The sequence below is a fragment of the Malaya genurostris genome, chromosome 1, assembly GCF_030247185.1.
Source record: "Malaya genurostris strain Urasoe2022 chromosome 1, Malgen_1.1, whole genome shotgun sequence".
NCBI lineage: Eukaryota > Metazoa > Arthropoda > Insecta > Diptera > Culicidae > Malaya > Malaya genurostris.
In genome coordinates, this window is record NC_080570.1 from 97174824 (window position 1) to 97246912 (window position 72089).

Consider the following 72089-nt stretch of genomic DNA (forward strand, 5'->3'; position numbering starts at 1 on the left):
GGAAGATATTTTTTCGATGCCAAAAGAATTGTCTGAAACGTCGAATCAAGTGTCATATCGAAAAATTTATTTTTGAAAAAAGTTTCTCTGCGAATTTTTAAATTTCCGGGATCGAATTTATTTTTGGAGTCAATTTTTTTTATAGCAAATATCTTAAAATTGCTTTAAACATTGAGATAACACCATATCTCGACATTTAATTCAATTCTAAGACATTTGGAACCGAAAAAAGAATTTTCGATTTCGAAGTTCCATTGTCGATTTTCTTCCAATTTTTTTTTAGATGACAATAGAATAGGTGTTAGCCATGAAAAAATATTTCGATTTCGGAAATCACAGGTTTAATTGTCGATTCTTTAAAATTATATTTGAGGTGACACTAGATCTCGATGTTTCAAGCAATTTTATTGCATTTGGCATTCTAGAGTCGAATTAAAATAAAAATTATTTTGAAAATTTGAGATCTGGATTCAGGAATTTTTTTTTATTTTAGATCCCGAAATTTCAAATGCTAAGACATTTGGCATCAAAAAAATGTTCATTTCGGAAATCTCAATTTTTTTCTAAGTTGCAGAGTCGATTTAAACCCCTCACATGGTTTCATGACAGCTATAATCAATTTCTTCTTTATTACAAATAATATTTTAGTTTTTAGGTCGTTTTGAAGCTTACATAAAACCTTTTGCGTGGTCTAACAACTTAGCAAGAACAACACACCGAAAATAAAATAACTAAAGCGAGAATTAAACGATTAATGCAATTCTCTTACACAAAACTACTTTCATTTCAATGTGTGGTTTAAAGTATATCTATGATACATTTGCTGTGGGCTAAAGGATTTATTATCTTTCTAGGTTTGGTGTAATTTTACGGTTAAGGAAAATTTCATGAAATACAAAAAAAGACGAAATACGTAACATATACGATTGATTATTATGTTTCACTTTCAGAACGCTTGCACTATTTTTGACGCAACGTAGCTGATATATATCAACATGACGATAAATCACAGAAAATAATGTTTATTAGTTATAATTCTTATTTATATCTATGTATTCACGGAACTGTTGAAAAACTGTTCACTTGGCTGCAATATGATCTTATTATGGTTTCCAGAAAGCTTTTGTGGAGTGTTCAGTTTCAATGTGAGAATTAAGATACTCAAGAGAGCAACAAGTATTTACGAAAATTGAAAATGTTACTTGAGATAACCTTACAGCAAAATGAAATAATGTTTTTACAAAAATTGACGAGCGATAAATTTAGATAATATGACTGGCTACTCCACTGATTTCGTATCAGTCTAATTCTGTAGGAGATTGTGGTTCTGGTTCCAAGTGTCGAACACTTTCTCTAAGTCTAAAAAGTATAATCCAATAATCTGCTCAAAATCAATCTTCTGGATGATTAGCGCAACTACGGTAGTTATTGAAAACCATATTGAAAGTTATATATGATGATATTGGAGTTGAAGAAGTCAATCAGCCTGAAACTCCTCGACGAACTGATTCGTTCGACGGGTTCGACGAACTGAGTTGAGTGTTTCGACGAACTGAGTTGAGTGTTTCGACGAACTGATTCGATTGGAACTTGGCTCTCCGAGAATCGATTCAAAAGTCGATTTTCTCTATGATTGCATAGCCTTGCATTATGAAGAAGGTAAAAAATAAAACCCGGTTTATCTGTTTAATGTATAGAACAGTTGTCGTATGTTGTAATTTGAGAGAATATTAATGACATATGTGGCAGTAAAAAAATGTTGTCCAGTACATACAAAAATGTATGTCCAGTACATACAGAGCAGCAAATTTTAAAAATAATATTATATTGTTAACTTACCATTCTGAAGTCGACGGATATTTTATTTCTATTATGTTCATTTGTTTTGGGACATTTTAATCTCTTAAAAGTTAAATTGAAATATATATATTGTAGCTGAATAGTAATAACTAACATTTAAAACATTTCAATAGCATCATCTAGAAAAGCTTTTATTCTAATCAGTTTTCAAATTTTGCATAAACGAAGGAAATAGATGCAAATTATTATGAGCACACGAACTTTATCATCGCATTCAAGTACTGTCTGTATCGAGTATACTACGATCTATAGGACCAGCCAGAATTTGTTTCCGGTAGGGCTAGACAGAAATCTAAGCTTTTCCTCTGAGGCCAGCTAAACAGTTTATAGTTCAAATGCAAAGGTATGTAGAGTCAAGACTGTAAAATGATAATATCGTACTGATTCAATTCCCCCTTTCCTTTAACTTGGATTGTTGATTGCACCGTACTGTGTTCATGCATATGCAAAAGGCAGAAATACACAATGAACTAAACTTTTCACTCGGTCTTTCGCAAAGTGATATGTATAATCACGTATTCGGCGGTCGATCGATAGATACGATTCAAGCGATTTAAACTTCAATTACTTATGACTGGACCGATCCATAGTTTAGATATGCATACCAGTTTACATTGTGTAATAAACAAATAAGTATCGATAGTAAAAAAGTCCAAAGAATTAACGGTCTACAGAAAGGATATGCCATCACTGTGAAAATCGAGTTTCGACGAGAGGTCCGGAGGGTCGTGTGTCATATATCATTCGAATCAGTTCGTTAAAAGTCCATTCGCACTATGACAGAACGGCTGATCCAGGACGTTTTTTTTTCGGCACGGCGTCGTCATGGTGAGAAAAAAATATGATTTTCGCAAGTAATTTTATATACGAGGTAATTTTATATACGAAGTCAAAAGACTTTGAACTAGTGATATAATTCTAGTATTGTGCCTTATTTGTTATTCGATGACAAAAAATTGTTATCCGATGCACCGGTTCCGGAAGTATCGGAAATGGAAAATCTTACAGTCAAATAAGGCGCTATTAAATTTCATTTGGTTCCGACTTCCCGTTCCGGAAAAAGTTTCTAAAATTTAAATTTTACAATAACTTTTAGAAAATAAATTCGCATTACTAACAATTTTTAATGTTTCTTTTGGAAAATCTTTTTGAGGATCAAAGAAAACCAAATTATCATCACTTGAACAACAAATGAAAATTATTTCTTCCTGGGCGATTCTACAAATTCTGACCATGTGGTCACATCAACTATCCTCAAAAAAAAAAAAAATAAAACTTTTCGGAGAACTTTTGTAGATAGCCGGAAATACTGGATCGGAGCGAAATCGAAACACGGAGACAAATTCATCGAAAGGGATAGCTCGCTGTTTTAAGAGGAATTCGAAACTCATCATCCGATATGTCGCAAGCAAGCGTAAGTGGTAAGCGTAAGGGCATATTCAGGAGTGTTCTAGTTCTAGATGCATAGTTTATGTCAGTTTTAAAATTTAAATCTAGAAATTATAACAAAATAAACTGGCAGCCCCAGCAGCGTTTTATCTGTGTTTCAAATATAGAAAAAATAGAATGGCAGTGTATACTAGTTTTAAATTTGACAGTAGAACTGGGCGAATAGATAAAACCAAAACGGATTGCTGGGGATACGTTTGTTTCAGTTTCATTTACATTATAGACCACCCATATGAATCTTGCAGCTGCTGAATTTGCTCTAAGTGTACACACTAAGATTTGATTCCTTTGTTTGGAAATTATTTTGACGAAAACATTCGTTAATCAATAGAAATACCCGATATTTCGGTACACAATCATTTTACAAAAACTAAGCATTTTTTTACTGGACGATCAGTTTTACGCAAGTGTTCATTACTGAATTCTGTAAATAGATATACAATTCATACGGTAAATCTGTATACGGTAATTTACCGAGTACGATAAAAATCATACTGTCTATACGGTAAAATTATTTGTAAATGCTGAATGTCGTGAACTGTAAAACAGTTACTTAAATTTTCAGTAAGTGTCTTTTCATTGACCAAATGAAAAAAATATTGGGTTCGTCGAATGAATTGAGGTACATGTGCATAAATTTTTGAAACATCTCAGCAACGCCATCGTACGGCATCACATTCAACATATCATGTCAATTGTATGGGTGCGCAGTGCTGCTATTTTGGCGCGCACTAATTTGACATTTCTCTCCCCTATTTCTATGTACGAGATTCGATGCGGACTCGCCTGAGGGCGCCATACTCGCAAGAAAGGATGTTGCCAATAATTTGCTCGGGAAATGTGAGAGCTAGATATCTTGTTAATATGAAGTCTTTGATTCCAGGTAACTGGGACATATTCTCAACCATAGTCACGTCCGATTCGTGTTGTTTTTTGAAAAGAATTTAAATCAAAAGAAAACAAACACAAAAACTTACCGAACCATTCATTAGATCAATTTGATTTACGGTAGTTGTTCGACAATTCAGTAATTATCATATGATCCGCATATAATTCAATTACCGAACGTTCATATGTTGAAAATTCGGTAAAACATTACCGAATTCTGCAAAATTTTCCAAGTGTGAGCTAAGAATCGAACCGGATTGTCCATTTACAAAAAGTTGATTACTATGAATATTAACGATCTTTATTACGCTTATATAATCGTTTATTTCCGAAAATTCGCTGTTGGAGTGTTTCCGGGACCTTCATATCTATTCATTTCTTTTGAAATTATTCCCTGTAATTCTGAATTTACATCGTCACTCTACCGTCATAATAGACGTTTCTGGAGCACTACATCTACTTTAGGTTTTAAATACATCCACATAAGATTCATTTCGCTTTTTGTTTTTATATAAGGCAACAAGTTTATATAAACTTTTAATTGCTAATCAATTTTGTAATGTAAAATGTTTGAAAAAAAATCACTTGTAATTTTTTTTATTTTCAGATTTTTGAGATAATGTTGTAGAAGATTGATTGTACGAGCATTCTCACTATTTATCGTCGATGGTTTAATTTTTTTTCTGTGATGTTTAAGTCTTTATAAATTTGACGTAGCCGTTAATACAATAATATTCAAAATTATCGACACGCAATAAGCAAGGAACTCTGTGTCTGTTTAAATTTATTAAGAACTAGACTGCGGCTTATTACGTGAAGTGAAGAAGATCAAGAGTAGTAGTAGAAACACGTATCTTTAGCATTGTTAGTACCGTTATCTTTTGGTGACAAGTATAATGGATATGTACAGGTCTAAGAGTGAAATGATTGAGAAAATGTTTCCGTTTTGTTGAGCAGTTATTCCAATGAATTGTTTCGTAGAATGTCCAACTTGTCATGTTCCCATATAGGAAGTTATTACATTCTACTCTCAAACATATCAATATTTTCTTATCCCACTTCACTTACAGAAGACAAACGGGACTGCCATGATTAAGGTAATAAATGGTGTTTCTTGTAGTCACAACCCTCTTTTTTGTATTTCGATCAACTTGAAAGAAATAGTGAAACAATTCGGACGTGTGATTGTTGCCTAAAAATTCAAGTTTCGGTTGAAGTAAAGATTAATTCTAGTTACTATCAAAGATGGTCACGAAAGACCGCAAAAGGCACCAACAAATTTTTTCGTGCAGCAAATACTAAAAAATTTAACTGATTTAGTAAACACCACCCACAACAACGAACAACGATTGAATGAAATTTCTCTTTATGTTCCAGAAATACAAGGCTGGGATTTTTCTCGCGTGTCTATTGGAAAAGTTTTGGTCGAGAAGATACACGATCCAAAACGGATTTCAACCCATTAGCCTTTCGGAAGCTTTTAATTTCGCTCACACTATTCTTCCGTGCTCTGACCACTGCTGGATGAATGCGCCAGCTGCGGTCACGAAAGAGGAAACCTATTTTTATATGCTTCGCTAGTTACCGGTGTAGCTGTAGTACTTCCGAAGACAAGACTGAGGCATCCGTGCATTTCAAATAATTCGAAAAACTGGCTTCTGTAATAGAATTCGAAAAATGCACAAAGAGGTTGGTAATGGCGTTTTGGTGAACTAACTTCACAGATTCCAGACTCGTTGATTTGAATTCTTTCTGAAGAACTTCTAATTTCTTTCTGTCCCTTAAGTAACTGTAAAAGTTGTCTTATTACCTAAAGCAGTTGATTTTTTTATTTAAGCAGTTGTTTTTTTTATTTAATAAATCCACCAAGAAAGGAATATTATTTAGAAATGGTTTTACCAAAAAAAAAAAACATTTTTGCCTTGTCTGTGTGCGTATGTGTATCTGTGTGTATGTGCGTATGTATCGTTTTTTGCACTAACTTTTCTCGGAGATGGCAGAACCGATTTTCACAAACTTATATTCAAATGAAAGGTCTTGTGGTCCCATACAATATTCCTGAATATTATTTGGATTCGACTTCCGGTTCCGGAATTATGGGGTAAAATATGCAAAAATTGTGAAAATAAGCCCACCAACTTTCCCGGAGATGACTGAACCAATTTTCACAAAACTTAGATTCAAATAAAAACTCTTTAAGTCCCATACTAAATTTCTGAATTTCATATGGATTCCGGTTTCGGAGCTATGGGGTAAAACGTGCAAAAAATTAAAATATGTGTTCTTATTCTTAAGTGTGTTAAAAATTTTATACCATCACTGGGCAAAAAAACATGAAAACCTTTTTTAATCCACCTAGTGGATGCCTTCTCATATTACTTATATTTTCGAAAGTATCACTAGAAGATTCTGTGAAGAACCTTTTTTTTCAATCTTGAACAATACAAGAAACTTTCTTTGGGTATAAACTAACACAATCTTTTTAATTTGTAAACAGTTATATCAAGTCAATAAGAATTTTTCTTTATTTTGAATCGTCGCACTAAATGATTAAACACACTTTACCCTATAGTACAGGAACCGACTATAGTCGGACCCGGATTAAACAGCAACCTAAGAACTTTTATTTGAGCCTGTTTGTGAAAATCGTTAAAATCATCTCTGAGAAAATTGAGTGAGTCTCGTTTTAAACTTGACCACTATTTCCGGTACTTCTGGAACCGGGAGCTTGGAACCAGTATAGCCAAAGTCGGTTCGTTTAGTACATGATATGACATATACTCACACTAGAGATGGTCGGGTATAGAAATTCTTATACCCGAACCCGACCCGTACCCGAGTGATCAGCAAAAAAAATTACCCGTACCCGACCCGTACCCGATTAAAAATTTAAAACATTACCCGTACCCGACCCGTATCCGATCAATAATAAAAAAAAATTACCCGTACCCGACCCGTACCCGATAAAAAATAAAAAATTTTACCCGTACCCGACCCGTACCCGATTAAAAATTACCTGTACCCGTACCCGACCCGAATGAGTAGTAAAAAGTTTACCAAAATTCAGGATGGAAAAAATAAAGTGTTTTAGATAGTGAGCTAGATAGAGCGTATCAGGCTCTAGTTTGTAAGTAAAATACATTAAAATGCTTGTTTACATTTGTACATATAAATACACTGTGAAGCATGAATAGATTTCCAATGTCTTTGGTACTTTATACTCATTTACAAATGTCAACAAAAGGGAGTAATATCTACTCAAATTTTTCGAGAAGCTTATTGATCCAAAATGTCGTAATACCCGTTGTATTCAATTTTGGGTAAGTACGAATACTTTGTAGGTACACGTGAAAATATGGGAGATATTCACAAAAGAGAAAGTAAACAAAGAGAAACTCTCATTGGTTTATGTGCCCTTATGAAATGTTGACATCGAACTGACAATATAGCTCAACTTCCCACATTATCGAAATGACGGAATGAACAATGAAATCTTCAGAACAAATTTGCTCAAATGGCACGTTCCCCTTGATATTTGGAGATTTGTGCCTTTCAATGCTCGATCAACCTGATTGACAGTGACATTTTAAATGTCATTGAATATTCGCTCATTTTATGAATGTGTTAGTGTGAAATTTATGCGACTTAAGCCATTTCACTACACTCCAGCTAGAGGAATGGATGATGCTGACTAAGGTAGTAGAGATGGTCGGGTATAGAAATTCTTATACCCGAACCCGACCCGTACCCGAGTGATCAGCAAAAAAATGTACCCGTACCCGACCCGTACCCGATCAAAAATTAAAAAAATTATCCGTACCCGACCCGTACCCGATCAATAATTTAAAAAAATTACCCGTACCCGACCCGTACCCAAAAAAAAAATAAAAAATTTTACCCGTACCCGACCCGTACCCGATTAAAAATTACCTGTACCCGTACCCGACCCGAATGAGTAGTAAAAATTTTACCAAAATTCAGTATGGAAAAATTAAAGTGTTTTAGATATCGAGCCGTATCAGGCTCTAGTTGGTAAGTAAAATACATTAAAATGCTTGTTTACATTTAAAAATATAAATACACTGTGAAGCATGAATACAGGGTCCGCCATGTAACTTTTTTTAAACATGCAATAAAACACAAACGGTTCATTCGATTTCAAAATTTATTTTTTTCATATTAAAGTACAATCCTTCCGGTTAATTGTGGAATATAATTTCATTCAAATGGCTGCCTCAGCTGGCCGTCACTCTCTGAGGATGCATCGGTTTCTCCACGATAACGTGCAGGTTTTCCGTCCCCCAGATGCAACAATTTTGCTTATTAACAGACCCGCCGACATGAAAATGCGCCTCATCTGAGAAGATGATTTTTTTGCACACATTCCGCAACATTACCATGATTTTCAAAGTAAAACTGCACTATTTTCACGCGTTTCTCAAGCGTATACACAACCATTTTCGTTCAGCGGAAGGATACAACTAAGTTTCTGTCAAATCAGAAGTGACATTGAGGTTACTAATGTCGAAATAACCGCTAGTTCAAAAATAAATGTTAGATGGCGGACCCTGTAGATTTCCAATGTCTTTGGTACTTTATACTCATTTACAAATGTCAACAAAAGGGAGTAATATCTACTCAAATTTTTCGAGAAGCATATTTACCCAATATGTCGTAATACCCGTTGTATTCAATTTTGGGTAGGTATGGTTTTTACGAAACAGTGTGACTTTTGATTCGATTCTTTAGTCACAAGTAAGCGTGCTCATTATTTTGACACACAAATAAAAATTCACATTCAAATCACTTGAAAAATCACGTAAAATGGTTCCAAATGTCTAATTGAATATTATACCAAAGACAAATAATAAAGACATGTATGTGCTTACAAATATTAAAAAAAATCTGGTCCGTTCCCGGTACCTTCTGAAATGACCGCACTCACCGCTTGGTGGAGCGCGAGATTAATTGCATTGTTATCATTTCGACCAAAGTGTGCCATGAAATCTCAATATATACAAATGAGCTAACGTATCGAAAGGGTTCTCACGGTTTGACATTTGCATTATGAATGCGATGATGGGAACTAAGCAGTGCAACCAATTTATCACCATTGGTGCCAGTTTCACGAAGGACCGTAGATGTGCGCCAAAAAAAGATCGTGACTGTCATGTCTGGAAATTCGTGAAAATATTTTTAAAAATGTGGTTCGTTCCCAGTACCTTCTGAAATGACCGCACTCACCGCTTGGTGGAGCGCGAGATTAATTGCATTGTTATCATTTCAACCAAAGTGTGCCATAAAATCTCAATGTATACAAATGAGCTACCGAATCGAAAGGGTTCTCACGGTTTGACATTTGCATTAGGAATGTATGACGGGAACTCAGCAGTGCAACCAATTTATCAGCATTGGTGCCAGTTTCACGGAGGACCGTTGATGTGCGCCAGAAAAAGATCGTGACTGTCATATGTCTGGAAATTCGTTTGTGGTGACACCACCCAGAAGTGAAGAATAAGAAGAACTTCTATGCAGATTTTCTGAAATAAATGTTCATGTTTTTATGGTAAAAATCCTAATGATTTATATGGAAATTTTGAAAATTTCCAACCAATATTTAAAATAACAGTTTTCTTGTATCTGAACGTGATATGAGTACTACACTACATTTTATATAGGAATCAAATAATTTTTACTGGATTGTGCATTAAACAGCTTTAAAATGGCAGTCCATTAAAACCTACGTGAAAAGTAGATTCCGACCGCAACATCTTAGAGCTAAGGCAGTGTGTCTTATTAAATATGTTATAAACAAAGTAGGGCGGGAAATATTCACATAACTTTTCACGTAACTATGATTGATCGTTTTTTTTAAATGAAGAAAAGAAATGTTTTTTCTGGAAAAAGATGGCAGTTGTCAGGTCTGGTCCTAGGCGCGAATGTCAAAACCCCTTTAATCAAATTGTTTATTTTTCGGAAGAACTGTTTTGCAATAAAAAATTCTCGTCAACGTGTAAACATATTTATGTGAAGTACAAATGGTCGGGTAAACGATCAGAAAAAAAAATTTACCCGTACCCGACCCGTACCCGAGTGAGCAGTAAATTTTTTTACCCGCACCCGACCCGTACCCGAGTGAGCAGTAAAATTTTTTACCCGTACCCGACCCGTACCCGATTGAAAATAAAAAATTTTACCCGTACCCGACCAAAAACCCGTCGGGTACGGGTACGGGTCGGGTTTCGGGTAAAATACCCGATACCCGACCATCTCTATAAGGTAGGCCGTTTTGTTAATTTCCAGCGAATTTCAATAGTTTATGTTGGGATTCTAAGAAGAACTGGTTATTTACTAGTTCTGTATATCCGAAAAACATGAAGATTTAAACTTGTATATTCAGTTATATGTTTTCGTTTAAAAATAAACTGAAAATCAGCACGAAAACGTGCAAAATCAGGAAAGAAGAAGAAGAAGACGAATTGACAATTCAGTCCACATCTTCTCACTCAATTCCGAATGATTTCCGAATCAACCGGTTGTAGGCGAACCGGTTCATTCGGAATCGGTTGTTGCACTGGAGTTGGAATTGATTCGGAATCCATTATGATTTCCACATGAAATTCCGAATGAAAATTTCTCGCCGATTCGGAATTGATTCGGAATCCATTCGGATCTGATAATGTGGGTTGCTGTGCCATCAATCGGTGTCATTTCAAGTGAGGTGACACCACCCAAAAGTGAAGAATAAGAAGAACTTCTATGCAGATTTTCTGAAATAAATGTTCATGTTTTTATGGGTAGAATCCTAATGATTTATATGTAAATTTTGAAAATCTCCAACCAATATTTAAAATAACAGTTTTCTGGTATCTGAATGTGATATGAGTACTACACTACATTTTATATATTAATCAAATAATTTTTACTGGATTGTGCATTAAACAGCTTTAAAATGGCAGTCCATTAAAACCTACGTGAAAAGTAGGGTCTGACCGCAACATCTTAGAGCTAAGGCAGTGTGTCTTATTAAATATGTTATAAAAAAGTAGGGTGGAAAATATTCACATAACTTTTCACGTAACTATGATTGATCGTTTTTTAAATGAAAAACAAAATGCTTTTTTCTGGAAGGCGCGAATGTCAAAACCCCTTGAATCAAATTGTTTATTTTTCGGAACAACTGTTTTGCAATAAAAAATTCTCGTCAACGTGTAAACATATTTATGTGAAGTACAAATGGTCGGGTAATCGATCAGAAAAATAAATTTACCCGTACCCGACCCGTACCCGACCCGTACCCGAGTGAGCAGTAAATTTTTTTCACCCGTACCCGACCCGTACCCGATTGAAAATAAAAATTTTTACCCGTACCCGACCAAAAACCCGTCGGGTACGGGTACGGGTCGGGTTTCGGGTAAAATACCCGATACCCGACCGTCTCTAACTCACACACATACACGCTCATACACATACATTGCTCAGCTCGACGAACTGTGTCGAATGATATAGAACACTTAACCCTCTGGGCCAATTTTCACTAGTCAAGTGATTGCATAAACTTTCTATATGAGAAAGGAAATAAGTGTACTTTTATAGAAAAGCATCGTTATCATGATCTTGTAATAACACTAACAAGTAGGTACAAATAATAAAAAAGTTTGAAATTAACATTTTTTTCACCTGAAAAATATAAATTTGAATGTGGCAGGGTTGCTATACAAAACTGAACAAAGCACGCTGTGAACGGAGCAAAGCCGCACGTACCGTCGCGTACTAGTTTTGCATCGTTGTTTTGAATGTTTTGACACTCATCGCTCTATTATTTCGGAACCGGAAGTCGGATTTGAATGAAATTGCACAGTATCTTTTAAGACAATAAATGAAAACTCCAATTTAAATTATAATTTGTGAAAATCGGTTTAGCCGTTGCTGAGAAATCGAAGTGAGTTCGGTTTTTTAGATTTTCTTCACATCGGTGCTTTCGGAAGCTTGTTTTATATATTCACAAACTACTAAACCACTAATCACTAAATATGTGCATTTCTATTCGCCATCGCTGGTAAAAAAATACTCATGAAATTGAAAATTTTCACTAATCGCACTGTAATACCGGAACCGGAAGTCGGAATTGGATCAATTTTTCGGGGACTTTTTTAAGAATTTGAAGACTTTTCATTTTCTTCTTAATTTGTGAATCGGGTAAGAAATTTCCATGAAAATTGAGTGCGCATTTTTCATAAATTTCCTTGTAATTTTCACATATTTCCTTGTAATTCTGGAACCGGAAGTCGGATCCATATGAAATTCAAGAAATTGTATGAGGCCATAAAACCTTTCATTTTAATCTAAGTTTGTGGAAATCGGTCCCTTTTTTTGGTGCCTACTCTGTATCACCCTGTAATTCCGGAACCGGAAGTCGGATCCAAATGAAACCGGTTCAGCCATCTCTGAGAAAATTGAGTGACATTATTTGTCACATACACACACAGACATTTTGAGATCTCGACGAACTGACTATATGACACTCGGCTCTCCGGACCTCGGTTGTAAAGTCGGTTCTCTCAGCGATCGCATAACTTTTCTATATGAGAAAGGCAAAAATTTCTAAGTCGACCTCAAATCTGATTTCCAGTTGATAGTTTTTTCAGTAGACGACCAAACAAACCGATATTGGTTATTCTCTCAAGAATCGATGAAAATTATTTTGAAAAATTCCACAATATTATAAATAATAGTATGATTGATATGAGATATGCATCATTACACTACTAGGTGCATTAAAACAGGTTTTTTGAAATGGTTTTGCAGAAGCATAATACGTTAAAATCACCTCTAAACATTTCCAATTTTACAGACCTGAATTCAAATGATAGATTGAATAGATTTCACTTCTCTTGAATTTTATCCGGATCCGACTGGTTTGTGGTATGCAGAGTGAAGAATGATTTTTAAACCGTCATTCGAAGTGACGATGCGAAAAACAGAAACCAATCTCCTAAACGAAGGTCTAAACTACTCTAATTAGTAGGCCTTATTAGTTGATGCTCTAGCAAATTCACTTCGGCAAAACCCGTACCGAAGGCCGTGAAGGACCAATTGAACTTACAAAATGATTTTCTGAAACAATGTGATTGGTAATAAAACGTTGTTTCACGTTGTGCAAACTATATTAATCCCTGCATGCTGATCAATACCGATTGTTAGTTCGATGCTTGTTGCTACCAAAAACAATATTAATAAATAGATTACCGGCTACCGAGAATGCGTTGAATGGCATCGTGATTTGCTTTAAGACGAATTACCTACTGTTCTTCCTAACGATTAATTTCCGAAGCTTGTAAAACTCTTAACAAACTTCTATCGATAGTAACGATAGTGGGTCATTCATTTAATCTTTCAGTGGTCCTAGTTAAACATTGTCCCAGGAATTTTATCAAACAAACATATGCACGAAATTATGCTAAACTCAGATGTTTTACCACCCTAATGTTTAAAAACGTAGTTGCAATATTTTTTAATATTAAAAACGGTAAAAAAATGAATACATGGGTTAGTTTCCCGGATAATCGATTTTTTTGTATAACAAAATAAAGGGTTATTCAGAAAAATATAAAACATGGATCCATCTCGCCAGTTTCCTGTATTTTTCACTTGCAATTCATCTAATAACGTAATTAAAAGTGTATAAAAACTGCGAGTGAATCTCAGATTTAACAATCAGCTGTAAACAAAATTTTCGCTACTTGCCACGAGATGTCACACTACTACCGAATTTATTGGAACACTCACATTGGTTGGGTTTCCTGCATACACCACACGTCTTAATAAAATGAAACACAAAACGATGTTTAGAACTGGATACAACGTGTAAATTTATGAAAAATAATAAGTTTTTATAAAAAAATAGTCATTTAAAGCCTATTCACACTATTCCGGGACGACCGGGACGGGACCATGCGGGACGTTTTTTTTTCTCATCGGCGATAACTGAGCTGCTGGCGTGTGCATGTATTGAAATCCCTAACCTTCCGAACGGAATTCATTTCTGGTCGATTAAGGTGATACAATCTACACAGACTTGAAGGCAAGTTTTGATTGAATTAACCATAACATTGGATTAAAAAAACTTGAAAAGCTCCTCAAGATTTTGTTGTTGGTGTGAACCATATCTTAAAGAAAATTGGTGACTCTTTCAGACGAATTCTGTAATTGTTCCTGCGTACCCCAAGGTAGTAATCTTCGACCCATTTGTTCGCTTTATTCATTAATGATATCACATCGAACTTTACTGGAAGTTGTAGGTTGTTATATGCTGATGATTTGAAAATATTCATTGTAGTTGAGAGTGTAGTGAATTGCTATCTGCTTCCATTGCGATTATCTCGATTTATCGAATGGTGTACCGATAACCACATGACAGTGAGCAACGAAATATGTGTTGTGATTTAATTCCATCATGAAATCATCAACTACGCCATTGGAAATCATATGATTTGAATAGAGTTGAATATGTGGAAGATCTCGGCATTTTACTGGCATGCAAAACTCTCTTTTCGAAACCACCATTAGAAAAAGTCAACAGATAACTCGGTTATCAACGTGAGCAACGAAATATGTGTTGTGATTTAATTCCATCATGAAATCATCAACTACGCCATTGGAAATCATATGATTTGAATAGAGTTGAATATGTGGAAGATCTCGGCATTTTACTGGCATGCAAAACTCTCTTTTCGAAACCACCATTAGAAAAAGTCAACAGTGTTTAAAATTCTAAGAGAATTTGATGATCTACTCTATCTTCGATCATTATACTGTGCACTTGTTTGCTATATATATATATATATATATATATATATATATATATATATATATATATATATATATATATATATATATATATATATATATATATATATATATATATATATATATATATATATATATATATATATATATATATATATATATATATATATATATATATATATAAATATCATATATATATATATATATATATATATATATATATATATATATATATATATATATATATATATATATATATATATATATATATATATATATATATATATATATATATATATATATATATATATATATATATATATATATATATAAATATCATAACGAAACTTGAATGTTTCAGCTCTTCTGAGTCTCTGTAATAAATTTCAAACAGATGAATAGTTACTTAATCATTGCTCCAAAAGATGCTTTGAGCAGCATATTGGAGAACAAGAAAAAGTTTCTACCTAGTTCTACTGTGGTTCATATAGTTTTAATCTGAAATAGGTAAAATTATGTGAAATAATTGTTTCATTTATATAACTTTTCTCGCATGTTTTGATTTTAAAATATACTTTTTTCAGCGGTTAGTGATTTTGATAGAGATAAATTTCTTTTATATCCACTAAATAAAAAAAAATCTTTTTCCCGAAACAGTACCAGATACAGATACTAGTATTCTGGTGTGAATTGCCAACCTTCACCTTTCTAAGCCTATAATTGAGACATTAGTGGCGAAATAGTCAACATTTTTAATATGATGGTATTAAATGGAATTTATTTTCTTTTAAAGCGGCGTTTCACATCACGAATCGTGTTCAGCTCTCATTGTCTTTAAATATACTGTGCAGTTCCATCATGATCCGACTTCCGGTTCCGAAGTTATAGAAATGAGCCCTATGTACAAAACAGGCTAACTAAACACTAAATTATTTAAAATAATCGTGAATGAAACGAATATGTTCAGCTGTCGTAGCTATATTTCTCCTGAACAACTGAATTTCATTTATGGTCGATTAAGGTAATACAATCTACACAGACTTGAAGGCAAGTTTTGATTGAATTAACCATAACATTGCATTAAAAAAACTTGAAAAGCTCCTCAAGGTTTTGTTGTTGGTGTGAACCATATCTGAAAGAAAATTGGTGACTATCTTTCAGACGAATTCTGTAGTTGTTCCTGCGTACCCCAAGGTAGTAATATTGGACCCATTTTGTTCGCTTTATTCATTAATGATAGAGAGTGTAGTGAATTGCTATCAGCTTCCATTGCGATTATCTCGATTAATCGAATGGTGTACCGATAACCATATGACAGTGAGCAACGAAATATTCCATCATGAAATCATCAACTACGCCATTGGAAATCATATGATTTGAATAGAGTTGAATATGTGGAAGATCTCGGCATTTTACTGGCATGCAAAACTCTCTTTTCGAAACGACCATTAGAAAAAGTCAACAGATAACTCGGTTTTATGTTTAAAATTCAAAGAGAATTTGATGATCTACTCTATCTTCGATCAATATACTGTGCACTTGTTTGCTCGCACTTAGAGTCTTTGACATGGAAGTAAAAAAACTAGGGTTTTTGTTGATGGCGCAGTTATTCTAAATGAAAAGTACAATATATATCATAACGAAACATTAATGTTTCAGCTCTTCTGAGTCTCTGTAATAAATTTCAAACAGATGAATTGTTACTTAATCATTGCTCCAAAAGATGCTTTGAACAGTATCTTGGAAAACAAGAAAAAATTTCTACCTAGTCCTACTGTGGTTCATATAGTTTCAATCTGAAATAGGTAAAATTATGTGTAATAATTGTTTCATTTATATAAATTTTCTCGCATGTTTTGAATCATATTTGATTTTAAAATATACTTTTTTCAGCGGTTAGTTATTTTAGGGATAAATTTCATTTAAATTCACTAAATTAAAAAAAATCTTTTTCCCGAAACAGTACCAGATACAGATACTAGTATTCTGGTGTGAATTGTCAACCTTCACCTTTCTAAGCCTACAACTGAGACATTAGTGGCGAAATAGTCAACATTTTTAATATGATGGTATTGAATGGAGTTTATTTTCTTTTAAAGCGGCGTTTGACTTCACGAATCATGATTCAGCTCTTTAAATATACTGTGCAATTTCATCGTGATCCGACCTCCGGTTCCGGAGTTATAGAGTGATGAGTGTCAAAAAATTCAAATCGTCATTCAAAATGACGATGCAAAACTAGTACGCGACGGTACGTGCGGCTTTGCTCCGTTCTCAGCGTGCTTTGTTCAGTTTTGTATAGCGTGCAGGGTTGCCACATTCAAATTTATATTTTTTAGGTGAAAAAATGTAAATTTCTAATTTTTTAATTCAATTTGTATCTACTTGTTAGTGTTATTACAAGATCATGATAACGATGCATTTCTATAAAAGTACACTTATTGCCTTTCTCATATAGAAAGTTTACGCAATCACTTGAAAAATTTACAAGTGAAAATTGGCCCACAGGGTTGTGTTCTATATTATTTGAAACAGCTCATCGAGCTTATCAATGTATGTGTCTGTGTGTGAGTATGTGTCGAATATTGTCACTAATAAAATAAAAAATCTCGTAGTTCTACAGGTTGCTATTGAATTTCACACCGTCATTTAGAGCGACGATGCAAATTTAAATTTTGACGGTGATTTGGCTTAAAACTGATTCAATTTGTAGGGTATATTAGTGACTTACTAAACGAACCGACTTCGGCTGTACTGGTTCCAAGTTCCCGGTTCCAGAAGCACCGGAAATAGTCAAACAGTTTTAAACGAGACTCACTCAATTTTCATAGAGATGATTTGACTGATTTCCACAAACCGGCTCAAACAAAAGTTCCCACAGTCTCATAGGCTGCTGTTTAAATTAATCCGGGTCCGACTTCCGGTTCCAGTACTATAGGGCAAAGTGTGTTTAATCATTTAGTGCGACGATTCAAAATAAAGAAAAATTCTTATTGACTTGATATAACTGATATGAAAAGGTTATGTTAGTTTATACTCAAAGAAAAGTTTCTTATTTTATTCAAGATTGAAAAAAAATTGCTTCACAGAATCTTCTAGTGATATTTTTGGAAATTTGGAAATATAAGTAATATGAGGAAGGCATCATTACACCACTAGGTGGATTAAAACAGGTTTTTATTTTTAAATTCACAATCGATTTCCTATAATATTTCGTCTTGAAATTCATTTTCAAGAGTTTCAGAGTTACCACAATTTGAAGAAAGGGCATGCAAAATACCTCCGCTCCATTTTAAAATCAGTCTTGAGTCGAATTTTTGATTTCATATATGTTTCGAAGGTTACAGTTTATTCTCCCTCACGATGAAAATTTACTTTTCATTATCTTTCTGTTATATTATATATTCCAGTATGTGTCTTATTAATCACTTCCAATAAAGTTTTGAACCACCATGAGCACTTGAATTAAAAGTAATAGGTTTGATTGACTAATAATCAATTAGATCTGCAAAATGAAAAGGTTTTGAACAGGCGCGGCAACTATGGGGGGCAGAGCACCAAAAGATTTATAGAAGTGGCCATGCCCTCCCAATATTTTGGCAACTGGAATATATATTTGAAAATTTGCTAGAAATATCTTAAGGAATAACACTTTTTTCTGTTATTCCCGTAGTTCGTCTCCGTTATCGTTCATATTTCTTAACTAAGTCACTTACTGGAATAGTAAGAGAAATATTTGTGATCGTGTCAAAACATTCGGAAGAGAAACTAAACTTGCTTACTTAGTTGCCTTTTATTTGCTCTAACCTCTTCGTTTCCTTTATAAAAAAGTTTTATTTATTGTGAAATTGAATGATCTGTAGTAATAATTTTTTGTGTCCCCCCAATATTTCATGGAACTTACCGCCCCTGGTTTTGAAGAATGTTTACGTTTTTGGCTTCCTCACTTTTCTGACGAAAAGAAAGCTTCTACACTCATCACATTATCATTAATTAACCTAAAGTCTAATCCTGACAAAATTTAATAGCTATATATGGGACAATTCTCTGGAAAATATTATCGACAATTTTTTTTCAAAACACTTTGATTTACACTTTTTAAGATAACTTAGAATAGACAACTTTACTATCCATTACTCTTAGAACATTTTATTCTTCATAAATTAACATTTCTGATTATGATAAAATGTTTGAAATCAGTACAAAATAGCTAAGATTAATAAATCCAAATTAGCGTTCCAACTTTTTTCACCGCCTCGGTATTTGAAGTGTTTGACAATAATCTCCATGAGCAAATTTATCTTCTGATCTGTCCAATTACATTATAATGTTTGAAAGCCGATCATTGATCAAGAACTTGACGTTATGAGAATTGAATAAATTATTGAACAAAATGAGAGACGAAATTGTAGTTTTTGAGAAAATATTTAACTATTTTAGGGTATGTTATATACAACAGTATGTATTAAACTGCCACCATTCAATTGTCCTTTATATTCTTGTTAAACATATTGTCAGTATCATTTTGAACAAGCTTTAAATCATTACACCAACTTAATTACTTATGCGGGGTGTTTTTGTTGATCGTTTTATCGATTGTGATGAGCAACTTATCTTCAACTCTTGGAAACCACGGTGAAATCGTTGTACTAATCAGACAGCCAAATGGCACGTGCTCATAATACCGAGTTGCTTAAATGAGTTCGCACAAATTAGCCACAAAACAGGAAAGAGCAAACCGTAGTCTGGTGACATCGTCAACATATCATCATCATTGTCATCGTCATCATTATCATCGTCGTCATCATCATCATCATCATCATCATCACAGTCCAAAGCGCGTACATAGCAAAGTGACAAAACACCTATGTTTGGTAGGAATACACTTGCGGCATACGTGTGGGTAGTGTGTATATGTGAATGTGGATTAAGAGGCTGCTTAACACTCCAATTAGGAGATAAATTTAAAAGCCGCACTTTAACTCGGTTTTAACGATGGCTTCCGGCTCGGTATGGAATACCGTCGAGTATTTCGCCGTCACGAACAAAACCACCCCGTCAACTTCAGGCGAAGGATGTATGATAATAACAACAATGACTATAATAATGATGTTTGGGTTGAGTAGCAGTGAAGAGAGCACATATGATGAATATTATAAGAATTGTATTATTTTAATTTAATTTAGTTAATTACAGTAACATTTACTACATTTTAGACCTGATGTATTACTTTTAAGAAGACTTATATTTTCTTGAAATATCTGATATTGAACAAGATCATATATAAATTATCGCATCGATTTTTAATGGCTATCGAAAGATATTCTACTTCAATGATTCCTTATACATGTTCAAAATATAATTGTATTACAGTTAACGAAACGTGGTGAAAATCGTACTTCATCTACCGTTAATCTTATTCTTCCACACCTCCCTCTGTCATAAAATCGCCTTCCTTATTCAGGCAATGGAAGTTGAAAGCACTTGTTGGATATAATGGGAACAATAAATGGAAAAGTGAGAGACAATGCCGCTGAAAAGGTGCTTCTGAAGATGTCTTCTGGATGGTCTCTTCACACTGCTCGTGTATATCCGCTTTGGTACTTGTAGAGAAGGGCACTTTCTCGTACTTTAGTTGCTCTTTAGATTGCGGTTAACTTCCTACTGCTAGGAACCTGCCACGTGGTTGTGTAAATAGCAAAGTGGATTCTAAATGAATATGATGAAATTGTGTTCTGGTGGACGCAAACTCCATTTCTGTTGGTTTGTGTTGGGGATAAGTTAACCCAGTTGTGTGACTAACAACCACCATTTAGAAACGGTGAACGAGTTATTGATGAATCCAAGTATTGTTAAAATGTTTGAGTGTGGAATATGTGTTAGCACAGTCATAAACTTTATTCGACATGTGAATCAATGGTAATATGAAATAAGCATGACTTGGTTCGACAAATTAATTAAAAACCCTCATCGATGGAAAACTAAATTGTACTTTATTTGTAGTTTCATTCTGTTCTATGTATTATCTATTATTATTTGGTAATTATAGAAATGAATCAAAGTTTACACAATATATAGCGTGTATCTAGTAGAAGAATTTTTTTTTTGATTTTTTCGAATGAATCAATAATAATAATAACCATCTCCCACGACAATTCCTGATAAGTGTAATAATGAAAAGTCTTAAAGTGAAATTTTCTTTCTACATTCCGTTATTTATCAGCACTCAACTTTAGAAAGTTTGACGCATTTTCAAAATGCGTGGGTTGAACATCTGAAACGTGATCTCGGACTAACTAGCGTTTGGACATGATCAACTTCATGCGGTATCGAGATCATCCTAGTTTTTCAAATTACGAATAATTGCTTTCTGAGATACAGACTCTATCTTTTTATTTTGGTACCTCAGGCTCGTGGTCATATAGCTTCTATATGCTGATCAGGTATATTTTTTTTCGAAACCGAACCCGACCCGTACCCGATCGAAAATAAAAAACTTTTACCCGTACCCGATAAAAAACTAGAAATCTTTAGCCGTACCCAATCCGAACCCGAAAAAAGTCTCGAAAACCGAAACGCAACCAAATTTTTCAAACCCGAACCCGACCCGTACACATAGAAAATACAAAAATTCGGCACTTATATCCGACTCTAACCCGACAAACAAATATTTTTCGGTACCCGAACCCGACCAATACCAGTCGGGTTACGGGTACAAATACCCGGTATATGACAATGTGAAAAAGGCTGAAAAACTACACGGAGAGAAATCCGTTACTGCTGTCATGATTAGAAAATCGTGAAACCAATTAATTCAACTTCACATGAAACCAGTCTTCTCCCATGAAAATTAATCATGGTCCGGAAATGTGTTACTTTAAGAATGTATTTCTTTCAAAACTCGTAACTCCAATTTTCTACCCGAATATCACTTTGAACCCTCTGTCTCAAGTGATGTGATGGATTGCTCAATAGATTAAAGGCAAAAAGAAGTCATTGAAAATTGACATGTTAAGAGACTAAGCACGTTTAAATTCTAAAACACAAAACTGGAGTAATTAACGCAAGTAAACACGTTATTTTAGGCGTCTTCGTTTGTCATAAACATAATATTTTAATTGTTAATGATTAGTTAAAATCGCATACAAAATACGTTCATCGCACTATTCCATTTAATTCACATTTAAAATCTTATTTTAAAACAAAACGCCTGAATTTATGTTGCAAAAATTACCTTCGTAACAGAAACACGCCTAAAGTTATACCTAACAACGTCAAGTGCGTTACGTTTAATTTTCAGCGAAATCAGTCCAAATGGATCATGATCCGTGATCTTTTAATCATGGTGTATTATTATAATATGAAAATATACTCTTTTCCATTTCAAACACTCATCATTCTATAGTTCCGAAACTTGGAATTGAATCCGAATATTATCCTACAGAAATCTACTGGACTATAAGACCTTTACACTTTGATCTTAGCCTTTAGGCCGAGAAGCGATATATAAGACCTTTAGTTAAAATCTTATATTTTTTGAATCGGTTTAGCCACCACTGAGAAATCGAAGTTTTAGAGTTTTTGACCACTATTTTTTTAAAACGTAAATCCCATAACAGTCATCAAAATCAGTGTTGGATTGAACGCGGATATCAAATGCTTCAGTAACAATGCTTTTATGTAAATTTGATTATCAGTAGTAGTGTACCAATGTGAAAGTAATGTAGAGAAACAATAAACTTTTTTCAGTAAAATATAAAAATGTTTTAATATGTATACTTGTATGAATAAAGCACATGGAGTATATTAAAAAAGGTAAATCGATTTATTCAAAACACATTACAATTGTTGTAGGGCACAACATAACCATACTAAAGTACCGCTACAATCATTCCAAAAATTCGGATGTTGATCCTCCATTGCGCTCCAGCACTTGATGGACAGTTTTAGTGGAATTTTTTACTTACGCTTGAACAAAAAAAAGAGCTGTTTCGCACTGCACAGCGAAATGCTTTCTGCAGTCAACCCGACAGTCACACAAGATGAGTAATAGGCGCATAAATTTTCAGTGAACGCATTCCCCACCAGCAAGCGAATCGTGAGCCTGCCTCGGTATGTTGGACGGGTCGTCGTTGGGTTTATTGCTGTTTGGCCATAACACCATGCTAGTGCGGTGGCATACTGGACCATTGCTAGTTTGGCATTTACTACCCTACCTACTACCGGTTGCGTTTACTGGCGAAGAAGTAGCTGGAATTTCTGTCTTCCAGTGAAGACAGTGACGATGAACAAATTTAAATACTGAATCTTTCACTTCCGGAAGCTCAAAGCTCCGACCATTTTTCGCACAGTCGAACTGCATGGGCAAAATTATGTTTGTAGAGACCGTTTTAGGGTGTGCTTTCGGAGCATACTGAAAATTGTGTGTATGGATCAGTGTATGTATGGTATAGTATTTTTGTGTATTTGCAGAAGGACAAACAAATCGCTGCTAGTACTATCCTAAAAATTATAACATTTTGATCACGCCGACTGAAAACTTGTCTCTTCACACAATATTCACTTTCGACGTTTCCGGAATCCTAGAGGACATCTGAGAACCGAATAACTATAGTCTGGTCTAAACGCTTAAGTTTTAGATTAATTGCGCTAAATAGTTGAGAGATTACGAGGTTTATAAGAAAAAAAATCAAATTAAAATTCATGTTTGACATGAAGTAGGTCACCAAAACGTATAGCATCGTGATAAATGACTTACGCAAGACCGACTTCCGTCAACTTACCGGCAGGTATATTTCGTTGCCAAAAGTGCGATTTTCCGGAAAATGTTCGATCGACATTCGGAAAGAAGTTCCTTAATTGGTAGGCGATTTTCGGATGAAGTGAAATGAGTGCTCCCTTCATCACTTTCGGTATAATGAACGGTACAATTTACATGGAATAGTGACCCGATCTAGTATCTTACCACTAGGCTCGAAACGTTTTGGACTGGTACCGAGCCAATGGGGTCAATTTTATGCCGAAAGATGTGAGCCCACCAAATTAAGCCCAATTGAAAAATTCTGTGCTATTATGAAGATGGAACTACACGAACATCCTAAAACTGTTGACACAGATCGGGAGTTCAAGAGCATTTGGTTAAAAAAAAGTAACGCTGGAAAAATCGTTTGTACAAAATTTGGCGGGTAGAGTAAAACGGAAGGTGCAGCATTCGAGTTAGGAAACGAAATTGAATTAGTAGTTTTTCATTCTCAGAAAACTTCAAGAAATCAAGAACTTCAAAAATCGGTTTGATTTTAGTGAGTTAATATGTGTGTGTCATTTTTATCGAACACACCCTTTAACATCACATAAAAACCTGTTCTAATTCACCAAGAAGTGTAATGATGGATTTCTCGTAAACATTTGTATGAGAAATAGGTATGCAATTCCCATTTCGGAGTTGTTAAATCACTTCCTCGGATGCTTCCGGAAACCGAGTACCCAAAATATATCTATTTACAGGACCCATCACACTGCACTATGGTCCGAAACGGGAAATTAGCGTGACAAAAATATTTTCACTATTAAATATTAGTTTTTTGTAGTTGGTGTCTTGACAAAAGTTGTTTGAAACCAAATGGCGCTCCTTTTGATGAAAAATGTTGCTAGGGTGGTCCTCATTTAGATTGATATCTGAAATCTAACTTTCTTAATTAAACTCAAAAATGACTTTAATTGTACAATAAAGTTGTAGGAAATTTTATTTTGAGCAACTTTGCTGAAAAAAGCACCTCTCTAGCTTTTCATTTCATCGAGTTACATCAATTTTCCCGAATAAATGTAGGGTGGCTCCTGAAAATTCACTTTTTTTGTTCTAACTTTTTTGTGAAACGTTCTAAGGAAAAGTTGTCTTCAGAAGAGTTGTTGTACTAATCATTGCACACAATTTTAAAACCAAGCTTTATGAAAATGCTACCAGTGAAAAGTTATGATTATTTTTTCACCAAAAACTTGTCAAGATTCCAATATCAATATTCATTAGATGCCAGATCGTAAAAAATATATCCTATGCGGTTCCTGAATGGTCATAATATAAGTAAAAATTTAAGAGTAATCTGGGAGGGTGTTATTTTTCTAAACTTATTTAAAACTAAACTTATTTAACTTCAAAAAACTCAAAAACATTGCATAAGTCTTATACCGTTTTCGTTTTTGAACCTAGACGCGGGCGGCTCTGACTCCGAGTAAAACGAACACGTGGTACGCGCCCTAAACAACAACTCATGAAAAAAAAAGAAAAAATAAACAAACTTGCATGGAGCGTGGTGCAACCCGAGAAAATTTTCAGAGCGAAACTACGCGATTGGAGTCCGATCTAGAGCGACCGCAGGTTGCTAAAACAAACATATCAAACGTTGTTTGGGCGCCTCTGGGTCAGCTTTCGGGTTGCTCTGATCAATAAACGAAAACGGTATTAAACGCCTTAACGTATCAACATACTTACTTCAGCAGAATAATAGTATCAAATTAGTTCTACAAGTGTTCCATACATTGTCCTTCCGAGAAATAAGACACACAAAAACTACAGCCGAAATTGCAGAACTATTTTAATTAATTTATTTCCAAAACAACTACTTCAATTGAGTTTGAGCAACTGAGGATTAGAGATACTGTTTAATATGATTATTTCGAACTAGTTGGCCATGATAAATCTATGAACAGAAATTTCATGATCTCGACAACCATTCTAAGTTGGTGCAAGTTAGTGAAATGCAAATATTTTTATCCACATCGTGCCGAGACGCCTATGACACTGGCCCTTCTTTTTCATCCACTTGTGTACAGAATAGCCTGTAAAAACCGGAAAACGACGCACAATGAGTTTTGGTTCGAATAAATACATTCTACTCATTTTAACAAACTAATGATTTTTTTTTGGGTTTCAGGAAGTGCTTTGACTTACAACAAATCTTTTTTCGGTTGAAGTTTTTGTGTGTCTCATTTCTCGAATGGACAATGTATGGAACACTTGCAGAACTAATTTGATACTATCATTTTCCGAAGGAAGTATGTTGATACGTTAAAACGTTTAAGAGTTATGCAATGTTTTTGAGTTTTTTAAAGGTATTTTTAAAACTAATTTAAATGAGTTTAAAAAATAACACCCTTCCAATTTTCTCTTGAAATTTTACTTATATTATGACCTTTCAGGAACCGCGTAGGATACATTTCTAATGAATATTGATATTTGAAGCTTGACTAGTTTTTGATGAAAAAATAATCATAACTTTTTATTGGCAGCTCATATGAAAAAGCTTGCTTGAACAAAATTGTGCGCAATGATTAGTACAACAACTCTGAAGACAACTTTTCCGTAGAACGTTTCACAAAAAAGTTAGAAAAAAAGTGAATTTTCAGGAGCCACCCTACTTTTATTCGGAAAAATTGATGTAACTCGATCAAATGAAAAGCTAAAGAGGTGCTTTTATTCAGCAAAGTTGCTCAAAATAAAATTTCCTATAACTTTATTGTACAATCAAATCATTTTTGTGTTCAATTGAAAAAGTTAGATTTCAGATTTCAATCTAAATGAGGACCACCCTAGCAACATTTTTCATCAAAAGGAGCGCCATTTGATTACAAACAACTTTTGTGAAGAAAAAACTAATATTTTATAGTGAAAATATGTTTGTCACGCTAATTTCCCGTTTCGGACCAATGTGCACTGTTAGTCCTGATCTGGAAGCGGAATTTAAATAAACCTTAATATCAATTTATCGGGCCTTAGACCCATAAGTTGTGTCCATATTTATTCAAATCAGCAAAGTAGTTACATACCTTCGAACATGAGAAAAAAAAGCCCATGTTTTTCGACGAATTCAGGAAATGTTAAGATTAATGAATTAATGTAATGTAATTAAATATTTTGTTATCATCGTGACTTGTTTTCAACTGTAATATGTAGTATGCTATGGTTTTCCGATAGTTAAATTTAATTTATAACGAAAACCAAACAGGACCTATCACGCAATTTTTTGGATTAGTTCGAGATTTTCGATGAATCGTAGTCAACAAAACTGAGAACCAAAAAGCGTTTCGGAGCAGCGACCGTACAATCTAAAATTTTCGGTTAGGGAAGAGACAGGAAGCAGTACTCGGTACATATTAGTGCGCATCTCATTGTGAGCTCCTACTTTTTGCAATAAAAATAGAGATAAAAATTCTCTGGTAATTTCATATCAACACGGCAAACGTAAATACAAAATCTGTCGTTCTCTCAGTGTTTTTGGGTCGTAGAAAATAAGCTTTATATCGTTTATTTCATATTGAATCGTTTTTTCCTTAGTTCAGTAACAGTTTTTAAATCAAAACGAAGTTATCGTAATTTTTGTTTAAATGACATGTCAAATATCAAATTAAAATCATACAGCCATCGACAGCTTTCGAAAATTTAGGTCAGTTTAAAATAACAAAGCAGTTAGTGGAACAATTGAAATCTAAAAATTTATTGCAACAAACTAACCCTTCGAGAAATACCATACATCTTGCTTTGTTATTTCAAGAAATAATATTCACAAAATCGAACCAGATTTTCTATGGTCACTATTTTAATAAAATAACTCGTAGTGATTGGCCCAAGTTTAAATAGTTTAACTTTTTTCTCTCTCGGCGTGTATTAGTGCGAACGATGTTTATTGTTGTTGTTGTTTCCAGAAAAAATAGTGGTGTATGTGGACATAAACGTCAATCGGAACGTTATCGCAAGTTTAAAAGGAAAAATATATCATAAAATTTTTCATGTTCTGTAAATATAGAATTGGCATGATTGCTAAATTGCTCTGAGATGGTTTGAATTCGCTGAATTTGGTAAACTTCTTCAAAAAATATGTATAAGTAACGTGTTCAAGAGTTAATTCGTGACTATTCGATGATTTTGGTAGAATTTTTTTCCTTCTACAAAGACTTGAGAATTACGGAGAAGCATTAAGCAGGGTTTGAAGTTTCCGTAGACGAGTTTACGATTTGGAGAAGGTAATATTTCATTTGTAATACTTAAAAAAGCTTAGGTGCGAACTAATCGCCACCTCTCCCCTATACAAAATTTCCACAAGCATAACAACCCGAAATAAAACATGTGTCATTCGATGCTTTTCAATTTATTGAAATAAATCCCTGAAGCCATCTTCGAGGAGACGGCGTCAGTTCCATGTTGATGTTTCGACTAATTAGGAATTGTTTTTAACCTGTGTAGAATCGATGTAATATTTCGACCACTATTTTAGTAGTAAAAATTGGATAACGAGGTACTGAATCAGCCGAGATGAGTTTGCTTGACCGCAACATATCAAATCCCACCTTACGTCCTTTTAATTACATAAATTTTTTGCACATGTCAAGCTGTGAAAACGGGAGTAAAATTCAAATAATTTTCGAAATTTGGATTGGAGAATACAACTTTTCGTTTGAATCTAAGTTTGTGAGAATTTGTCCAGCCATTTCTAAGAAAACTGTGTGCATGTTATTCTCAAGTTTATGTGTAATTCTAGAACCAGAGGTGCAATCTATAAAAACTAACAAGGATACAAATACATTGCCGCTACCATGATACAGAAATCATACGAACAAATCCCAAACGATTTTCATGATTCGAATCATTTTGCTCATAATTTCACTAGTAATAACTATGATCTCATGAGAAGACACTTTTCATGATTTTGGTAGTTTCTTAATCATGGCACCGGCAATGGATTTTTATACGTAAATAATTTCCAGGACTTATTTTGAAACGAGCTTTAGTTTGTTGAAATCGGTTTAGCTATCTCTGAGATAATAGAGCGGTAAATAATTCGTTGAAGGGTGCACGCACATACACACACATACACAAACAGACATTTTCCGATTTCGTCGAGCTAAGTAGGTTTTTACCAGCAATTCTAATACCTTTCTATAGAGAAAGGAAAAAGCTTTTCTTAATCCACCTAGTGATGCGATAATACCACAATCGTTCAAGCAGTTTCATTAAAACTTATTTTTTTCGTTAGGATAATTTCTGACTATCAAATAAGTTTACGAAAATCCGTTTATTATATCCGATAAATCGAAGTGCAGAACAGGAAACCAAGAACTGATGTAGCTAAAGTCGATTCATTTTGCCACCCACAAGCACCTCACCCCACCTTTTAAAATGAAACATTTTTTAGCGCAAGTCATCGTGAAGCAGGCAATAAACCAATCAACAATAAATACTAATGATGCATATCTCCACGAAGATTCGGCTGTCACTAATGCATTATGTTCAATATGAGCTAAGCGATGAATTGTGAAAAGTGATAGCATGTCCAGTTCTGTAAGACCTTGAAATAATAATAGGAGGCCCACGTGTTTAACGGTGTCCGATGGTTTCCTGAGAACTTCTGCTTAGAATTCACAACACATTTGTAAGATCAAGTGAAGCAGTTTCGAAACGAATAAAGAAAGAAAGCTTACACTTTCTCACATTTTCCTAGGGAAACAAGTGTTATGCATATAAAGTATCCTAAATTTTACGTTACTCCTCACGTACACTCGTGCAAAGAGAAAAATACGACCGGAAGGACCTCGGCAGTTGTAAAAATTGAATATGATATCGTAATAAATTTATTGTTATGATACTGGCATACGCCAAGCCGATGAGGAATTGGACAGCTCGTCGCTTTTTGATTATGAGATTTTTATATGCACCCGGAAAATAGTAGAATTCTTTCAGTTTGGCTATTGCACAGTAGGGGCCAGCAATTTGGATACGGAGTGTCTCCAAAACGAAAAGAACAATTCACAAAGCGCCCATAAAGCAGTCCAATCACGTTCGACTAGTTGAGATCGATAACGAAACCGAATAGTTTCTATACTCAGGCAATGTCTGCGCGTTGGGACTTATACTTCATGCTGTAAGAGCACAATGATTTCAACACTCACCAGAAATGAGAAATTGAAATAAAGCATGAAGTGTCAATTACAGCTGAACGTAAATCGAAAAGGAGAGTGTTTTTTTGGAAACAATCACTCAAGGTAGCAAATATAACTGATTGTGGATATACTTATTCTAATATTAGTTATTTGTCAAATCATTCAGTCGCTGAGGATCGAACCAGAAATGAAAATGCACAATTTTGATAAACAAAAGTTACCGTTATAACAGTAGATAACTTTCGTCTCATGTTCTATTATAGTTTTTTCTTTGATAAACAGTGTGCTTACTATTGACTACTATAATTGTTAAAATAATAAGTAAAATGTTGATAGAACTGGTCCCGAATTTTGAGAATATACCTCGCATTCGTTTTCCATACGTGCTTGTTATGTAGAACGCGAAGCTTTGCCTATAAATGAAATGGTACTAAAACATCCCGGTAATCATCTTAAAATTATATGCGATCATTGAGAGCGACAGTTCCAAGGTGAAACAATCTGACTTTCGTGTTTATATCAAAGCTTTGCGGACGGAGGACTTCGGAGGATATCAAGGATTCTTCGCAACGTATGTAAATGTAATTATTTTCCATCAAAAGATCTCAGCTCGTTATACATATAACTGGAAGCTCCCTGTTGTCGACGGAATCGTAAAGAAAGTAAGGAATCTTTAATCCGTTCCATTTCTGCCACTTGATTTTCATCATTTCACACTTCCTGTCGTTAGCTTTCACATTTCACTCTCACCCGTGCGACTTTTATTTGCTTCTCTCAGTCAGCATTCTAAGTGACTACGATGAAGAAAAGGGAGCAAAGCAAATTTATTTTTTATTGTCCCCTTGACGGTAATAAAAGCAAACTGGGTAAGATTAAAAAATGTTTCCAGTTTTTTTTTCATTCACGCTGATGGCTACTGTTTTTTCCTTAGAGTGCCTGATATGAAGGGAAGGAAGCTGTGAAAATCAGCAAACTTCGACAGATTTGTTTTAATATCTAGTTTTCGTATGTTTTCAAGTTCGATTATTTCAAAGCTTCTTATTTGGAATTCGTCACGTCGATAATTCTTGCAATCAAAAGTTCTAAGTTGTATATACATTTATTGAAGAACGTATTTGTTTTAAATGTGGAAAGCTCGGATATTAATATAGTAAAAGAATCCTTCATGCCTGCCGGCGTAGCTCAGATAGGTCAAATTAATTAGGTCCGTCGAAGCCTCAAAGAATTTCACTTATTGCAAAATTATTATTATTAGCCTGCTATCAGATTACTCTTTGTGTGGAAGAATCTACAATATATAGTGAGTCCAATCTTCAGAGTCGTGAAATTAAAATTTCAGCCATCATCTCTCTTGTCATGATTCACTTGAATTGAAATTCCTTTTATACAGAATCTTATCTTATGAGTATCAAGTTAGCTTAGTCAATTTGGTGGTATTTTAGATTTCGACCCCTTCGGAAGGATTTGTTAACAGATCCGGCAATCAATATGCTCGTTGGCTGTTATTTGTGTCTCTCTTAATAGCACGGACGCTTTTTGAAAGATGTTTCAATACGTGCCAGAAAAAAAATATGCAAACTCTTTGGACACTTCCTTTTTAGATGCTTGTGAGCTGTAATAATTGTATGGAAAGTTGTATCAATCATTTAGATATTCTCGCAGTCGTAAGAGTATGAAGATTATTTGCGTAAGGTGTTATAGAAAGACATTGTGTTAAGATTTTATCGTTACTAAAGTAAAACTCAAAACTAAATTATAAGTTTCATGATGACACCGGACCGATTAAATTGAATAGCGAAAGTTTGGAAAATAAGATCTCTGATTCGTTCGTAAATGTTTACTAAGCTAGAAATCGTTCTAATTAGGTATTGTTTTGCATATTAGGGTTCCACGCTTCGTAGATGCCCATTTGTATACCTCTGACTAATTCCTCACATTTCAGAACAGCAATTCCGATCACTATACTTCTAAAACTAATCCATCTATTGAGTTTTAGGTTTAATTGCCCCTTCGACTTCCTTGAAACGGAAACTTCGAAAAAATCGTCTTTCGAATATCATTTTTTTTTTCAGAAAAAATGTGTCTAATCCTTTTTTTATCAATCAGCATGTGTTTTTCGCTTGAGTATTCTTCGTTGTGTGTAGTTTTCATGAAATTATTTTAATGATTAAATTATTAAAATTTTGAAACTTCAAGACGAATAGAAGATAGAAATTGAGTGAAACCTCAAAATTATTCATTTCAATCTAAACATGTGACAATCGATTAAGCATTCCATCAGATGTAAAAGTGAGTTGCTCTTAGAAGTTTTTGTCATTATTTATGGTACTTCCAGAAACGGTATTCAGTGACCAGCATAACCAAAAATAGTTCGTATATCCATGAATTAGTATAACAAATAAATTGAAACAGTTTTGAACTCAACTTTGAAGATCTTTTGGTATCGTCATCTTCCATGACGGTTTGAATTTTAAAAACTCATTTGAATCGGTCAAAATTCACCAATTTTGTATGGGACCATAAGTTAATTTTAATATTTGTTTATTAAATTCGTTATGGCCTTCCCTTAGCTTCTCTATTTCCGATACATTCGGAAACGGAATTCGGAAATCGGTATATACGAAGTCAGTTAAATTCGCCTAATGGATTGTAAACCGTTTTATTAAATTCGAAATTTGTGAAAATCAGTGTAAACATCGTAGCGAAATCGTAGTGCGTTGCACTTTAAATTTTAGGGTGATTGAAAAACAAACAGTTTTTATGGGACGAGATCGGTTCAGCCATCTACTAGCAAAAAGAGTGACATCACATATATCATCCTGTACCAGAAGTCGGATACGGAACCAGAAGTCGGATACAAATGAAATTCAGAAACCTTTATATGGGAGCATATATGGGAGCATATGAGTCTAAGTTTGTAGAAATCAGTTAAGCCATTTCCGAGCAAAATAATTAAATTATTTTTCACACAAATTTGCTTATCTCGACGAACTTCTTCGAATGGTATAAGTGTGTAAGAAGTTGTGTTCTTCCAGAAATTATTGTTGCAAGTAGTATGAATCAATATAAATATGAAATTGTTTCAAAGTTGAAAATACTGTCATTTTTCTAATCCATATGTCATGTTCGAACGATTATGTTGCCAAAAACGAACTGTGCTAAAATGGGAGAGTCACGATAAGGATGCTGTGCATAGTCATTTAGATGTTAGGAAACAGTTGCATAAAACAGTATTCAAAATCGTGTTTCACGTTGCTCCGAAACATTGCTTTATCTTTAAATGCATAAAACTCCTACTACTGGAATAAGGCGATATCTTTGTTAAAAATGGATGAATCTATAACTTGTTGGAAATATATTACCGTGCGGAATTTGAGTCTAAAAAAATATTTTGTTTTCAAGAGCAATTGTGACAGATATTGTCAAAAAACAAAATGAAAATTTTGACATAAAACCTCGTATAATTCAAAAAGTAAACATCCGATCTCAAAACCATTCCATAGCGTTCAGAGTGACCTGGAGACCATTCATTTACGACATAGTTCATAGTCATAGATGCACATCTCCTTCGAATTGGACTTTCCGAGACTAATCATTGTGCTTGTGGCGAAAGTTATCGCGATATTGATCATGTCGTTAGGACATGCGTGGAGTATCGTGATGTCAGATCTCAACTAATAAATTCCTTGCGTACTCAAGGTAGACTATCCAATGTCCCAGTTCGCAACATTCTTGCTTGTCGTGACCTTATATACATGAAAGTTCTTTATCATTTCATTAAGTTCCAATTTAAATTTTGTTTTATGTTAGACCCCTTTTTCTTCCACGAGTTCCAATAGCCAGCTATATTATATGAATAAAAGTGATGAACGGATACAAACAATCCTGAATGGTTATAAGATCATGTACAAAATAAATGTATTTTTTTTTAATGTAGTTTATAATAGCAAATCGCTTGATAAAAACAGTGTTTAGAATAATGAATCCCATCATACTAATATGATATTCGAAATGTATTAGGTTTAAAATACTATGTATTGTGGATGCCACGGCAAAGAAAAACTTATGTATATTGCCTATGATAAAAACGTATTTATGAAAAAATGGTTCATTGTCTGATCAAAATCGGCCCAGCCATCTCTAAGATCTCGACATCTTTGTTGACATCACACACACGGACATTTGCTCAGTTCGTCGAGCTGAAACGATTGGTATATGACACCCGGCCCTTCGGGTCTTGGATAAAAGGGGAACCGTGGTCGAAATTCGATCATTTCTTCTTATGCGTTGGATGCAAGCAGACGTCGTGGGACCAGCAGCTTCGGAGAGTGCGCCTTCTGCGTGGTTGAAAACCTCAAACGCTCAGGTCGCAACTCTCATTTAGACTTCAGTCGTCAGGTGGAGCAGTCGGCAATACCTTTTGCGTGGTATAAAGCCTCAAACGCTTAGGTCGTGCTTTCATTTGGACTTCAATCGTCGGGAGCAGCGGTCGTCAATAATGAGAGCAGACCTTTTGCGTGGTGCCAAACCTCAAACGCTTAGGTCGTGCTCTCATTTGGACTTCAGCCGTCAGGTGGAGCAGTCGTCAATGAAAGCAGAGCTTTTGCGTGGCATAAAGCTTCAAACGCTTAGGTCGTGCTTTTATTTGAACTTCAATCGTCGGGAGCAGCGGTCGTCAATAATGAGAGCAGACATTTTGCGTGGTGCCAAACCTCAAACGCTTAGGTCGTACATTCATTTGGACTTCAGTCGACAGGTGGAGCAGTCGTCAATGAAAGCAGACCTTTTGCGTGGTGCCAAACCTCAAACGCTTAGGTCGTGCTTTCATTTGGACTTCAGTCTTCAGGTGGAGTAGTCGTCAATGAAAGCAGAGCTTTTGCGTGGCATAAAGCCTCAAACGCTTAGGTCGTGCTTTTATTTGAACTTCAATCGTCGGGAGCAGCGGTCGTCAATAATGAGAGCAGACCTTTTGCGTGGTGCCAAACCTCAAACGCTTAGGTCTTGCACTCATTTGGTCTTCAATCGTCAGGTGGAGCAGTCGTCGATGAGAGCAGACCTTTTGCGTGGTGCTAAACTTCAAACGCTTAGGTCGTGCTCTCATTTGGACTTCAGTCGTCAGGTGGAGCAGTCGTCAATGAAAGCAGATCTTCTGCGTGGTTAAAAACCTCAAACACTCAGGTCGTCGTTCTCATTTGCTTCCGGTCGTCAAGGCGAGAAGACGCATTAAACCAGTTTCGCATCATTTGGCACTGCGAGTGTATGTGTCGGTTTGTACGCAAAGCTAGTTTCAATTCAAGCAAGAAATATTGCATCATCTGCTGGTGCTTTGCATTGGATTGAAAGAAAATAAGAAACGAAAAGTGGACAACATTATTTAAAAATCAGCCGTTCTAATCGCTCTAAATGTTATCTAAAGAACTATTAAGATTACTTCTTTGAAATTCGAAGATAGAAATCATCAGTTTAGTGAAAACCCAAAATAATTTGATTCGGTTCGTGCACTTTTCGCTGTGCGAAAATCGTTCGAGATAAATCTTCCGAACTGTGCTAAATATCGTAGAGAACTCCACAATTTGGTCCTTCTAAAAGTCAGAAATGAATCCTGTACAGCATCTTGATAGTTTCTTTCAATGAAATATGCAAATCCGAAATGAGATAATCGACGTCAAAACTCGTCTAAAATTTTAGTCGTGAAAAGAGGGAAAGTTTCGCAATTCACAGAATCCATCAACTATCAATTCGAATTCGAAAGTGTATATAAAGCGTGTCAGTTTTATTCGTATTCACGGCATCCAGTTATGGTTTTGACATTACACACCCCTACTTTTTAATATTTATAAAAAAGATAAAACATTTCCAATCAAGTTATTTTGCAAAATTCTTCATTCACGAATTAGCTATAACAATTGATAACCTATGTATGTGTGTATGTCCGTGAGTAAACCAATATTTTTCTGACCGCTAAATTTTATCAGAGATGGCTTAACCGATTTCAACAAGCTTAAGCTTTTTTTTACTATTGAGTTCCAAGACCAAATGCCGACACTTCCGATTCCGCTACGTAAAAAACCTAAACATGTCGCACTTGTTTTCTATCCGCTTTTCTCAATGGACTGAACCGATTTTAACAATTTTAGGATTGTTTGAAAGCTACTACCTACACACTTAAAAAATGTTACATCTTTATAGATGCACATAAAAGGAGTATCGCGATTTATTTACATTCACAATACAAAGCATTTAAAGATAAGTCATATCATTAACTTCTCAGTTGTTCTAGCTGAAATTCACATCGATACAGACACAAAATTTATGTTTACATGTTAGTAGATATAATATTGTGTCATCACCGAAGAAATTACGGCATACTTGAATTTACGTCAAGCGTAAATTTCATTTTTTCTAAGGGTGTAGTCATTCATTAAGTCTGAAGATCAAATGACTGTCACTTACGGTTCCGGTCATATAATTGTACAACTAATGTAACCGACAAACTGCATTTTTCAAATCGGCTCAATTTATTGATGCAAACAGATTTTAACAAACATTGGCTTAGAAAAAATGAAATTTCAGCTTGACGTAAAATCAAGCATGCCGTAATTATTAACATGCAAACATAATTTTTGTGTCTGTATCGATACAAACCTAAACTAAATTTACTGTGAGGTTAAAGATATGACTTATCTTTACATTCTTTGTATTTCAAATTTGATTGTATTACGACGCTCATTTTAAGTGCATCAATAAAGATGTAAATTTACATGATTTGATTACAAGTGTGTATTCAAAAGTTATTATGATGATATTGATCAGGAATGGAAGGATTATGGAGAACATTTCTGATTCATGAATTATGTGAAATAACCGACAAACCGACCAATATGCGTTGCAGTGAAATTTTGAATCAAAAACTGTACTTGAGAGTGCGATTAGGGCAAACCCAGGGTAGTCGGTTTTTGATATTACCAAGAATTTCAATGTCAACCGAAGCACGGAAGTCGGATCCGGATGAAATTCACGAATTTCGTATGGGACCACAGGATCTTTCATTCGAACCTAAGTTTGTGAAAATTGGTTCAGCCATCTCCGAGAAAAGTTAGTGCAAAAAAACGTTATATACACACATACACACATACGCACATACACACACACGCAGACATTTTGCGTACTCAACGAACTGAGTCGAATGGTCCGGGCCTCGGTTCAAAAGTCGGTTTTCACAGTGATTGCGTAACCTTTCTATATGAGAATGGCAAAAACTGAATTAGGTAATGCCTACTTTCTCAATCGAAATTATTCAATAATTGAATGCAATATAATCGTGTGCTTACGCACTTTCTTAAATAATTGAGGTCTACACGGAAAGACCGAAATCAGCATTTTAGCGAAAAAATTAGTTGATTTTCTGATTTTAGTTAGTTATTTTTTGAGACAACTAAAAAAATCTTACTTTTGCTAATTTAGATTTTTTATTTCTGATTCCCTCAATAATAATAAAATATTTGTTGAAATAGCTATTTTTTTAGTTGAATTCACCATTTGCACGTTGACTGTCATTTCTTAGCTAAGGCACACTTGATTTCCATTCAACTAATTTTTTAGTTGAATTAGAGAAATAAAACGTTGTTTTCAACCAACATAAATGGTTGAATTGGCTTCGGCAATTTGCAGCTATGTGGCGCACTGTCACCGAAAAAAACGTTAACATCGTAATGACTACTAGCCACTAGATGGCACTCTACTACCGAAAAATATTTCAGTCGCGGTAGTCTTTTCTATATAGGCAGGTATAAATACGATGTTGTATTGGAGAAAAAGACATAAGCGAAACATAAACTGCTTTTTGAAAATTTTTCTTCTAAATCGCTGCTTTCTTCATTCGACTTCGCAAAATCGACTCTCTCACTGAAAACTTTGAGCACTCGGAAAACAAAAACCGAATACAAGTAATACACCGGACGGCGTAGCCCGGAAGGTTGGAAGATACAAAAAACATCATTTGACATATACAATTAGAGTGCAACATTCGAAACTCACTTCACTGTTCCGCATAAAAACATTATTTCGCACAATCGCTTCAAATGCGCACAAATTCTGAATAAATACACTTTCCACTAAGTGTTTACGTCATTTTTACAAATCGTATCAGAAATTTATATATGGATATATCGTAACACATGCGGAAAACATCAAAACAATTTGCAAGCAATTTCAACAAGACTGTCCTTTTTAGCCTTTTAATAGATTGTTTTCCTTTGACACTTCTCATGGGTTTTTGATTAATAAACTTGTTAATTAAACCAATTTCATTTTTGTGTTCTTTGTGCTGTCCTTCAGTACTGATGGTGATAGAAAATAGAAACAAATTTTCTGATTTTAATAACAAATTAGTTGTTAATGAGAATTTCGTGTTGGATTGAAATATTGCTGGTTTTTGTCCAGGATATTCGCCAACTAAACAAATTCTCTAAAAATAAGAGTTTTTTCCAGTAAAGTAAATTCTCAATTTTAACTAATTTCATAGTTATTTTGGAAATTTTGTTGTTAAAATCAACTAATTCAAAAACAGTAATACGAATTAGGCACAGAGCTAATTTCGGTCGTTCCGTGTATTAAAAATTTAATTATCCATTTAAGATTGTGCTACTATTTTCCCCAAACTAGCTTTCCAAGAGCAAGAGTGCCGAAGCTAACTTTCAATTGATTTGTTTTTCCTGACAAAAATTTTGAACGACAACTCAATATCCAAAAGCAACAAACAGGCATCTCGCTTCAAGCGGTAATATACCAGTTATTCCAGATGGCATCCATGACAACGTGTGCCGTATTCGTCTTGGTTCGTTGATCACGGTATATTTTTCTCATCTAGCTTTTATTTATATTTGTTTAGACAATATTTACCCAGAAACGCACTACTAGATTGAAAGTCAGCTCACACTTTGCTCTGCACTATACTGCCGGACGTGCTCTTTTTCAAAAACTCGAAGATGATTTTCCAGTGCTACTTTCTGTCGCCCTTTGATGATGGCAGCTTGTGATGCAGCAGGATGCTTGCTTCAAGATTTCAAATTGACTTTTCTTCGCTTGCCTTCGAAGTTTCTCAATCTTTACACATCCACTCTCACTCTATCACTCTCTATGCGGGTGTTTTATGAACCGTTTTGTGCAAAGTGCTGAACAAACAAATCAGATGAAATTCAAAAATTTACTGATAAACTAAAAGGTCGAAGCGCAATTCTTGGAAAGTACTTTTGCTGGTAGATTGTATGGTTCAAGTATGGTAAATAGTTAGTTTTTTTATGCTCGGAAAATCAATGACCGATGCTGTGACATGTTATATAGAATTTGAGTACCAGGAAAATGTAAATTATAAGCATACTAGGATCGTTCTCCCGAGTGTGTTTTTTTAACCCATCAACAGTTTCATGTTGCTTCAGGCTTATTTTTCAAATATGATTCAGAACATTTCCACTCCTTTCGCGTCATATCATATACAAGCATGACCGGATTGATAAATTTATGAAATGGTTGAAAGGGTTCAAGTAATATTTGACCAGAGTATTTCTCTTTATAGTGATATAAAACGGCCTACTCAAACCTCACACTCCGGTAAAATCGAGTATGACTATTATTAGACAGAAGCAGCAAGTGATTGGAAAGGTTTTCGTATTCATTAGTGAAATGAGTAATAAACAATGGGCCGTATGAATAGAATGTAGTAAAGTCTGTTGTTTGTAGTATCTTCTAAAAAACAAAGTCCACAGAGTATAACGCGATTTGGTATGAATAAAAAACAAGTTCGAACATGTAGTTAATTCTATTAGTAATTTGGAATGTGACGTCCAATATTTTCAATGAGCGCATTTTTGAAATACCTAATTATATTACTGCTTTGCCCTATTTCCTGAAAAAAATCTCCACAATAAACGTTTACATTCTATAGGAAAACGTGTATTTGTTGATGAAAAAACTTCTTCTTGTAAATTCGGAAATGAATGATGCAGGAAATCATTTCTGTTGTGATCAGCAAAAGTGCATGGAGGAGCGAGTAAATTAGCGAAATTAATAAATTTTGCCTAATATGAGTAAAAAAGAAAAAGATGCCTTCAAACGGTTTAACTTAAGTTATGCACTGACAATGCTGTATGCTGTATGCTACACTACACTAAGGAAATATTATTCTTTACCTAAAACAATAATATATCTGTGTACCCCTAGAAGGAATAAAACAGACGATTTAAATGTTTCATCAATTCCAACCAAATACTTTTGTTAATTTATATAATTGATATTAATAAAATAATTCCGATGATTTAGTAGTTTTGGGGATATTTTTTAATCTAATGACAGCATGTAATAAATCGATTTTTCCCTCATATTTGTATGGTTTGTCATACATATTGAGATGAATTTTATTTATTTTGAATTCGTGACATGTGACATAGGGGGGGTTGGGGGTCTTTGCTTCTGTGGCAATTTGTGACAAAGGGGGGATACGGAGTCAAAAATCGTCAAAAAAAGCGTGACGTCTTTTATAGACAGCCCACTACCGAAAACTTGTAGTAAATACTACAGTTTGTAGCATGTTTTGACAGGAACGTGATCAGAATCTGGTGAGTGAGGAGGTGAAAGATTTTGATCATTAACAATGAAGGGTTGCTTTGTGTAGTAATACACTTACCAATTCATGAAAAAGTATAATATCGACAAGATAGATTGCTTTTAAAGGATACAGTGCGAGGTTTTGAATACATTGGGTATTGATAATTTTACTACTTTCGAGTTTCAGTCTCTAACTAGATTCATTAAACTGTATTTTACTAATATGTCACAAAAAATTGCTCATCGAAATATATCGGTGTCACCATCCTAAATGTGCCAAACTCGGTCTTTGTTTTCAACGCATACATGCAGCGTCAAGTGCTCAAGTAAATTTCGGTTTAATGGCACTAAGAAATTGTTCTACACCGGAGTTCAACAATAATGTTCCGGTCTCCGTAAAGCTCAATGAGCATTCATGCGGTTATAAAGTTATTCGTTAATTGCCAACAGTTCATTGTGGCTTCAGTGAGACACATTCGCCCTTATTCTGAATAACGACGTATTGATTTTTCGATCGAATGTGGTTCGATCGAATCATAGCTACCTTTGATTTTGCTAGCGTTATGGGGAATACAAATGAAATACGAGGGAAAAAACGATACGACGTTATTCAGAATAAGGGCGATTAACTCCGAACCATTAACCTATCCGCAAAGATAGTTTGGACACGGTTGACGCTATTCATTAGTTTGTGAGTTATTGTGCTAAGAGTGACGCTACTTTTGTTATTTTCAGAACAATTGATCAAAACCAAGTTCGTGTTTTGATTTCACACTGCTTCTTGATGAGGAAAAATTTCCGAAATGTTACGGAGACTTCGCTCCATCAGAAACAACAATAAAACGTTGGTTTACTGACTTCAAATGTGATGATGCAGAACGCGGTGGACGTCCAGAAGTAACACCAGAAAACATAAAAAAATCCACATTATCGTTTTGAATGATCAAAAAGTGAAGTTGCGTGTGTTAGCTGACATCGTAAATATATCGAAAGAATGTGTTGGCTTTATATTGCATGAGCATTTGACAATCAGAAAGTCAGCAATATGAACAGCAAAGTGGGTACCGCGTTTTCACACTGTTGACCACAAACGAGAACGTGTTGATGGTTCTGGCCATATTCAAACGTAACAAACTGGAATTTTTGCGACGATATGTGACAATAGATGAAGCATGGATTCATCACTTCACTCCGGAATCAAATTGATCGTCATCTGAGCGAACAGCAGCTGGTGAACTGCACCCGAAAGTTGCTGGAAAGATATTTTGGGATGTGTGTGGTGTAATATTTATCGACCATCTTGAGTAAAGAAACACCATTAACAGTGTATTTTATATAGCGTTATTGGAACGTTTGAGGGCGATATATGACAAAGAATAAAAATTATTTCATCACGAAAACGCACTGTGTCACAAGTCAATCAAAACAATGGCAAAACTACACGAATTAAACTTCGAATTGCTCCCACATCCACCGTATTCGCCAGATTTGGCTCCCAGCGACTACTGGCTGTTCGCAGACCTGAAAAAATGCTCGCCGGTAAGAAATTTCGCACGAATGAAAAGGTTATTTGAAACTGAGGCCTCTTTTGAGGAAAAAGATAAATTGCTCTACGAAAGTTGTATTGAAATGTTAGAGCGGCGCTGTAATTGGAGATTACGTTGATGAAAAAAGTTTATTTTGAACCAAAAAAATCATGTTCTCTTTGCTAGGCCCGAAACTCTTGAGCCCATATGTTAGCTTAACCACCTAGTGTCTCGCATATTTTCTAACTCACAATGAAATTAATTCTCTTTCCTTTCAAAATAAATTGCCTATATATTGATATTTTCATACAACTTACTTACTAGGCTGAAATCCCGATATGACGATATGTAATGCAATATAGATTACGCATATTCATACTATGTTCACACCGGCCGAAAATAACATGTTTTAACGATAGTAATATAAAGTTAAAACCGCACTGTTCACACTAAGAAAAATGGTTGTACCTATCTGCGTTGCCAGATCATTTTTCCAAAAATATGTAGTCGGCGCAAAAATCTGTCTGTATCATATCGGTATCAATATCTCTTCTACATAAGTAGTAGAAAAGGTGAGCGAAAAAAAAGGTCCCACGACGACCTTTTCTCATGTCTATTCAAGCTAAAGAGAACATATCTGTATTGTGATATAGAGGTCAAAAATCTGTATAAATACCGAGAAATCGGTATACCTGGCAACGTTGGTACCAGTTTTCAGTTTTGTTTTATTATGATTACATGGCTACTTTGATGGAAAACTGCTGTTGTTGAACAGCTTGTCATTTGACATAGTCGAAAAGTGAAGGAAAATTCTAGCAGGGTTGTGCTTTACTGACAATTATATCATGTTATTTCGGGAAAACATGTTTTAATGTGAAGTTTCTGAATACGAAATAACGCCAAATTAAAACATGTTATTTCGCTTAAAACATGAAATCAGAGTTAAAACTTGTTTTAACTCATAGTGTGAGCATAGTTTTATAATATTTTCTACGTATATCGCATTATTTATAGATTGTTAGGAATGGTTGGATTATGTCGTATATTTTACATAAATAAAAAATAAAGGAAGAAATATTATTCGTTCAGTTACATATGTTATGTATGAAAAACAAATTTTTCACAATTTCCGCAAAAATTTTATTATGAGTTTGTTGTCTCATAGCAGAAGCACATATAATAAAAGACAGCATAAGCATTGGCATGTAAACCGGCTGCCTCGATTAGCCAGACGAATATAGGTAGAATGAACTTGACTAGTTACAGAGTTATATTTCCTTTGGTAGCTGCACTTTTCTGGTTTGCATTGCTCTTCCGCTAATGAAAAGCCTACAATTTAGCCGCACTGTATTCGGCGGAAAGATATGCAATAAGACAAAAGGAATTCTATGGTACCGAGGGTTCACCGAATGCCAGTTTCCGGTAGTTTTTCTAACCGTTGCATCTCCACTGGAACTCATCCAATATGCTGGTTTAACAGCTAACGTATCCAAAAGTGTACACATAGTCTGCGGTCTTTTCTCGGTTGAGAACTTTTCTTATGCGCTACAGCTAGTACTATCCCTTCACTGCTTAGAGAGGAAATTCAATGTTTCACGGGCTGTTAGTGGTTTGCAGCAATATAGCGTTTTCCTGATGCGTGTTTTGTAGTTTTGTTACTTCCAATTCGTTTCCGAATTCGGCCTATCTTATATGGAAGCTCATCAGTTCTGTTCGTGAGAGTAGGAAAAGGTATTACAATCACGACACCGACCGTGTTCGAGTAAAAATTAAAATTACTGCATAATGTATTACATTATTGCATGCTGGTCAAAAAATGCTCGCTTGCGATTGCTCAATTTCTCAAACGTTATGTACGAGATTCGTTCAGCTTGAGGATAAGTTTATTATCGCATTGCTCATATATCTATGATTCATCCAGTAAACTTTTTTATAGAATGTTGTTTTTCTTATTTAACAATATGTTTAATAAGGCACACTGCCTTAGCTCTAAGATTCCGAGGGTCTTTTTATAATGTTATAATGTTGCACGAGATTGTTTTATCAAAACCTACATGAATTTTCTAACACACTTGTTTTCCGATACTAAAGAGGCTTAGTTAACTTAAATGGTGGTTTTCAGAATGTCTTTTTATAAAGCTGGACAGCAGAGAATTTCGAAACCAATTTTATTAAACAAACGATTTAATGAATTGTTGAATCGTACATATTTTTTCCTGTTACCGAATTTCAACTATACAATGTTGATGTAAGATTTGACTTATTGAAACTAGTGTTACCAATGTTACCATATTTAAAAAAACGCAATTTTCGTCCAGCGATACTAGTTGCTATATACAGTCATTTTCCAAATGCCAGTTTTAGAATGATTAAAAAAAGCAGAATACTTCAAAATACGTTTTTTTTATCAATCCGCATGTGTTTTTTGCATGAATATTCTTCGGAGTTTTTAGTTTTCGTGAAATGATTTTATTTACCGTCGTTTTAAGTGACAGCTTGAAATTTCAAACATCCATTACCCCGTAATTATGGAAAGTCTTATCGAAAAGAAAAAATATTCCTTTGCATTTAAACGTGTGACATTGGATTAGGCACTCCATGAGATGTCGAAATGAGTTCCACTTTAGAGTTTTTGGTCATTATTTACGGTATTTATGGGACCTGTATTCAGGAACCAGCATAAACCAGTCATCCTCTATGACGGTTTGAAAAACTCATCACCCTGTGATTCAGAATCGGAAGACGGAGTCTTTTATTATGAGTTTTGGTTTATGAAATTTGTTCGGGCCTACTATGGGGAATCGATTGAGTTTCGTTTATTTCCTTTATGTAAGCTATGTTCTTCCAGTAATTATTGCTGTAAGCAGTTTAACTCAATATAGATTTAAAATTGTTTTGTATTCGGAAATACTGCCATCTTTCTATTACATATGTCATATTCGAACAATTATATTGCAACATGTCACAGCATCCTTTGTACACAGCCAATGTAGTGCTTAGAAACAAACTAGAAACCACAGTATTGAAAATCACACTTCACTTTGCTCCCAAGTAAAAAACTCCTGCTGCTGGAATAGGGAGAAAAGTTGCTTACCCAAAGTATTGATATCTCCCTTACAAATGATGGAACTTTAACAATCTATATAGCTTTTACCGTGTGACATCTAAGTCTGAAAACATGTTTCGTTTACAAGCACAATTGTGACAGATTGACCTTTCATTTGCAACTAGTTAAATCAAATTCGGTCCAGTCATCTCTGAGATCTCGATCAGTATTACAATATGCCCCTTTTTAAGAAATATTGAGATAATGTAAATGTATTTCATTACAACACTACAGAGAAACATAGTTTTTAATGATTCTGGTTGAAGTACTGTAAACTGTTTGATAAAAACGCATTTTGCATAACGACCATATTCTCAGTTTCTTCATTTGTCTTAGACGTAATGCCCCAGCAGTCATATAAAATGCCCCACAACAAATCAGCGGTAGTCCTCATAACAAAAGACATAGGGGAAAGTGTTATAAAGCTTCCCTGCTGGCCAAAACGCCCCCCTTCCTTTTTTAGGTATTCAAGACTTTTCTACACAAAAATTTTATCACTAACATTATCTTTTCGTAAGATCTTTCTGCTATGCAAATTTATCAGTTGTCGTGTGCTAGAAAATTTGAAAAAACTGAAAATATCATAATGCAGCTTTTCGATGTAAGGTTTTGCTTCGACTAAACAAACATTTTTACCGTATAAAACGTGTAATGGTCGGTTGCTACTTAGTAATTAACTTTTAGCAGTGCTAATGTCACTATTTACGGTATAAAAATCCAGAAAAACAAAGCCATTTCTTTGATATACGAATTTTCTCATAACAGTCACTCAACGGACATTATGCCCCACCTTCGATTCAACGGTATGCTTCAAGTTAAAATATTGTTTTAAAGATTTATAACGGTTTTTAAAAACAAAATGTAACATTGAGAGGATAAGAAATGTTGGTTTCCGATTGTAATTAATTGATTATGCAATTGATTTCTGATGCAAAGAATATCTTTCTGCTTTTCTTCTATATCGATATTTCAAGGGGATATTGCTTCGTTGTTGTGGGACATACCACTATTTTGTTGTGAAGCATATTATACGATGGATGGGGCATTATCCCTGCGGCAAGCGAAAAAACTGAGAATAAATACGTTTAGGAAAATATGTTTGTATCAATCAATTCTCATTACTTCTACCGAAATCATTGAAAACTATGTTCCTCAGGTGTATTGAAAAGAAATACCTACATCCTCGGAGAGAATATATCAATACATTTAGAAATATCTCAATGTTTTCTTAAGAGAGGTATATCATAATACTTTACCCTAATTCCAAAACAATGATGCAATATGCCCCTTGAAATGTTGCTATAGAAGAAAAGCAGAAAAAGAAAATTTTAGTTGCATCAGAAATTATTTGCGTATTCCATTATTGCAATTGGAAACCAACATTTTCAATCCTCCCAAAGTAACATTTTGCCTTAAGGCCATCGTCCAAGTACCATGCGCGCGGGTGGTTTTAGGAAATTTTCGATGGAAATTTCGAAAAATTTGACAAAACCAAAAACATACAGACCTTTGAAATACTTTTATCTATCTACAGGGTGAAAATTACTGGAAAATTCGGAGGATTTTACGAGTCTTATCAAAAATAGCGCTGAAAAAATGAGCTTTTTTTGTAATTTTTCACAATTATTTGAAAAAATAATTCGATGGAATGAAATTTTTTTTTTGAAAAAAACCTCATACTGGCAACAAGGATCACATTCGAAAACATGTTTGGAAAACCTTTTCACGCTTTTCATGGAAAATCAACGAATTTCATATAACCGATTTCGTGGAAATTTTTGAAATTCGTGGATTTTCTATGAAAAGCTTGAAAAAGTTTTCCAAAAATGTGTCCGAATATAATCTGTGTATCCATAATAAAGTTTATTTGAAAAAAAAAGTTTATGTCATCGCTTTATTTTTCCAGATAATTGTGAAAGGTCACAAAAACATTCATTTTTCAGAGCTATTTTTGATAAGACTCGGAAAATCCTCCGAATTTTCCAGCCATTTTCACCCTGTAGATAGATAAATGTATTTCAAAGGTCTGTATGTTTTTGGTTTTGGCAAATTTTTCGAAATTTCCATCGAAAATTTCCTAAAACCACCCGCGCGCATGGTACTTGGACGATGGCCTTAAGAATCATTATACATCTATAAATTAATATTTTATAACGGAGCAAACTACTGAATTGAGAGTGGGACATCATGGCTATAGAGAGACTGTCATGAAAACACTGATATATCCAATATATTGCTTAGTTTCTTTGAATGTTTAAACCATGAATATAGACATTAGCACTGCTAAAAGCTAGTTACTAAATAGCAAGCGACTGTTAGACGTTTTATACGGATAAAATGTCTATTTAGTCGACGCAAAATCGTACATCGATATACTGCCTAGTGATATTTTCAGTTTATTCATTATTTGCAGCGGACGTCAACAGTCAAACTTGTTCAGAAGTAAGATCCTATTAAGTGTTAGTAATAAAACTTTTGTTTAGCAAAGTCTTGAATGCTCAAAAAAGAAGGGGGCGTTTTAGCCGGCAGGGACGCTTTATACGACTTTCCTCTATCTATTTTTAATATTAATAAAAAAGTAAAAACACTGATTGTTCAAACTGTTCTAGAATCAAAATAATTATCTTGAACAGTTTCAGTATTTTGACATTCTAGACTTCCTGACAATTGTATGTATTGATTAACTTATTACCAACCTGTGATAATTATGCCTTTCTAATTAATGTTAATATGAGATATTGATGCTAGTTCCATTTCTCATTTCTCTCACTACTTCAAGTGCTACTAGTACTGGAGTTCGAAACGGGTATGGTTCATACAACTTACAAGACCTTAGTATGGAAAAAGTTTCAAAGAATGTTTAAAATAGGTTTACGAAAATAGGATTACTATCTCTGATAAAGCGTAGTGAGTTCTGCTCGGTAGTTTTCCGGAACCTAATGAACACGAAACCAGAAAGGGGTATAGCTAAAGTCGGTTCGTTTGTCCACCAACAAGCAGGATCTCAAATTGGAATATTGTTTAGGACACCCAAGTAGCAAATGAAACTTATTGAAATTTCAAGAGGTTCTACAATTGTTTTAGTATTGTTTTTGTATGTTAGATAAGTTCAGAAAGATTTTCAAATATATTAAAATCGGTTGTGCAACTTATCAGTGTTAAGTTTTACAATACTACCCAAAAAATCACTATAGAACAATTTGAGGTACATCTGAAACAATTGTGCAGCAAATCACAAACTTGCCCTCGTTGCACTAGCAGTTATAGAAGCTCAGTAGAAATTTTCACATCGTCATGTAAAAACGAAGTAACTAAAACAATTGTTCAACTTATCAAAAATTTTCCAAATGACTGTCATAATTGTATCCGACTCAATATATGCCGAAATGACTCTATATCTCGAGTGAAGAAAAAAATTAGTGAATTTATGCTCTCCACAAGGCAAAAAATTATAAGCCGAATTGAAAACCTCGCAATAAAAACTATTTTGCAGCCGAGTCCGCATAGTCTCGGCTGTCTCATGAAATTTTAAGTCAGTGTGTGCAGTTTTCTTCATTTTAAGAAAAACAATTCGAAACATGCAAATAAGTTGTACCAGATTTATCTGCATCAAATGAACGCAAAACGGGTCGACATGAGAATATTATCATAAAAGTTCCAGAAATACAACATTACATATGCAATCAAAACAAAAAGCAATAAGATAATTTGTATCCGGTTTTTATCTCGCGAAAAAAATGAACAGACCTGACATCAATTTTTAAAGATATTGAAAGAAAAGTTAAGTTCATCATAGTTACTTTCCTAGTTATATATTACCGCTTGAGCAACTTGTTTTTGCAACTAAAGCACATCTACAGTGCGTATCACACGTATCGGGTTTACTAAGATGAATGACTAAATTATATTGTTGTTTAAGTCAACTAGTTTGATAAATATAAAAACAACTATTTTCATAAAAATAAAAACAAAAATTTCTCCTTTTAATATTTACACGTTTATATTTTCTTTTATTTAGGTGAAATAAATCATTACGTAGGGTGAACCATTTTCTTTTCAACACACTGTTATCCTTGATGCCATTTTGAAAAATATTGAAGAAAAATTCATTTCAAGATTTTTCAGATTAATTGAAACATCAATATGATTAAAATCGTCTGAAAAAGTGTATGAATGTTTGATAGCTTTCTTATACATATTTTGAACACTATTCCGATCATATTCATTGAAAAGAATATATTGTTATTTTCATAGAAATTGATGTGCAATCATCAAAACACGTACATTCAAAGGCGCTTGAAAATTGCAAGTGTACGAAGACATGTTTCACCATAAAAAATTCAGTTCGTTTTCTATTTTCTATTTACTAAAACATCAATTCTACAATATGTAGTATTACCATTTATTTATGGGCAGAATATTTTTAAAGTTCCATGTTTGTGTTACGAGCAGTTGTTTTGAAAATCAAATCTGAAACTTATTCATTAGAGATTATGTTTGCTATTTTTTTGTAAACATCAATTCAATTCTTGTTTACATTACGTAGTAGTTTTCATGAGTTTCACAATCGTTTTTTCGCTGATTTAATTGCAGCATTTGTAATGGGATCGATGCATGAGTTTTTGTATCAGTTGCACAATAATTGAGAATAAATGTTCGTAACAACGGAAGAACTTAAAGCTATGTTGCACAACAAAGAAAAATTGCGCTTTTTCCATAACACAACAGTTACTAGAATAGTAGAGCGATACACTTGACCCATAAGTCCTCCAACATTTTGATGCCCTATAAAAAAATCTGTCAAGGCCTCCAAATTGGGTTCCATTTCCGCAATGACCTCAGCATTCGAAGAAAGTTTCTTTCCCTGGAAAAACCTTTCCAGGTTTGAACATAGATAATAGTCGCTGTGGGCCTGGTCTGGAGAAAACGGGGGATGGTGGACCAATGAATGAATGCGCTGATGTGTCTTTTTCCATAGCTTCATGAAAACTAGAACTCGTCTGACACGATTAGCTGTTATTCAACCATTAGTGGATAGATAGTCATGAAATTTGGTATTGGGCCATCAAGAGGTTTGTTCTCAACAAAAATTTACACGGTTCAAAACGATTCACGCCATTCATGCTGAGACCACATGAGCCGAAGTGGTTGGTGAAAGAAGTACTACGAAAATCATCTGAATGACGAATTTGTGTATTTGGGCTCATTAATGACTACCGTCAATGAGCAAGCATATGTAAAGAAAAACTTTCACTACACAGTTTGTTTTCTAGGGCCACTTTATCTGGACTACTCATGGTGTTTTTGAAACTACCGGTTGGAAAACCACTTTTCGTACGCACTGCAAAAGTTGGACCGCTACGGTGGGCTGGGCATGCTATGATGTCAGATAATAGTTCAGTGAAAATGATCCTTGAATCTGATTTGATATGAACAAGAAAGAGTAGAAATAAGCGAACAGGGTAAATGAAATTGGCAAAGTGACTGAATTGGCCTAAAACTGTTCGATGGGAAACGATTGTTCCAAATATTACAAACATTTTCAACACTTATTATTGTATATTCCATTTGCAGCTAGATAACTAATTTTAACTGAGGAGTGATTCAAATAGCTTCAAAATTTACGATTATACAAGCACCACACACACGAGTGGTAACGCAGTTGGCTAAGAGAATTTATGGCTGGTCGTGTCTTCCGCACTGTTCTTCTGAGTATATAACAATCGTTATTTCACCATTCCGAAAGATAAATATCACAGTTTTGACACAAGCACCATCTTGGTGTTAATAATTCAACTGTAGGATTAAAATTTTATAATTCATTGAAGCTTTCTTGCATTACATTTGGTGGTGTAAGAACGATTACAATGAGTTTTTCATGATTTATAATGACAGTTAATGTATTTCGACCGCAGTTTATTTTTTTTGTTATCAACCCATTGAGGCCAATTTTCAATGCAACTTTTTGAATAAGTACTTGCGAGTGTATGATTGTCTGTAGACTTATGAAGCAATGCGCTACCCACACATAAAATATTTTGGCTTTCCTTTTCGTATAGAAAAATTGAAGATGCTTTCGAGTATACAAAATATACCGCACCACTCGATTCGGATAATGCATGAGAATCATAAAAGAAGAACATCCTGGAATTGGAAGTTGAAACGAAAATGAGAGCAAGATTCCATTTGCAATGAAAATTGTAAATTGTAATTGTTTTCACTCTACAAATGCCACTTTTTACTGAGGTCAGTTACGACGAGTTTGAAATTGCACAAGCGAGAATCGTGCTTACATGTTTTAACAGTCTGAATCAGGAAAAAATGATATTTGTACTTTCTCTTTTTGTTTGTCATTCTCCCAGTCTTATTTAAACAATTTTTTTTTTCGTTGTGCCTATCATTGTCACAAATTTACCGACATTCACAATCATTCGGGTTCTTTCAAATCGATGCGAATAATTCACGAAAGCATACTTCAACGCTCGCTTCTACGATAACATTCGTGGAACCGAAAGTATTAGCAATAATACATTTCAACTTTATCATTGTCCCGCTAAGAATATTGTTTTTATTGAACTCTGGTTTTTACTTTTAAGATCTATCGAGTGGACCGAAGGGTATTTTCCCCGAGGGAACATTACACAGATAAAAATATTTGGTGAATTTACATCTCTTTTCTTGCACGTATTTGAAGCGGAAAATTCAACATAACATTCAGTGGGGGGGGGGGGGAGAATTGGTGTCCGAAAGGAGTAGGATATTTTTGTGCTCAATAAACTAAAGATGGGGACAGCCAATCTTAGAGATTCTAATAGTCGGTTGCTTTGTAGTAACTAACTTTTAGCAGTGCTAATGAACAAAGCTTGTTTCGCTTTACTCGGTCGCCATATGCCTGAGGAGTACAACAGTGCCATCATATACTTCTATGATCTCAGCTGATGTGTGGTAGAAGCAGTAATGATTGTGATTTCGAACACAATATGTTTGGGAACAAATCAAATCTCCGATTGACTTTTAATTATTTGTTTTAGTTTTGTTAAGGCAAATAGCCGCCTTGAGCTAGTCTTTGCTTGTCAATTAGGCTATCTTTTCGTGTGTTTTCATATGCAAGGTAGTTTAATTGACAAAAAAATTTCCCCTCTTAGGAGATAGCAACGGGTTCGAGTCCCGTCTCAGCGGTAAAATTTTCGCGGTTTTCATTACATAGTAGCATTTGATTGACATTTTTTCCATCTGTTTTGCTCGTTAGATACTGATCAAATTAAATTTTCTTGTTTTTTTCTGTTTTCTTCTGTTTGTTCTGTTTTCTGCGTCATTGTTGCGGGACATAATGTCTTTTGTTGTGGAGCATACGACTGATTTATTGTGTGGCATTCTATACTGCTAGGGCATTATATCTAAGGTTAATGAAATTGGATTTAATGGTTCTTTCATAAATTGCTTGCAATCTTATCTGATAGGTTTTGTCTTTCTCCTACAGAAAGGCTATTTCTTCACTGTAGACATCGACGGTCCTAATGTCATATACCATTCAACTCAGTTTGTCGAAATCGCAAAATGACTGTGTGTATAACGAAAATGTGCACTCAGTTGTCTTTATCTTTTATCTGCATCCGGTGTTTTAGGACGATTGACCTTAAAAATATTAAACTGTCATTCAAATTGACGACGCAAAGAATCTAAAAACTTGTCGAAGCTATGCTAAAAAATATTCCAATGTGGAAGTTAGTTTATTGATGACGAATCAGTACTCAGTTTCTGGTTCCGAAAATAGTGGTTAAGAACCCCAAAAATAAACTTACTTCGATTCTCATAAACTTTCAGGTCTTATAATTGTTAAATCGTATCCGCATCCCCGTTTCAGTATTATATGATAAAGGGTATAGGTATATATTTATAAGTATCAAACATTCGTAAAAAATGATCCAATTCTTCAAAAGTACAGGGTCCGGCACTCGAAGTGTAACCAATTAAAAAGGCTATAAATTCAGTTTGGAAAATTACTTTTACTTAATTCAAAGTACAAAATATGTAAAAATAATACAAAAATTTAGAATCAATTCACTTTTGCTCGATATGACCACCTTTTGCCTTGACTTGATGACTTGAGAGAGCGAAGGAGTTGCTTCGTTTGGCCGAAAGCGGTCAATTTCCGAACATTGTATTTTCTGACGAGAAAATTTTTCCAATTGAGCAATTCATAAACTCTCAAAACGATAGGGTTTACTTGACCGACCGTTCATACGAGAATTTGAGCCATCGATTGGCCACCAGGAGGCAACACCCGCAACAGATAATGGTTTGGGCCGCTGTAACCGCAGATGGGCGCTCTCCAATCGTTTTCATCGAGCCTAGCGTCGAGGTAAATGCGACATATTATCGGGAAAGTATTCTGGAGGTTGCTTTGAAGCCGTGGGCAGACAAACATCTCGGTGGCAGACCATGGACGTTTCAGCAGAACTTGGCACCGTCTCACGAAGCTTAAGTTTCTCTACCATTCTGCGATTTCGGTTGAAGCGATAAACTATTTTTCATTATCAATCGAGTTCACCTTATATAAATTAGAAATTAATCTTAACATAACATAAAACATAAGAGCAATTCTGTATAAAATATTCAAAACGACGAATGTAACAATGAGAGACTCTCTTTGTTTACTTTCTCTTTCGATTATTGCGAAATATTCCTGCATTTTTCGGTAATTTCTTCAGAGTGGATTAAAAGATGATAGCTTAAGTTATTATTATCGGTAAATAATTGGAGAGAAGGATTGCTAAGAGTACCTTAATAATCGAAAGAGGAAGTAAACAAAGAGAATCTTTCGTCGTTTTCAATATTTTATACAGAATTAATTTATTTATGATGATCTTTCTCCTAGAAATAACAGTTCTCGAGATATTCAGATATTAAATTAAAAGTAATCAAAGCCGGCTGTCGGGAGATCTGTCAGGTTTTAACCTCTGAAAGCATCTAGTAACAGAAGAAACGTGGAATTGCAGCATAAAAGCAGGAACACAGCGAAAATTTTTAAGTTTTCTGCCGCCGGATGCAATACCTGACTTGACAGATCGTGTTTTGAGAATTTATGCTATGAACGGTACTAGAAATCCCAGTGTACTGCTGCCCCAGTAAACCAGGAAAAAAGTAGCAAATATCAAATATTGAATCTAACCAACTACTCGATCTTCAGGAACAAATTCAAAGACAGCAAAAAGTAGGAGGATGATTCCTAACATGACTTAGAATATTTGTAAACGAAACATATCCCTCGAATAAACTCATTAACTTTCTCGCATCAAATGTGCTATAGTTTAATTTCCTCAATAAGCCCAAGTCGTTTGTTGCCTATCACACTTCATCGTTTGAGTAGACAAAAAAAGATGTGACACCAGTGCAAGTATCAGTGTCAAAGTCTTAGATTGGTAGCGAAATATCACCATGAAAGAAAGAGCAAAACAAGAAGAGAAATGTAAATTTAATTTGGAAACTTTTTGCATAAGTAATTTTTTTATTCCTTCATCAAAGAAGCATCGACGAGCGAATTGTTGTACACTTTCTGTGTGGTACTTGGGAAAAGTGAGAACGAGCGAAGAATGTACGTGAGATGGAGTTTTTTCTCGTGACTTTGTGTTTTTTCAACGCTTGCATAAAACGCAAGATGTGGTTAAGTCGAAAGGAACTTGTGTCATCTCCTAGTGGAAAAGTGTAGCGTATAATATTTAAATTTTAAATAGGATAACAGGATGAGGCTAACCTTGTCAGTTCATTTTGTGGGACAAATTGAATAAATTCGCGGGCATGTGCTTCGCTTGTAAATGGTCTATTTGATGTAGTCATCAAAGTATTAGAAATCGCACTTCTAGTTGAGGGTAAAAAAAACTAAATGTTACCAAGTATTAGTTTCACTGCTGTACTAAAAGGCTCCACGTTGTTTTAGAATTTCAATTGAGAATTTTGAAGTTTATTTTGGAAAGGGTATGGTATATATTGAGATCAGAAATGTTCGTTAGGGTTAGTGTCAATTGCTGTAAAGAGATGAAACAATTATAAATCCAATCTACATTTTTTGACGTAAGCCAACGTTTCATAAAATTATCATGATATACTAAAATACATACTTTTCATTTACTAAATGTAAATTTGGACTTAAAGTTATTTGCAAACCGATAACAAATTCTAATATTAAAACAATTTCCAGTAAGAGAAACCATTTATTTGGTACGAATTTAGAGATCAGCTCAACGCAACGCTGACTTTGAAAAGGGTGAAAGTATTTTTGAATGTACTTTCTTCAATTTATTGCTACTCAAAAACTGCAAAATTGTGCACAAATGGTATCTAAGAAGAAGTTGTAGAAAATTACGAAGGTACCATTTTTAAAAACTAACACCGAAAATAAGTTGAATTCTTCATCTACACATCTACTGGTTTCAAAAGTCAAATTGAATATTTTACGTGACGGAGATGAATGTTATGCGAACATTCTGCAATGTGAATCATGTCGACTACAATATTTCACAAATTGTTCTGGAACGTACATCGTCTGTGAAGAACCTTGGTGTCCTACTGGACTCTAAGTTAAATTTCAAGGAATACATTGAGTTTACTATCTTCAAAGCCTCCAAGCTGCTAGGATTCATTTTCCGCGTTACTAAAGAATTCGATGATGTACATTGCTTGAAAGCATTATATTGTGCCTTAGTTCGCTCTACGCTCCAATACGCCTCGGTTGTCTGGTCACCGTATTACCAAAACTATATCCAACGCATTGAAGTCTTTTGCCAGCATGTGCAGAACATTCAACCACTGTTCCAATTCATTCGACTTTAATCTATCACGAAACGTTGTCAAGAAATTGTTCCTAGGGTTACTATCTTATTAGTTTCAGTTTTAGTTAGTTTAGAAATGCTATGTTTAAGTGAAATGTATCATTTGGATGATGGTAATCTGTTGATGCTAAAGATGAGGAGGTTTTATGTCTGTTGGAGAGCAAGTTTGACTGAAACTAACTCCACCGGGCTTTTCCCTGCTCTAAATAAACAAATAAATCACCCATAATGTGTACGTGCATTGACCAAACGTCAAACAATCCTCGTTTTATCCTTCACGCCTGGGCCTCTCGGGCCCCCCTCTAGATACGTGGTTGAGTGTCATATATGATTCGATTCAGCTCGACAAACTGAGCAAATGTCTGTATGCGTGTGTATGTGACAAAAATATGCACTCACTTTTCTCCGAAATGGCCCATCCGATTTTGAATCTAAGGCTCAAATGATAGCCACTCAGACCTCATAGAACATTTGTAAAAAATATTGGGATTTGTAAATTTTCGGTTCCGGAATTACAGAGTTACGAATGAAAGGCACAAATTCAATAATTTGCTTTTGTAGAAGATCATGTCAAGATGAGCAAATTTCTCAATATAAGCAAATAGGTCTGGCAAGTTAACAACCACACAAACTCACAACCGGATATACCGGTCCCCGCGATCCGGTTCCGTAAGTGACGAAAATAACGGTTGAAAACCTCAAAACCGAAACGCTCACTTTTCTCCGAGATGACTAAACTGATGAGTGTTTGAAATGTCAAGTCGGTCGTATACAGCGACCATGTAAACTGGAAAAAAAATCTAAATTTAACTCAAAACTGTTCCAATGCATAGGTCATGTAAGTTGTTGGCCATACGAGCCGACTTCGACTATACCAGTCCCCAGAATGCGTTTTCGGAAATACCGGAAATAAGAATCGAAATCTCCAAGATCACTCACTTTTCTCCGAGATGGCTCAACAAATTTTCACCAACATAGTTCCCTAATAAACTACAGGGAGAAGTGTTTTTTTTTAATTTCAAGCCGTCATTTAGGCCGTTAATGCAAAAACCTGAAAAAAACAATATTTTAATTTTGGCTTTTTTAGGCTATGCTAACTTCTCTGTTTTTATTTAATGAGCAGTTTTTCCAAGAATACCACAGAACCCCAACCATTGACCACAGTGATATTGCTGAGAATACAAGTCACTTGAAAAAGGGGTCATTACAGCACCAAGTGGATTAAAACTCCAAAATAGAACTTTCTTTGATTTAACGGAGTCCGTGTAGCCGATTTTCACAAACGTAGATTTAAATAGATGATCTTATGATCCCTTAGATTGTTTTGAAATGTTATCCAGATTCGAGTTCCACTTTCAGAATAATGAGTTGAAAAATGTTAAAAGTTCCCAACCTTCGTGTAATAAACCTACTAACTCTACTTGATGGAATATAGTAATAAAATTCTTTGGAATAATGTTTTGAACGTTATACTCGTACTGATAAAGTAAAGTGTGTCAGTGTGTTTAATCAATCCCAAGCCCCACTGCCTGGCAGCGATTTACAGAAAAATTATGTTTTCATGCGATCAGGGAGGTGTTAACTCAATCAAATCCCGATGATTCATTTCGCCTACAAAGCAAACTGTGTTGCAAGGTCACCGTTCCATCGACCTGCCCCGCCTCAATGCAATATTCCCAAACACAACAGAAGGACTTTCGATCCCTTTCAAATAGCAAACAATCGACGAGTATTTAGATTAAGTTTTTCAGTTTTGTATAAATAATGAACATATTCGAATCTTACCAATTCTCCAGTTTGCATCCAAGCCTGTTACTTACCAATAGTATCCAAACCATTGGTCATCGGAACCAGCCAATTACATCCTTGGAGCATAGTATGATATTGCACACATCTAAGTATTTTTCCTTTTGACTCTCTCAAATGAAACACTAATAATAAGAATAGAAAAATGATTTATACCCAAACAGTAACTCTTACTCTTAAGACGTTCTTTGCCTTATACGTCGGATTATTTAAAGATGAGATAAAAAACACTAATTTATGGATAATACAGGCAATTTTACAGTCGGGTTTTTATCAAAAAAGTTGATATAAAGACTGGATTAATTAACATCAATTTAAAACCACTTTGAAGGACTTAGAACTGATACACTGATGAAGGTTGCATACACCGAACTACTAGTATCTGTGTGTGTTACTATCTCTTGACAGTAAAGTAAAGTAAAGATTTTATAGTGGAATTATTTTATTTGAAAGCGATCACATTAAAGGGTTTAACTACACATCAGCAATAGGATGTGAAACCGAAATAGAAGAATTTTATTATTTGAAGAATTTTTAATAATTTTCGTTTTTCGACGGAGTTATTACATACGAACCAATTCGCACCCTCTCATTCTGCTACTAACTCAGAAAGCGATAGCACTGTATCACAAATTCTTCTGCAAAACTTTGTACAGAAGTGTAACTCTAATGTATTTAAATAAACTTAAAAAAAAACAAAATATTTTTTGTTTAAAGTCATGTAATTACTATTGTATTTTGTTAACGCCGGAGCTTTTCTCAAATTGTTATGAATAAGAACAGTAAGAAATCTTGCAAAAAGGCTTTCTTTTTCGCCAATAATTATAACTGCGAAAAGTTAGTTTTTGTTTAGAAGCTTTTAAACTAATGCCAGCCCGAAAAATGAAAAAGCCGAAGATACAAATGCTTAACGATTGCATTTGAATTCCAAGCGATTTTTAAATATGTCGATGATCAAGTGCTCGTTAGTAAGCCAATAAATTGAGAATTTGCAGTATTTCATTTCATTCAGGCAGAAAATGCAGTAAGAAAACATTTTGAGAGTGGCATAGTAACAAGTAAAAAGTTATTGTTTTTGGTTTGTTTTATCGAAATAAAGTACAACACATTTTTGTTATACATTGGTTATAGATTGAAATATTCGGGCAATACATGAATTCTGTAAGCAGGATCACTTACACAGCAACTTATGTAAAACTTCCGTTCCAATAGAAAACAGAATCTTACAATTCGAGAGGACAAAATCTGCACTAACAAGCAGATTACCCATTAGTTGAAAAATTGTTTTTTTTCATAAATACGTTTATTTCATAAAGCAATATACATTATTTTCTTTACCGTAGCATCCACATAATACTTTAACCCTAATACATTTTGAATACAGTCAAAACGATTAGTATTTACTAAAACATATTACTACTAGTTTCTTCAAATATATGAGTATGTCGGTATTTATTAGTTAATTTAAACACTTTTTTTATCAAGCGATTTACTTTTATAAATTATATTTTAAAAATCATTTATTTTGTACATGATCTTATAACTATTTCAAGTTTGTTTGTACCAGTTTATCACTCAATGTAAGACAGCTGGCTATTGGTTGAACTCATGGAAGAGGAAGAAGTCTAACATCAAATAAAAATTAATTTGGAGCTCCAATCCATGTTAGAAAGGTCACGGAAGAATGTCGCGAGCTGGGACATTAGATAGTCTACTTTGATTATGCAAAGAATTTATCAGTTGAGATCTGACATCACGATACTCCACGCATGTCCAAACGACATGATCAATATCGCGATAACCTTCGCCACAAGCATAATGATTAGTCTCGGAGAGCCCAATTCGAAGGAAATGTTGAAAAATTGATGTTATGAAAAAAAAACCGCCCACTTAGGCAAAACAATGTGCTTCTCACGTTAATTACATAAACTCCACACAAATATGAACAATATGGTATAACCTATCCCCAATACAATTATTGTAGGTTAAAGTAGGGAGAGATGCCGAACTTTTCTTTTAATTTAGAAAAAACCAACAAGAAGTAACGAACCGTTACTGTGAATATTTTTGAAAATAATTTTTGTGAGTAGAGATTTCGCTCTGCACTTGTTGTGAATTAATTTAAAATGTGTAAAGCAAAAAGGAAGTACTTGTTCTTGATTAAAAAAGGCCGTGAATGTATTTTTTGCAGTTCGTTAACCATTATCACAAAATGTAGAACCAAAAATTTAGAATAAGAAAAATTAAAAATTTCCTGTCTCCTTATTTACACATTTCATGGCTGTTTCTACATGTTCGAGTGACCGTAGATTTTGCATTGCATTAGCCTTTCTTTTGTTATAGATAGGCATTTTGCATGCTGTTAATAAGAAACAAAATATTCTTTGATCAAGAATATACCCATTTTACGTCACGCATATCGTAAAAAAGTGTGGAAGAACTTTTCCCCCGGTATTTTAAATGACGTACGTTTGTTAAGCATGCGCTTGAAGAAGGCTATACCTTCTTATGTGATTTTGGCCAGAATACAAGAATTCCGTGTAAATCACTTGTTACCTGTGACAATCAGATGGTTACATGCCAATATTGCCAAAAATGCTGTTCAATATGGTGTGCCATGGGAAAAACTGGACAAGAGATATGTATACCAAAGGACAACGGCGTTTCCTCCACACCAACCCCAAAACAAACCCAGTACATCTGTGACAGCCATCAACAACTATGAAACATCAGTTCGCTTTCACATCTCATCCAAGTCAGTCGATAAAACAAAACCGCTTACGTTCGGGAAAGAAGAAACCAAGTACAGTATTGTGTAGTGAACAATAGAACGACCTCGAAATGAGTGGACCAAACGAACAAAAGCTACCGCCGACACGAAAGAATACAATTGTTGTTGACTTCAAATAATGCAAAATTCGACTTTCGATAAGAAGGTTTGCTTAAGGAGCAAATGCATCTTGACATTAAACGTGTGCATTTACTTCAAAGCAATAATACAAATAATGTTGTTTTACATTCAGTTTTATAAAGAGTTGGATGCAATTCAATTCGCAAAAGACAATAATAATGTGCACTATGTGGAGCACGAGAACATTAAGTACAACATTCCAGTATATATGGAAGATAGTGCTATAGAAGTACGTGTGCATGATCTTCCCACAAGCGTTACCGATTCATATATTCGCAAAACTATGTCCCAATACGGAGAGATTCTCTCTATCGAAAAAGAAAAGTGGAAGAATTTTTTCCCGGGTATTCTAAATGGCGTACGTTTATTACGTATACACTTGAAGAAGCCTATACCATCTTATGTGATTTTCGGTCAAGATACAAGAATTCCGTGCAAATCATTTGTTACCTATGACAATCAAATGGCCACATGTCAATATTGCCAAAAAGCTGTTCACTACGATAAGCCACGTGATAATCTGGACAAGGAGACAACTACACCAAAGGACAAAGGTGCTTCCTTCACACCAACCCCAAGCAACCCCAGTAGACCTGTGACAGCCACCAACAACAATGAAGCATCCCCTTCAACGAATCCATCATCATCCCCTATAGAACAAAGTACACCAGCTGCAGTTAACAACTTACCCTCCAACCAACCAGCACTTGCAACCAATGTACAACAAGGTGCATCTACAGCAACTAGCAACGAAAAGAGGCGGAAATCGACAACAATACCATCGATGCGGCAATGGATGACGAGACGAACCACGAACAAAAAGCCCCTCAATCCTCGCAGGAGGGAAATGGAAGCTCCTCTCCCCCTAGAAAAAGGGTGACAACGCGATCCAATACAAAAAAAATTATCTGAAAACTCAGCTCAATCGGCCACGTATAGCTTGTACGCATATATGCCTGACTAAAAATATCTTTTAAATAAAAAAATAAAACCGATGAAACATCCTCATCGAAACCGGTTGTACCTTGTTTCGAACAAGGCATGTTAGTTACAGCTAACAACGCATCCAACGCCTAGACAACTAAAATCAATAACGATGATTCCGCCAACAACAGTGACACCGAACCAATGGATGGGAGCGTGAATAGTAAACCACTGCTCCCCGTTCATTTGCTGGATATCAATAAGAATGCCTCTCCTCCAAGGAATAACATGACAACTAGGATCTAGGTCACAATAAAAACATTTTTTTTAATTGTTAAATGGCATATGAGCCTCAAGAAAAAAAATGTTTTTGAATAAAAAATAACAATTCACTACTTTTAGTTACCTTTTGGTTGTCGTCCCACGAACTGAATTAACACTGACACTCACAACTCTAGATTACTTCTTCTCCATGATAGGATGTGCTGGAAAGTGAAATTTTAATTAAAGTTTTTCCGCACGGAAAGACCGAAATTAGCATTTTGGCGAAAAAATTAGTTGATTTTCTGATTTTAGTTAGTTATTTTTTGAGACAACTAAAAAAATCTTACTTTTGCTAATTTAGATTTTTAATTCTAATTCTCTTAATAATAATAAAATATTTGTTGAAATGGCTATTTTTTTTAGTTGAATTCACCAATTAAACGTGCTGTCATTTCTTAGCTAAGGCACGCTTCAAATCCATTCAACTAATTTTTTAGTTGAATTAGAGAAATCAAACGTTGTTTTCAACCAACATAAATGGTTGAATTGGTTTCTGCAATTAGCAGCTATATGGCGCTCGTTAACACCGTAATGACTACTAGCCACTAGATGGCACACTACTACCGAAAAAAATTTCAGTCGCGGTTATCTTTTCTATATTTGCAGGTATAAATACGATGTTGTATTGGAGAAAAAGACATAAGCGAAACATACACTTCTTTTTGAAAAATTTTACTTCTAAATCGCTGTTTTCTTCATTCGACTTCGCGAAATCGACTCTCTCACTGAAAACTTTGAGCACTCGGAAAACAAAAACCGAATACAAGTAGTACACCGGACGGCGTAGCCCGGAATGAGAAGATACAGAAAAACATCACTTGACGTGTACAATTAGAGTGCAACATTCGAAACTCACTTCACTGTTTCGCGTCAAAACATTATTACCCACAATCGCTTCAACTGCGCACAAATTCTGAATAAATACACTTTCCACTAACAGTTTACGTCATTTTTACATATCGGTTTAGAAATTTATATAGGGATATATCGTAACACATGCGAAAACATCTAAACAATTTGCGAGCAGTTTCAACAAGACTGTCCCTTTTAGATTTTTAATGGAATGTTTTGCTTTGACACTGCTGTCCTTCAGTAATGACGGTGATAGATAAATAGAATCAAAGTTTCTGATTTTAATAACGAAATTAGTTGTCAATGAGAATTTCGTGTTGGATTGAAATATTGCTGGTTTGTGTCCAGAATATTCGCCAACTAAACACATTCTCTAAAAATAAGAGTTTTTTTCAGCACAGTAAATTCTAAATTTTAACTAATTTTATAGTTATTTTGGAAATTTTGTTGTTAAAATCAACTAATTCAAAAACAGTAATACGAATTAGGCGCAGAGCTAATTTCGGTCGTTCCGTGCGATGAATGAATTTGCGGCCGGACAAGCGATGCGTTCTAGGTGGTAACCCTAGTGATTAATAACAAAAAATGAAAAACTACGTATGCCTGCAGAATCATTCATTGCACATGATATTTAATCCAAGCTTCTTAAGCTGTGCATAAATGCAATGACACACATATGGTTGTAACACTTACACAGGTGTGATCCAATTTTGCATCAGATAGTTACTTCTTTCGATGAATATCAGTGCTGCTTTCTACTCTTCATTAAAAATATAATCAACTTCAACTTTCACTAAAAACACACACCCAAGAAAATTTCCGTTTCCATCAACCAAGTAATCTTTACTAATAAGATTTTCTCGAACGATTCAAGATCGCCGATGAAAATCTAATAAGAGTTCCGAACAGCCACATTGTTTTATACCATCTCGCATTTCTTGGATGTGAACGCTGCAGAATTTATTTCGCTTCCGGAAGCAAGACGATTCTAATCAAACACAACCATCAGACGCGAAAGCGGGCGAAAAATCTTTTGATGTTTTAAAAATTGATACATCGCAAGCGCAAGATATGAATTTTTCATCGATACTATCGAAGGATATCACGAAGTAGGGTAAACAAACAAGGCACTTGGATTAAGGACGATTCTCGCAGTCCGGTATTCCTTCCATAAATACATGAAGATTCTTCCGGACGGCGCTCTTGGCCTTTTTCCTATAGCAAACAAATACAAGACAAGTGGTCCGGTCAACCGAGCAGGCCAATCGGTATCATCAAACGGCAAACTTCTAAAGCAAAGGAAACGACCCTGCGTTTCTTAACTTAATCATCAAAATACTATGGGATTGGATCGTTTGGTAATCAATATTGACATTCTGTTGCGTATATCCACCTCGAAACCATATGGATGTTTAGGAATATTTAAGCCGAAAACAATTCTGGAACAAAATGCTTGATTTGATAGATTTCAATAGGTATTAATTTTACTGATAAAGGACTAACATAAGCTCCGTTATCTTATCGTAATATAACGGGAAACTCTGCAGCTGATGACCTATACATGAGCAGAAAATGATTCGTGACAATCGGAATATGAACTATTAGTTAGACATGCTTTTCCCATTCGAGTGACATTCATATCAATGACTGTTAACAAAACTTTTGAATGATGCTTTAACTTTTTCAAACTGTGTATCTTCAAATTTTGCTCTGCATTATTTGAAGAGCTTATATAACACTGGCCCGTCTTTAATGGTGCTGAGCCTATTGTTTTTAGATTGTTCTGACAATTCTATTTGTTAGTTAGTTGCAGTTTTTTTTATTAGAATTATGAAACATTGAGTTTATTAAAATACGTTGAAGTTTTAAATTCGATAGTAGTACATCAAAATATTTTGAATAAAATCGACGAGCATAATCGAATAGAATCCATTATTTCATCATTATATCGGCTACAGTAAACGTAGTTTAATTGTTACTATAATAATAAAAACTAATAAAAATAAAAAAAATAAAGGTTCTACGCTTAGGCCATATTCCGAGGGGTTGACTCGAGTGACACCAGGGGTGACAAAACATTGCAGTTGACATACCAAAAACAGACCCAAAATGAATATACGCTTCTACTATCCAGATGGCCAAAGAGCCGCTTGTATGTGCATGTCATCCCGAGAAAGTATAGACTGAGAGATACGAGCGTTGACTTGCTACTGACTATTGCAGACATATAAATTGTTTAAGCTTTATTTATTTTGCGTTTCATTGAGTGCACTGAATGTTTGTGCATCTCTGATGACTGGCCGGAATGTGTTCTGCTGCAGCTCCCTGTTCTGTTTAGGACAGAGGACAAGTTTTTGGTCATGCTCAGTGTCGTTTATTGGACGACTTGGTGGTTGCATTCGTTTCCTTTTGCTCCGTGAGTAGCAAGCTAAAGTAATTTTATTCTCTTGCTCCATTAAATTAGCATGACAAATACAACGGTTACCGGGTCAATGTTGTGAGAGAATTATAACCCGCAATTGGTGCATACATAGTTACCAGCTATGAAAATGTAAACATGAAACCGTTCAATATACTTAGTCTATGCTAATCGTGACCATGACATGACTGTCTTCGCTTATACGAACAAGAATCTCAGATACGGAATATATCTTCTACATATAATAAATCAAACAAAAAACCATGCGTCTCCAGCGAAATAATTTTAATGTACTCTGGACTGTGGTAGCGGATCAGAGGAAAACAGTTGTTCATTTTCTACCAACAATTTCAATCTCTAACTACGCTACAAGCACAACTCGCTCCCTGACTGTCGACACTATAGTAATTAATTACACAAATTAAACTATATTACATTACGTTATTATTATTGCCGTTGTAGAACACAAATTCAAGTTGTCGGCAACGCCATATGCAAGTTTTCGAGAAACCGGAAATTTCGAATTAACATCGAATGAAGCAGACGACTGGTAATGTACGTGCGCGAGGTAACAATACTGCTAAAGTTTTAAGGAGTTTTCGTAGACTCATCCTACCTTGCTAAATAGCTTTGTGAGAAAGTGGCATACTCGTGGATAAAGTTGAACATGCAATTTGAATAAAATTGTGAGTATCTTCCACGGTGAAAATAGTTTTCACAGTTTTGAAAAAGTGAAAGCGTTTAAGAAGCAGAAGAAGTTTACTACACGCAAGCAAATGTAAAAATACCAGTTACGATATCAGCCCTTATTTTTCTTATTGGCGACTAGTAGCTAGATTTTATTCCTAGTAAACATATAAAGAAAAACAATTACGAGGAAAAAATGTGGATTAAATAACAGGCATTAAAGCACCCGTTTTCTTTAAGCAGTCAGATTTAGTTGACACAACAAAATGTCGACGTGTGTTCGTACGTATAAACGCAAGTAGGAGGTCTATATCAGATATGGTAGGACTATTTTTTTATCAAAACAATCTGAATCGAAAGATCTGTCATATCCAGCCCAAAAGCTATAGATTTTGTTGTGAGACACTTTCAGTTATTTTCGTTTGAGTGTTAAAATTTTACTTTTTAAACTATATCTATCCCAATAGCTATAAATTTTAAGATCCCCTTTTTCGTACCCGATTATATATAAAAGTTTTTTCTCAAGAAAACGAAATAATAGCTTTAACTCCTTACTCTCGATCATGTTGCGGAAGCTGTCAAATGTTTAGTGCGGTTTTGACGTGAATACGTATTACTTTTCAAAATTAACCCTCTAGGCAGGCCCGTATCCAGGATTTCGTTTCGGGAGGGGCCCTGACCGAACATAAAACATCCAACTTCTTTATGTATCTAAAGACTGTCCCAGAAAGTATGAACGCAACCAAAAACCGCTGTAATTTCGCAATGGTTCAGAAGCTGTCAATTTTTATGGCTGCGTCCCGTTGTTTACACTCTTCTCTAACCACTTGTGCAGTGTTTTATTCGTTTTCATTTGTATGTTTCGAAATGCGTGGACTTTCAGCAGAACAACGTCAACAAATTGTGTACAAATGATGCACAGAACGCGGACTGTCACTGAGAAAGATAGCAAAAATGGAAGGAGTAAGTGAAAAAGCCGTGCGAAATGCAATCAGGAAGTTCGGTGAGGATAACACTTTGGAGGTTATTCGAAGTCAAATGTTCTTCGTGCAATCTTCAAACCTATAAGAAGCAGAAGCGTTTGAATCTTCAAACCTATAAGCAGCAGAAACAACCAAACCATACTCCGAAACAAGAAGCATCGATCAGGCCGAGGGCTCGAAAGCTGTACAATGCGATTCTTACTGGAAATATGAACTGCATAATCATGGACGACGAAACCTACGTGAAACTCGATTACAAATCCTTGTCGGGACCACAATATTATACGGTGCGAAAAGGGCAAGTGTTAAACCAGTCCGAGACATCGATTGAAGTCGAAAAATTTGGTAAGAAAGCTATGGTCTGGCAAGCAATTTGTAGCTGCGGTAAGATTTCGAAACGCTTCATCACCACTGCTTCAATGAACAGCGAAATATACATCAAGGAATGTTTACAAAAACGACTTCTACACATGATTCGAAGCCACAAGGACCCTGTTGTCCTCTGGCCAGATCTTGCTTCTTGTCACTACTCGAAATCAACGGTAAAATGGTATACTACCAAAAATGTCACTTTCGTCACAAAAGACATGAATCCACCAAATTGCCCACAACTTCGACCAATTGACGAATTTTGGGCATTAACGAAGGCACACCTTAGGAAACATGTCTTGGCAGCCGAAACCATTCAACAGTTCTAAAAAGATTGGAAAAAAGTGTCAAAACTTGTCGCCAAAAAGTCTGTACGGAATTTAATGAGGAACGTTCGCAAGAAGGTGCGCCAGCTAGTCTACAATGGCTAAGTAGCAAATGTTGAGAATAATATTCTGTTGTTGTAGTATAATATTATCAGTATATGGAATAAAATTTGAATATCTAACACTTGTGAATTATTTACAGCGAAATCAAAGTGCGTCCATACTTTTTGGGACAGTCTTTAATTCTTGGTGCACATTTAGTACCTCTTGTTTCTTAGAAGCGTAAGTGCAGACTCAAAAGTAATTATGAACTAAAAAGAATTTCCGAATTCGAATAGAAAATTATCAACATTTTAAATAAATTATCATATATTAGTAGGGATGCGACATTTCGTTGCGTGTGATCAGTACCAAAACTGCATAAGCTTTCGCAGCAACAAAACAATCTGGATTTCGTTTCAGTTCCACATGTATAAAACACTCCATTTGAAGACCACCACAATCCACAAGAATTTGCGATGATGCGATATATTTTTAAAATTCACTGCAAATTTTAACGGAAAAAATACGGCTTTCTCAGTCAAATGGATATAGGCAAACGATTTGTTTATAAAATTATAAATTGGGCAATTTTATAAACAAATCGTTTGCCTATATCCATTTGACTGAGAAAGCCCCATTTTTCCGTTGAAACTCCAAAACAGTCGATATATACAATACAATTCAGTGCAAACATCATTCATGAATAGCATGCCAATGCGTGGTCCTAGGTGACTCCCTTGTTTAGATTCGTGACGAACAGAAGGTCTTCTGAACTCCTTAATCCAGTTTGAAAGTCATATTAGTTGATAGCAATACAAACTTACTTCGGTGGTTCCCGATTTGAGGTTCCGAAAGTAGCGGTCGAAACCATCAAAATGAAACTCACATCGATTTCTTAATATTTTGGAACAAATAAGCGCAAGGAGATCGTGATAGTTTGAGGATGCCAAATTGGCTGAATAAGGCGGTTAAGAAAGCAACTGGAACCCTAAATCGTAGATGGTAGCGTTACTCTTATGTTGCCATGGTAGCGATATTCGGTATTCGATTACTCCAATAATACACACTAATCCGATGGTTTAATATTCATTTTTCAAGGCAGTTCATGAAAAGCATATCATGACAATCCAAGAAAACTAACGTCCGACCTATCCGATTGAGCATGCTTAGGCCAAAGGAGCACTAGACTCATATTCTCGTATCATAACTTTTGTTTGGTTTTCTTTGCCTTTTCGCCTCTAAAACAAGGCTAAAATCTTTTTTTATGTTTTATAATGTGTATTAAAAATGAAGTTGAAAAAAAGTATGTAGAAAGCAATCTATAAAGGTGTTTCGGGAAGGGCCAGGGCCCCTTGGGTCCCCCTCTGAGTACGAGCCTGCCTTTAGGAGAGTGATAAGTTCTTGATCGTTGATCAACATAATTCTTGCTACATGTTATCGGAAATATAATCATCAATCCATAATAAAATTTTCAGTGGTATGACAAAATCACAAATAATTTTAAGTTTTCTGAAATATTTCGTGTCGACGTACATCAAAGAGGAAAACTTGTGACGGGTGTTTCCCTTTCTCATACCTGGGACGACGATTTTGATGTAGTAAGCGACATTTCATTTCTGCGTTACCTACTGGGAATGTATAAAAGGTTACCACTTGATATATTTCGTTGATTCTAGGTTGCGCGTTTGACTGAGCAGGATGTAAAGCAAGTGCATCTTAAGCACCTTATTTCAGTTGGTTCAGGTACAGAGCTGTGTTCTAGTTCCAGTATCGAGAATTCCGTTCCTTAATAATGTTTCAGGTTCAAAATTTAGTTCCAGATACAGAATTAACTTTTCAGTTCCAGATTTCAGATTTTCGAATGAACAGGTATACTATGCTGTTCCAGCGTTGTATGACACCATTATTGTGGAGCATTAAAGTGACTTAAATAATCGGTTCTTTTTAGAGCCTCCACCATTTTTCGCAAAGAATTACTATAATAATTGGTATTGGAAAATCGGCATTTTCCATATTGCCTTTGTATTTCGTTCGCAGTTCACGCAATTCTTGTTCTTATGTGGAAAAAATTATTGCGAGATCTATTTAGTGCACCGTCCGCAGTGTGAGTTTCGCTTCAAACAAGAACAATTACATCAGCATTCAGCTGCTGGTCGTTTGGATTGTAGCAAAATATACCGAAAGGTGAACATCGACAACGAGAAAATTCTACAAACCGGCCCTTTTAAGGACTAGGCGACACCAAAATTCTGTGTTGTGCTATTTTTTAGCCATCAGGGCTACTCACTTACCAAAAAACTGAAAACGAAATCATGTAAATATAATACACTTAGAAAAAATTGCTTCAGTATTGAATCAATCCGCACTGTAAGCAGCTCTGTTGCGAACCGGATTTGTTTTGTGCCCCGTTTCAGTGTGAGTTTCGCCTTGCCCCGGCGAACGACCAAAATTAGGTTGAAGCTGAATATAAATAAATGATAAAAAAAAAAGTTTCGCTTCAAACAAGGAGAATTACATCATCATTTAGCTGCTGATCGTTTTCGTGAAAGCAAAATACACCGAAAAGTGAAAAAAAATCTTTTAATGACTATACATGTTTACAAATGTTTACAAAAGTGCTATAAGAATTCTCGGTTAATTTTTCAAAAGGGCGTATAAGCAAGTGACAGTTTCTCTTTGTTTACTTTCTCTTCTAATAATTACCAAGCGGTTTCCATGTTTATCACTCAACTCTTTGCATGATATGATACTCGAAATTTTCGACTTTCAAACAGAATAGTGATATCAAAGAAAATCTTTTTAATCACATCACAATAATCGAAAGAAAAAGTGATTAAAGAGAAACTGTCACTTGTTTATACGCCCTATTGAAAAATCAACTGAGAATTATGTGTAGTGAATCGTTCGCAGTACAAGCTTCGAAAATTAACACTGATGAAAATTGATGTCCGGAACAGCGATGAAATTTAATTTCACTTAAGCAACAGAGCAACACTATAGGGGTAGATGGGGTAAAACGCACCCCCTAAGGGAATGTTACTATATCTTAACAAAAGAAAATAAAACGTGAAAGTTTCATGTGTGACCATCTTCCGTCACCATTATTTCTAATATTTAAGAACAAACACTCACTGAATGCATTGAAAAATAAATGAAATGTCTTATTTTTCGAAACCTTCAAAAATTGTCCTTTCAAATGTATGCGGGGCATGACGCCCGAATGTAGAAAATACGAGAAATATACATTTTAAATTACGCGGAGTCACTGGTATCTGAACATAGAGGCAGGATGATCTTAAACAACGGGTGAACATCCGTCAAAACAACGGAGTAAAAAATATGACAACAATGGGGTAAAATGCACTCTCATAAAGCTTCTTCTTAATATCTAAAAAAAAGTTTTAGCATTTTCGTGGAAGAAATCTTTACCAGATATAAGGTTGCTTACCATTATTCTTTAAATTGATAACTAATACATAATGTTTGTAAGCCAGTTCTTAAGCATTTTGCTCAAATTATTTTGCCCCCAAAAGCATGGGGACGATAATTTTGAAGATTTATCCATAAAATTTCAAATACATCGTCTGTATTAGAACTAATTTTAGAAAAACGAAGGATTGGCAAAGAAGTTCGTTGGTTACATAATCAAAATCATCTTTCTCACTTCAGAAAATTACTATGGAACGAAGACAAAATTTACATATTACAGAGACATTATTGATTTTTGGTGATTTTTCCAGACATGATTGAACTATTGCTACATTATTGATTTTTGGTGATTTTTCCAGACATGATTGAACTATTGCTACCAAAATTTTATAGTAATCTACTGTCATGACAGACTTTCTGTTTCATTAATATTTCTGTGAAAAAAATTTGAAACTTCTGAGAAAAGCAAGAGGTGCAATTTGCCTCGGGAGTGCGTTTTACCCCTTCTTCCCCTAATTGCACCCTAATGCAATATCTTCATTGACATCTATCAAGCGATCGTGTTAATCATATTAGAATATTAAAAACTACGAGGTTGTGAGCAAAATATGACCGATTGCGATGACATAAAAATGCAGTAATTCAAATATTAACGAAATCATATTAGTGGTAGAACTCACGATTCTAGGTTCCGGAAGAAATTCGGAAACCGGAATATTTACCAGATATAAGGTTGCTTACTATTATTCTTTAAATTGGTAACTAATACATAATGTTTGTAAGCCAGTTCTTAAGCATTTTGCCCCACACAACTCAAATTATTTTGCCCCCAAAATCATGGAGACGATCATTTTGAAGATTTATCCGTAAAATTTCAAATACATCGTCTGTATTAGAACTAATTTCAGAAAAACGAAGGATTGGCAAATAAGTTCATTTGTTAAATAATCAAAATCATCTTTCTCACTCCAGAAAATTACTATGGAACGAAGACAAAATTTACATATTACATTATTGTAA